The sequence below is a fragment of the Peromyscus maniculatus genome, chromosome 11, assembly GCF_049852395.1.
Source record: "Peromyscus maniculatus bairdii isolate BWxNUB_F1_BW_parent chromosome 11, HU_Pman_BW_mat_3.1, whole genome shotgun sequence".
NCBI lineage: Eukaryota > Metazoa > Chordata > Mammalia > Rodentia > Cricetidae > Peromyscus > Peromyscus maniculatus.
The window spans coordinates 20,759,279-20,830,792 of NC_134862.1; the positions used below are offsets into that span (position 1 = coordinate 20,759,279).

General features: G+C 44.3%; 1 protein-coding gene and 1 pseudogene across 10 annotated transcripts; both read left to right on the forward strand.

The window, feature by feature from the left end:
- The first annotated feature begins 11,649 nt into the window (after positions 1-11,649).
- Positions 11,650-58,546, forward strand: Zcchc2 (zinc finger CCHC-type containing 2). Of its 10 annotated transcripts, none has more exons than XM_076547197.1 (14): positions 11,651-12,711; positions 23,341-23,449; positions 26,666-26,742; positions 28,521-28,592; positions 34,909-35,021; positions 39,625-39,719; positions 42,333-42,416; positions 43,823-43,880; positions 45,916-46,051; positions 47,479-47,543; positions 47,951-48,045; positions 51,748-51,891; positions 54,263-55,738; positions 56,621-58,546. In XM_076547197.1, the coding sequence occupies exons 1-14, from the start codon at positions 11,782-11,784 to the stop codon at positions 56,686-56,688; spliced, it is 3,522 nt and encodes a 1,173-aa protein (XP_076403312.1). In that variant the 5' UTR covers positions 11,651-11,781; the 3' UTR covers positions 56,689-58,546. The 10 variants fall into 10 exon arrangements, with proteins under 10 accessions (XP_076403315.1, XP_076403320.1, XP_076403312.1 ...); XM_076547198.1 differs by having other exon boundaries at positions 45,919-46,051; XM_076547199.1 differs by having other exon boundaries at positions 11,653-12,711; positions 51,763-51,891.
- Positions 50,087-50,164, forward strand: LOC121821470 (U4 spliceosomal RNA; annotated as a pseudogene).
- Positions 58,547-71,514: the final 12,968 nt, after the last annotated feature.

A 71,514-nucleotide genomic window follows, 5' to 3' on the forward strand; every position in this document is an offset into this window, starting at 1 on the left:
AATAGAGTTTAAAAAGCCCACACGCATGTGAACAGAACTAGAAAGCATTTCTTTCCCAAATCCAACATCTATTTGGGATTAGAAAATAGAACAGGGGCTGGAAAGATGGCTCAGGGATTTATGAGCACTGGGTGCACTCTTCCAGAAGACCAGAGTCTGATTCCCAGCAGCCACATGGCTCCTCACAACCAGAGGGTTCAGAGGGTTCCATGCACCCCTCTTCTGGCCTCTGAGGGTTCCAGGCACTCCTGTGGCACACAAATATAACTACAAACAAGATACCCACACATGCAAAGTACAATTTTTTTAAATATGGGAAGCATAAAACCCTCTGCCTTTCCCAGAAGTAAGAAAGCTCTTCTCAACCTGGCATGAAAAGCTTCAAGGGACAGATGTGCTGGTTCTCAACCTTGATGGACAGCTGGAAGTCCATGACAGTGGCTGAGCGTTTCTATGAAGGAAAAAATGGCACAAACACACAAAGGAAATAAATCTGAAGTCTCAGAAGCATGTACGGATTTACAACATGGTAAAACGTTACATTCTTCTCCTGGTAAGATTGCGCCTCAGGCAAAAGTGCCAGTTCTTGCTGTCTGTTTGCTTTGTTCCAGAAGTCCTAGGTAGTTCAGGGAAGAAAAAAAGGCACAGTGATAAGAATTTTAACAAAATCATCTTTATAGACTGATTATCCTGTATGTAAAACTGAAGGAATGCATGTGCATGAGTACACATTTACACATGTGCACATGTGTAATCTATTTTTAAATGAAAAAATGTGGCACCTCCAAACTGTAGTGGAATACGTATTTTACAACAACCCACACCCAGGGGCTTGCGCAATGGCTCAGTGGGTAAGAGCCTCCTGCCAACAAGCCTGGAACCCTCTGACCTTCACAGGCAGCCCATGACATGCATGTGTGCATGCACACCTATAATAAATAAATGTAAAAAGTGGTCAGGTATGTATCTCAGTGGTAAGGTACTTCCCACAAGTGCAAGGCCCCAGAACCTTCTACAAGACTCAGTCACAGAAAAACACTGAAAAGGACTTGTGGGCTGGGGTGATTCAGTGGTAGAGCACCTTCCTACCCTGCAGGAGACCCCAAGTTCAACCCCTAGTACCATAGGGAGTGGACAAAATGAATGGCAAACCACATGCAGAGAAATTGTGCCTGATTTAGTTTTTTTGCTCTATTAAAATTTTAGTAGTGGATACATATGGATTTTATAGTCAGGAAATAAATGGTAAACATTAAACATTTTGGTTTCATTGAAAGTATCTCACACATCATTGATCATGTATTAGGTGAAGCTTGGCTTTGGAGTGGCCAATCAGGGTTTGAATGTCTGGGTTTCTTCCTAGCACAAGACCTAGGGGAAGTGACCTAGCCTCCCAGCCTCCATTTCCTCATCTGTACAATGGCACACGTCTGAAGAGTGTTATGAAGATGAATGGATGCTGCACAGACTCGCTAGCAAATTGACACTGCTCAGCACTCAGCATGTGGCCATTCCCACCATTGGGGTTGCTCTGTTAAGGAAGTCTTGTGCCTGAGCCCTTTGATCTACAAGTGACATCAGTTCTTAAGGCCACAGCGCCAGTGTCCACGTAGCAGGTGCCATCCAAGGGAGATGCGGTGTAAGCAGGGAGCTGGCAGTATCCCTTGACCTGAAATGCTTACTGGACCTTGCAGCCAAGGGACAAAAGCCAAAGGACAAAAGGCCAGAGCAGAAAGTGTGCTGGGGTGGGCTCTGGAAGAACCGATCGCGTGCATGAGTCTTAATTTAGCCCCATGTGATCATCTCCTCCACATGACCAGCCTTCCTCCATGTGATCATCTCCTCCATGTGACCAGCCTTCCTCCATGTGACCAGCCTTCCTCCATGTGATCATCTCCTCCATGTGACCGGCCTTCCTGAGCCGTCAGCTGCAGGCCAGACTCTGAGAGGGCAGAGAGCAGCAAATGACAACATGGCCAATGTTCTTTAGTCACTTCCGAGTCTTCTGGCATCATCTCCAAAGTCTTCTCATAGGACCAAAATGGTTCTGCAGGCTACCCAAATCTCAGTGGCAACAGGGACACCACCATGAGCTGGCTGATCTTATATTTGCAGTTAAATCTGAGAACCAGTAGACGTGTGTAAATTAAAAAGTTTTCACCTTACATCTATCTCACAAAACCACAAGTGAAAAATTTCCTAAAAGCAGTAAGACCTTTGAGACTTAGATTGAAAACTTTATCAACATAACAAAGAGTGATGGAAAATTTAAAATACTACTATGGCCTGTAGAAAAATGAAACTCGAATTGAGGTTTAGTAACAAAATAAGTATCTGTTAATGTTTCAAATAGAATCAGACTGTAAAATCAGTATCACACGTTGAACTAAACTCTTTAGCAAATACAGCAAGAATTTTTTTTCTTAGCTTATATTTGCATAGTGCTATGGGCCGCAGGAATATATCATAAGAACTCAGCTAGTTATGGCAAAGTCACTACCTGGAGGGATCAGGGAATTTCTCCAGAGGAAGCCAAATTCTAAGGAGTTTTTGGTGTTTTTTGGCTTGTTGTATATCAGCTGTACTCTATTATGAAAATCATGTGTGCCTTCATAGTTTTCCCAATTGACTTTTCCCTAAGAAGGGCCAACAGTGTGGACCGATCACTCTCTGGACATACACATTCCAGGTATCTTGAGAACAGGCTCAGGAAAGGCTTTCTCTGGAATCAGATATCTCCCTTAGCCATTTCAAGGACTAATGGTGATATGCTAACCGGTCATTAGCACTCAGTTGACCTCCTCTTTTACCACTCCCATTTTGGATTGTAAAAGAAAGCCTGGTGGTCACTGCCAGAGGAAAAATTCTTATCTGCCTTTATGACCCTGTAGAATTCAAGCCTGGTGACCTTGCTCGACCAGGGGCTTGATATAACTGGATTCTGGGGAGACTTAGGTAGAACGGAGATTGGAGGACGAAGAAAAGAAAAGAGGATGGAAGAACTAGATGGGTAAGAACTTGAGAGGAACAAACTGAGATGGGGAAGAACTAGATTGAAGGGCTAGAAGAGAGGACTAGAGGAACGAGATGGGAGATGAGGAAGAGCCAGATGGGACTCTGGAGAAGAGTACTAGCTAGATAAGAACAAGGTGAAAAGGACCTAGATGAGGCAGAATTAAGAGGGAGCAGTAGATAAACAGAGAAATCAGGCAAGAAAGGAGCTAGGCACGAGAGCAGAACTGGAGCTGTGTATACAGGATGTTATGCCAGAGGAATTAAAGCAAGTGGACTATAGAGCTCGGTGTGCTGAGATTCTGTTTCCTGAAAATAGTCCTCACCGTTAGCAGTTCTCTGTCCTGAGCCCCTGGAATGTATAATAGTAAGGCTGGTCCCGCTACTATTATACAACAGCATAGCTCTAGCTGATTATGATAATCAGTTGAAAAATGTAGAATAATAAATAATAAATTGACTGACTTTAATTTTCAAATGGACTAAATAGATTTACCATTTATTTTAGCCAAAATTAAAACTCAGTTTTAAGAGTCCATTTTTATTTATGGTTGTTGTGAGGTATGGCCATCAGAGGATAACTCGCAGGACTTGGAGTTCTCTTTTCACCATGGGTTCCCAGTTAGGGCGATCAAACTCAGGTCATCAGACTTCTGTGGAGAGTGCTTTTGCCCAATGAGATATCCCACAGGCCCCTAAATGAATATATTTTTAAAAGTAAACAGTTACATACATACAATAACATTATACAAGCCGAGATCATATTTAGGAATATATATTATATACATACATGCATGTAACAACATTTAATGAAAAAAAGAGGTCATGAATTTGAAAGAGAGCAAGTAGGGCATATGAGAGGGTTTGGAGGAGGGAAAGTGAAGGGGGAAATGATGTAATCATAATCTCAAAAATAAAAGAAATAATTTTAAAAAGTAATCAGATTTACTTAGGACACATAAATCTAGTTATTTTCTTTGTGCAAAGGTTTGCAACCATTCCTTTAAAATTGATAAGTAACATTTAAAACTGTATATTTAAAAAAAATTCCTCCAACTATTTTTATAAAGTAGGGTTTCAGGCTTGGTGTGGTCTCAGCCCTGGGGAGTGAGTTCAAGGTCAGCCTTGTTTGCATTCGGAGCTCCTGGCCAGCCAGGGCTACACAGTGAGACCCTGTTGCCAGAGCTATCTTGTGAGACACTGTCTCAAGAAAAGGGGAGGGATTCATGTATCCTAGGCTATCTTGTGAGACACTGTCTCAAGAAGAGGGGAGGGATTCATGTATGCTAGGCTGGCCTCAGACTATGTAGCTGAGGATAACCTTGAAGATTTGGTCCTCTTGCCTCCCAAGTGCTAGGGTTACAGCTGAGTGTTACTATGTCAGATTTTATGCACTCCTGAGGACTGAACCTGGGTCTTCATGCATGCTAGAGAATTGCTGTCTCAAGTGAGCTACATTCCCAGCCTGTTCCAATTTGTAGTATTATTATGGTATTGTTTGGGACCAATATATAATATTATTTATATTTATATGATGTATAATTTCAAAGAACATGAACAGCAGGCTGAGTCATCATCGTAAAAGGCCATATCACTTACCCCAGATGGTAATTCTCAGAAGGAATGGTCACCTTGACTTACCTATAAGGATCTGGTGAAACAGAATGTTATTCAATTCCAATATGGGGATAGCCCTGTCGTGAAGGTAGGTCACAAGGACATTTGAGTCTTAGTCAAGACTGATTCTGAATTGGAATCACAGTGTGAAAAACTGACAGAGAAAAAGATGGATTCCTCTCCAGGGCAGAGTGGGTGTTTGCAATGACAAAAAGTTATATCCACGGATGTCAGAGTTGTCTACACTGAGGTGTGTAGTGTCAACCGTACCCTGTGCACATTCTGTCCATTTTCCCAGGTTCAGATTGTAAGCAGTCTCTTGAATCTCTTTTGAAAGAAGGCAGATAAAACAATCAACTAATGAAGAGAATTAATTCCGACAGTCTGTGCAGAATGGCATCCTCTTGGCACTGCACTGTGCTTTTGTGTACTATGATTTTCTCCAGCCTCCCTGAAGGTTTCTGCCCAGGGTGACCTTGCTTGGACTTGGCTCTGTCTCAGGTTTCCTTTGTAACACATTGACAAACTTATTCTTGGGACACCTTGTGAGTTTGCAAGTCATGACCAGTTGGTTCTGACCAGCTTTACTCCCTAAATTTTTTAAAAGGTCAATAACTTGAGGTAACACATTCAGAAAAACAGCTCTCCAAGTTTTTAAGCCCCTTTATAAATCTTATCTTCATTTTCAAGGGCCTTTGAATACATGTTTTGTCCCATTTAGAAAACCAGTTAATTAAGCAACTTTACATGTGTTAAACTATACTTGCATATTGGATACTGTGGCAAAGTGCACTTAGCAACAGAGATACATTCTGAGAAATGCATGGCCAGCTGATGTTACTGTTTGAGCGCCACAGAATGCATTCAGAGGGCTTCTTGATACAACTAAAACACACAATAAACATGAGTCTGGCCCCAGTGTGCCACAGCACTTTTTTTTATGTCTAAGTAAGTTACATGCTCCAGGAGCAACCACTATCATCTTCAAGTACCGCACACGCTGCATACAGTGGCATGTGTTACTTTCATATGGCAGGCAGCACCTGGGCTTATTACACCAGAATCATCAGAGATATGTCAGGGATGTATTGTGTTGCCATTACAATGGCTATGAACTTACTCTTAGGAAGGTGTCTGCTCCATTGTAATTACATGGACTGCTAGTGACTGAATCATGTGTAAATGGTGCATGGCTCTGTGCTGTTTTCATGAATCCTTTGGGTGTATACTTGGGATCTCTATTTTCCATTTTATTTTGGAAAAAATTCACACCAACAGGAAACTGAAAAAGTGTATTGTTTACCCTTCTTAGACTGTGTTAAGATTTTATTACATTTACTTTGCCTTTTCTATTAATTTTTCGTGAGCTATCTGAAGATGAATTGTAGGTACCACAGCATTCCAACCTTTGGTACTTCTGTATGTATCTCTTGCAGACAGGCTTTTCCCTATATACTACCATGTTATTACTTTACCTAAGAAAGTCAGCATTGAGGCAAAAAGTGTCTAATGAACTCATAGTCAAATTATCTAATTTCCCCCAAAATGCTTTTTAGGTTTTTAATCTACAGAACCAATAAAATCAAGCATTCCATCTAGTTGTTATATCTCTTGAGAATCCTTTCATCTAAAACAGCACCCTGTATTTACTTTGACGGTGTTGATATTTTTAAATATTGAGGTCATCCCAAATAACGTCCCAAAGTCTAAGTTAATCTTATTTCTTCATGATTAGATTCATTTTTACATTTGGACAAGAATATAAGATGTGTGTGTTTCTAGTAGCACTCTTCACATGACAAAGGAAAATATTAGTGTTCCGTTGTTGCTAATACTATCCACGACGTCCTGGCTTTGGTGGCATTCATTAGATTTATTCCTATAAAATACATTTTCTTTGTTTCAAAATAGTTTTTAGATGTACTTATTTGATGTATACAAATGTTTTACTTATATGTGCGTCTGTGTTCCTTGTGCCTGGTGCCTGCAGAGGTTACCAGAGGGCATCAAATGTTTTCCGTAGGAGTTATGGAGAGTGGGAAGCTGCAGAGTTGGTGATGGAAACTGAACCTGGGTCTTCTACAAGTACAGGAAGTGTTCTGAAGGGCTCAGCCATCTCTCTACCTTCTATTTTCTGTTTTTAGCTGAGGTGTTGGAGAACATTTATTTTGTTTCCCAGCAGCTTTCTATCCAATAGTAAGCATGTCAACACCAATAGTTGTTACAATTGACAGTTACAAAATGTTACCTTCAGTATTTTCTACCTTTTCCAATAAAGCTTTTCCAGCAACATACCCACTGTTTTTTTTTTTTTTATTCCCAGGGATTAGATTTTTTTTAAATCCATTAATATTATTGCATTATTTTTGACACTCAAAAATTCTCAAACTTAGCAAGTTGGAGTTCATCTGTCCTATCTCAAACCAAGTAGCAGACTTTTAGATTTGTAGATTTCTAACAGAAGTCAGCAGTTTTGAGAACTTTCCAAAACAAACCATTTTAGTATCAAGTTTACTTTTCAATAGTCAAAGATCACGGATTTCATTTTCCCAAAAATTTCAATGTATATAGTCATTCTGGTCAAGTTAGGCCCAAGGACTTTTTCTGACAAATAGAATCAAAACTCTAGGGAAACTCTGAATACAGTTCAAGGATAGGCTTCCAGCAAAGATGTCTTCCACTACAGTTGAACACAGAGTCCCAGGCTACCAGTAAAAATACTGTCACAGAAACAGTACTTGTGCTTTTTTTTTTTTCTCAACTGTCCTGTATTTTTAGAAACCATGACAAAAAGTTACCTTTTAAATTTTAATGTGTAATTTTAACTTGAATCTCAACAAATAAATTGCTTGTGTTATATCCAAGTCTTTTGAACAACTTTTCAAATATATTTTAAAAATTAACATCCATATATAATGCTGTGTGTGACCTGGCTGAACAGAAAATGATTTTTAAAATATTCATGGCCATTTAAATGATAAAAAGGGCAGGCTCAAGTACAATGACATTGACATACAAATTTGCTTCCTTGGCATCCACGGTTCCCTTCCTCCTCTGAGACAGTGCATGATGTCTTTTCTGGGGATCCTCATAAGTCTGAAGAAGCTGACTCCACTTTTCTGGACCCAGAGCTTGATCAAGGGTAGACATGTAACTTCGTCAAGTGGAGTCAGGGAGAATCTCAGGCCTGGCCTGAAAATACTGGCATATACATTTTATCTTTTCTGCTAGACACGGACAAAGACTCACTGCCCCAGAGACTTCTAACCTTTACCTCTGTTTTATTGTTCATTCATCTGTTTATATCATAATCGTTTATGAATATCTATCACGTGCTAAATGGAATGAACAAGCTAACTGCTGTTTAAATATGAAGCTGAATAAAACATGACCAATTAATTGACATTTATATCTCAGCCAAGTGTGCTCGGTGGCTCACACTTATAATCCTACTACTTGTGAGAAGAAATCCTAAAAAAAAAAAAAAAAAAAAAAAAAGATATCCAATGGAGGAAACATGTTAGAAGATCAGTAGGTCAATATTCATGACTCACGTGACTTTAGAGATGGATCAGACTGGCTGTTTTGGATAAAATCTTAGCTAAGTAGAGTGCTTAAACATACAACCCCTTTAAATTATGGTACATATATGTCTGTGCATGTGAGCATGGTGTCCATGGAGGACAGAGGCATCAGCTTCTCTGGGGCTGGAGTTACAGGCAGTTGTGAGCCTCCTGATGTGGGTGCTGGGAGCTGAACTCCTCCTGATTTTGGGTCTTTGAGTACACATGCCTAACTGGTGAACCACCCAGACCCCAGATGTATCCTTTTAATAGAGCAGATAATGTTAAGTATATCAGTTTATTCCAAACCACTCAACTAGTTGGGGTTTGGGTAAAACTACTTGCTGCAACCCAATTGCAAAAGGTAGGACTTAAAAGTTTCTTTCATCACCGCTAGCATCTAAATCCAAAGTACAACCTTCCCTTGAATCCAGGTTTCTTATTGCAGAGAAATACATACTTGAATGTTAAAATAATAGCATCTTTTATGTTACACTAAATGACTATCAAGATCATCTTAAGGACAAGACACAATAGCACCTTGTGCCCTGAAACTGCTTCTCAGGGACTAACTCCAGAGAAACAGAAGCAATAGAATATGTATAAGAAGATTTAGTGGATTGGCTTATACAATATGGGATTACCAGGTAGTTAAAACGGCTGTCTCCACACTGTCGAGAGGCTAACCTAGTAGTTTCAGTCTAGAGCTAACTGCCTCAGCAGCCTCAATCTGGCAATGAAGGACTAGAAGCCCTGGAGAACTGCTGGTCTTCAGTTCTTACTAGAAGGGTAAAATGGGCTCAGAAGTCAGGGAAGGGTGCAACAGCAGCGGCCAGAGCAGAGGAGATGCTCTCACCAGAGATGGGGGAGGCAGGCCCACAACTTCCCCCCTCAGCCCACTTTTTATCTGGGCCACTTTCTGGTAGATGCTGCCTTCCTTAATGGGGTGCCACTATAAAGGAGGGTCTTCCTGCCTCAGTCAACCCTTCTAAGAATTATCCTGATGGATTGGCTCAGAAGCATGTCTCTGACAACCAAGTTTTACCATCACAATCCTAGTTTGAAAAATCTGCATACAAACCACACACTCACCATTACTACCCATCTGATTGGATTATACATGGAACGTAAAATTCTAAATCTGAGAATTTAGAGCAGGTTTTTGCAACCAGCTGAGAGAATGTATTTCTAAAGAGTCATTAAATTCACCTGGGAACTTTCCCCAAGTGAACACACTCCTCCTTTGCCCTGGGTTCTCCCTTACAAACAGCAGCCATCCTGTGCTCTTGCTCAGTGTGTTCTCTCACTTACCACAGGGTGGAAAAAACACTTAGACCTGTGTGTGATTTACAGGGTTGAAAAAAGGGCCTTGAAGCAACACCCTGTGAGGATAAAATCTTCACGCTGGTGGAGGGTAACCTGAATCATTAAACTGTTGTATATGCTATTTATAAGTGTTATTATCAACTGTGTTTTCTATTGCTGGCCAAAATGAGAAAGATGAAAATTATTACTAAATGCAAATTTAACTTAAATGAAAATGTGGATTGGGCATTGTAAGTTGATATCAAGTAGCTTCTGATGCCAAGGAAAATGTAAAGATGTGAAAAATCCAAAGCCTTGGCCACATATAAAACTCAGTTCGGAGGTGCAGCATTTGCTCATTACACAAGGCATCCAAATGTAGGGTGTGGGGGGTCCTCACACTATTGTCACTTAAAGCATTTCATCCTAAGCTTCAGAAACATGACCAAGAGACCAAGCAGGAATAGCAGATTCGAGGGCAGCTAGGAGTTGAAGCTGTCATTTTACTCCATTTAAGTTATACCCAAGAAGCACAAGGGAACAGAAAAATTACATGACAGGATAGCTTTCAGTTATTTTTGTCAACCTAAAATGTGCTGCGTAATTCTCCACTTCCCAGTTTTATCACTGAAGCTGACTCAGGGTTTAGCTTGGCTTTGTCCGGAATGGTAAAATTGCAGAGTTGTGAGATAACGATTCTACATGCCCTGTAGATGTCCCTGCACTCTGAGAAAGCCTTAGTGTGGATTTTACTTTTCTCACACTCCTATTAAGACTATGTAGTATGAGTTCTTAATTTAAAACAGTAGGGATTTTTTAAAAAAGCCTGCTTTTTTATTAACCCTCAAAAAAAAAAAAAAAATCCTGACTTTCCCCCCTCCAGGCCACAAGATTTATTTACTGCTGACAAAAAAAACAAAACAAAAAAACAAAAACAAAAAAAAAAAAAACATTGAAAGAACTCTGATGGGAGTTTAGGCCCCAGCACCAGAGAGAGCACCACAGGGGGTGGGGGTGGAGGTGGGGGTAGTGGCCCTGAGGACTCTGAGAGGAATCAAGGCCTCTTGATATATCTATATATCTAAAGATACATAGATATATCACCATAAAAGAGACACTTCGGAGGTCTCCAAACGTTAAAAATGTAATATTACTTGAAAAGTTAAAAGCCTTGTCAAGACCGTATCTTAGTAAATTCTTTGAGTTACAGAAAATTCACACCCAGCACAAGGATTTCCAGTGTTGGCTGACAGAAATTAAAACGTAGCCAATACACGTTCTTTTTAAATCATAGACTTGGGGCAGGAGGGTGTTCTTAAACTGAACCTTGCAAGCCAGAAGCAACCTTTAGGCCCAGGCATCCCTGGCCGCAAGGTCCCCTCCGCCGAGTGGCCGGTTCAAATCAACACCTTGCAACCAGCCTGAGCGAGGCGCTCGCCGCCCCGGCCCGCTTGCACGCCAGCGCAGCTCCCGGGTCTGCGTCCCAGCGTGCACACCGAAGGTCCTGGTCAAGTTTTAGAATGTGGGCTCACATTCGCCAAGTCCACCCGGCGGAACCCACTGGTCCTGCTCCCGGGCGGCGGCTGACGCGACGTGGCCAGCAGCCAGGACAGGGCTGATCCCTCAAGAAAAGCCGATTTCTCTCCTCCGACGTGAACGTCGCACGCTTCTCCCCGCTACCGGCAGAGCTCAACCCGCAGGGGTCCTATGCCTCAGCCCGCTGGAACACACCAAGCGTTAGGACCGCGCGGGAGCCGCCGGAGCCCGGCAGCCCAGCAGAAACTGGGCGTGGCTTCTCGGAGAGGGCGGCTCCCGGGAGAGGCACGGGGGTTACGTCACGCCGACTCTGGACGTCGATTGGCTGGAGTGCGGTGCGCGGAGCCCGCCAGCGTCTCCGCCCAGCCCCGCAGCTCCACCTCCTCTCCAAGCCGCTCTGCCGGCGCTGGCTCGAGAAGGAACCGCTCAGGCCGTCGCCGCCCGCCCGGTGCGGACGCGGAGAAGGAGGCGGAAGGAGGTCGCGCTGGTCCGCTTGCTCCTCCCGCACCCGGCTCCCCAGCAGGCGCGGCGCCCGGGGGAGGAGCCGCCGCCGCGGGCACGCCCCGCCGCCGGCCAGGGGCGACGCCGCCGGCCGGCCACCGCCCCCCTCGCCGGCGAGACCCGCCCCCGGCCCGCCCCGGCGGCATGGAGGGGCCGCGTTCTTGACGGCCGTGCCGCCGCCCGGGCTCTCGGCTCCTCCCGCCGCCCCCGCTCCCTCGCTCGCATGTCCGCGCCGCGGTAGCCGAGGATGCTGAGGATGAAGCTGCCGCCGAAGTCGACGCACCCCAGCGAGCCGCCACCCGACGCGGAGGAGCCCGAGGCGGACGCGAGGCCGGGCGCAAAGGCGCCGCTGCGCCGCCGCCGCGATTGCCGCCCGCCGCCGCCGCCCACGGGCCTGTCGCGGGGCCCCCCTCCGCCGCCGCCGCCGCCGTCGCCGCCGCCCCGGGGGCTCGAGCCGCCTGTTGCTGACGGGCCGACGGCGGGCGCGGGCATGCCGGGCGGCGGCGGGCACGCGGCGGCGCTGCGCGAGCAGGAGCGGGTGTACGAGTGGTTCGGGCTGGTGCTGGGCTCGGCGCAGCGCCTGGAGTTCATGTGCGGGCTGCTGGACCTGTGCAACCCGCTGGAGCTGCGCTTTCTCGGCTCGTGCCTGGAGGACTTGGCGCGCAAGGACTACCACTACCTGCGCGACTCCGAGGCCAAGGCCAACGGCCTCTCGGACCCAGGGTCGCTGTCCGACTTCCGAGATCCCGCCGTGCGTTCGCGCCTCATCGTTTACCTGGCGCTGCTGGGCTCGGAGAACCGGGAGGCCGCCGGCCGCCTGCACCGCCTCCTGCCCCAGGTGGACGCGGTGCTCAGGAGCCTGTGCGCCACTGGGGCCGAGGGCTCGCGGGGCAGCGTGGAGGACGAGCCGGGTGGCGATGGCGAGCAGGACGCGGAGAAGGACGGCCTCGGCCCGGAAGGCGGCGGCTGTGCCGAGCTGGGGACTGGAGGCGGGCTTGGCTTCAGGGCCCAGGAGGAACTGCTGCTGCTCTTCACCATGGCTTCGCTGCACCCGGCTTTCTCCTTCCACCAGCGGGTCACCCTGAGGGAGCACCTGGAGAGGCTCCGCAGCGCGCTCCGCGTGGAACCCGAGGACGCGGAGGTGGAGCCCTGCAACTTTGCGGGCTCCAGGGCCCAGGTAAGGCACTCGGAGATGCCGAGGAGTGGCGGTGCGGGCGGTCGCGGCTCCGGCCCCGCCCTCGGAGCCCCCAGAATCCAGCTCCGATCCCAGCCTCTGCAGGTGTCTTGGAATAACCACGCCACGGCCCTCGGCCCGGGGTAGCCCTCTCACTTTCTTGGGCGGCTCAGTTCCAGTCACCCGCATACACATACAAGCCACCCGCCATAACAGAATGCTCTAGAAGTCTCTACGTGCACGAGTTGCCACGGAAAACGTGGAGCACCCTGACCCGAGACCTCGGATGAGGAGGCTTGTGGAACGTTTTGGGCTTTGAGCATTGGGGGCGCTAGGTGCAAGGGAAAAACGAAGCGCTAGAGGGGCCTGTCATCCGCAGTCTGGCCCTGGGTGGTCTGTCTTGTCAGCCTGCTTAAAACCGCCTTACCCTTGGCACTCCCAGGGTACTGACCTTGCCTATGCCATAAGGGGCTTTTCATGATTAGTGTGTACCAGTTAAAAAAAAGTTCGAATAGGTCTTTTGGCTTCTACTCATAGAACTTTGTTATTCTCGGGGGCGGGGGGCGGGGATCTATGGAGACGCATGAATTGGCTGACCCAGGTCTAACACTGGTCATCTGGGTAAAAGGCCTGGGATCGCCTGACCAAGCCTTTAACAAAATTGCCAAGTAAGCTTTCCTAAGGGGCTTGACTTTGCTTCCAGATTTGGGTCTGGTGATCTTAGATCTTTACTATAGGCATGAACGATATCTAAAAGAGTTATTAAAACACCACATTTAGTACGTTGGAATCCACTTGTCGCAAACATTAAAGCATTTTTTACAGTTTTGAAAGCAATTTAGGCCCAATAAACTGCGTAAGGATGCGATTTAATGGAGGATTGGGGATAGGTTTCAGTTGCAGTAAAAACTAGATTAACATTTTGTTTTTGTGGATCAGATCTTTTGAAAGGTATAGATTTGGATGTCATGCTTTTCCACTTTAAGAAGGGTGATTTCCCTTCCCTCCTTGCTTGAAAGTTAACATGTATCTGAAATCATTCAGTATCCTAGAACTCAAATTGAACATGTGTTTCGGTAATGATTGGATAGACTCATTACCCAAGGACCCAGGGCATTTAGGACCAATCTCAAATGGCCTTAGGGACAATCTAGGCCAGGCTCTTCATTTTATCCACCACACTTTTGTGAAGTGACAAGTTCATGATTTATTATAAATGTTACAAAACCCAGATGTACTAAAGCTAGTACTGTGCATTTTCTTGGTGATTATAAAATCATACCATCTTCTATTACCAGCATACACGTGTGTGTAGTAATGGTAAAAGCTTAATTCACCCTTAAGCCTACTCACTAAATACGCCTGAAAAGATACGCCACTGAGCTGCTAAATTTAGAGAAGAAAGCATGAATTCAGGATCAGTGTGTAAATGTTTTAACTTGCTTTCTTGTGACAATATAAAGATAACCTTAAATTTGGTCCGATGAAAATGCCCCACAATGGAACAATTTACATCATTCCATTCACACTATACCAACACAGGTACATTACTGACTGCAGGATTTTAACTGCCAGGAGTCTCCTTCCTTTGCTTTTAAAGTGAGTGTTGTAAAGCAGACTGAGGGATAGGCATGTGCTGATCAGAGTAATGAGATTTTTATCTTGACTGCAGAGCATGGCCTTTTCTGGCCACCAGTGAATGCTGGGAGGAGTGGACAAAGATTGGGCATGCTGCCATTAATTTCAGCACATCATCACTTCTCAGGAAGTGGGAGTAGGGAATAAATCCTACAGGGATTTATTTGTATGTGCTACACGAGACACTGGGGCTATTGCTTAGCACTTGGTGGTATGCCGAGCATATTTCTCCAGCAGTTGTTTATGTCTGATGAAACTGCTAAGATCCCACCTCCCGCTGACGCTGGGTTCGCCCTTGACGTTTGAGCGGACCTCGATGCTCGGCCGTCCTGCTTGAGGCTGCTGGTGCAGGTGGGCTGGTTACCTGCCGATTCCCGCGGTCCAGCCCAGCTGTTGCTCGGCCCTGGCTGACCAAAGCGCGCGCAGGGCAGGGCGCGGGCGGATCCGCAGGGAGAGGGCTGGGGCGCGCAGGGTCCGCCGGCCGCCGTGGGGCGCGGGGTCCGCCCGCCGCAGGGTCCGCCCGCCGCCGGCCGCCGTGGGGCGCGGGGTCCGCCCGCCGCCCGGCTGGGCTGCCCCTCCTCCGCCCGGCAAGATGGCGGCCGCGCGGCCCACGTGACGAGCGCTGGCCCCGCCCTGGCCCGGAGCCTCGGCCCGGTTGGAAGTAGAGGTGGGGAACCACGTGGGCCCACGGTTGGGGAAGGTTTAGACCCGGTAACCGGGAAAGGGGAAGTTGGTGGGGATGCATTTAATTGCCCCGGAAGTAACTTCGGTTGCAGGTATGCAGCTTCTCATTGCTTAAGGACCATATTTGTCTTTTATTAGTTTGTGACCAAGGGAAGCGTGTTTACCTGCCCTCAATGGATGACGAAAAAAATGAACTCTTAATTGTTTTGCTAAAGTATACTGGTCTAGAATACTGAACCTAGTTTTAGAATTGTACCTAATAACTATATAGCGGATTTGTTTATTTTTTTTAAAGCTAATGACATTTATGGGTAGAACATGTGCTGTAATGCCAGCTTTATGTTAGTGCTGTGCTGAAGGCCATCAAGTCCAGCACACAGTGTCTTTCCATGAGCTGTGTTAGTACTTGGTGACAAGTCCCCAAGTATCCCCAGAGTGTGCACACTAGTCCACATCAGAGAAGCAAGTACAGTGTGGTTTTACTCCTAGAAGTGACAGTTCATAGCTTTTAAAATGGGATTTGGATAATTCTGTTAGTGGTATTAAATTTCAGTATTGGTGCTCCTTTTAGAAGACTTGCACGTAAATCTCACTTTCTTCCCAGCTGCAGTGGACAGCCATTAACTCGTATGGGATTCCACAAATAAAATAGGCCAAGGAACAGTAGTAGGAATACTTATTAACGGTGTCCTAGGAAACTTGTATAGTTCTTTGTTGGAGTTCTCATAAGTGGAAAATAGCTGAAAACACATGATGTTAAACATAAGTCTTTCCTGCTATTAAGAAGGCAAACCATAAAGACGTAGGAACAAAACCCAGTGTAGCTTTAGAAGTACTAGCTTTATTATTAGTTCATTGAGAAGACAGGTATGCTCCTGTGTCTGAGTGAATAAAGGCACTCAAACTATTCATGAGCATGCACTGCCTGATTTTAGAGGTTTATCCCTTGACTAGGAATGCAAAGGTGTAAGAAACAAACCACGTTGGTTATCATTTGGTCTGCTTGGCTGCAGCAAAGAATAAAAGCAGCAGCTGTGATATAGAAACCGTTGGAAGAGACTTTTTACATTCAAGTAGTCGAAGTAGTCATCATTTTAGTTGGCAGATAATTACCAAGATAAGTACCTGGTTCCTTACACAGTGATTTTTCTCCTGGGATGCAGGAGGTGTAGAAGGAAGCAAGTGCTCTCCCTCCAGCTAATCCCCCCGCCCCCCGCTGCACGGTGCCTTTGTTCTGTGGAGAGGGATGGGGTTTGGTGTTGTAGAGATCTCAGAGACAGAGAGAGGAGGGACGGGAGAGCATGCTCCATAAAGGCCGTTCCGGGGAGGGGGCTTGGAGCTTGCTTTCCCAGCTCAGGGACTTAGTCAGCCAACCTAAACCTGAGCTTCATACTGTCTGTAAAACGGAGAGTGACTACTTCCTTTTGAGGTTGTGGTGATCGGATTAAGTAGCAAGTTGCAAAATAATTTACATACTATTTTGAATACATTCTCAGGCTAGTGCAGTTTTCTTGAACACTACATCATGATTTTTTATTTTCAGGAAAGTGGGGTCTTTTTGTTTTTAATACTTAAAATCCACAAGGTACAGTGCTTTATATGCTTGTTGCTGATTCTAAATAGATTGGTTTTCAAGAAGGATACATTGTTGAAAAGGTAGTATTTTGTTTTCAAGAAGGTTACATAGTTGAAAAGATAGTATTTGAGAGGTTTATTTAGGAAAACTGTTTTCTTAATACTTAACATTGTAAAAAATCTTTTAAAACCCCAAAGATGAAATCCTCTTACTAATCATTTCTTTTAGTGTTGAATTTGAGACTATAAATGGAAGGAAATACATAATTTGAGTTAGTTATTAACTCCTGTGCATCTGTAATCTACTTATATTTTTCATCTGTTTTCACATTTAACTAGGAAATTGTAATTTAAATTTATGTGGGGTGAAGCATGGTGGTGCATGCCTATAAGCTAGCAACCCAGGAGGCTTAGGCAGGCTGGCCTGTACTAAAAAAAGCCATTTTATAGTTTGGTTAAGTTACATAGTTCATCAGTTCAGAGCACAGGTTGGGATCTTTGCGAACTTAAGAGCATTTCTGCATCAAAGCTGTTGTATAATTTTTTTTAGCTTGTCTAATATTTTCCACTCCTTGAGAAGTGTTAAGCTAACTTTTTTCCCCTCAAAGCCAGTCATTGTGGCTCATGCTTGTGATCCCAGTGTTTGGGATTGAAGCTGTGAGGGTGAGGGAGCCAGGGCTTTATAGTGAGACCATATTGCAGTGCTTTTCATGTTACTGGCTCCATTTCTCATGATGGAACACTGTGTGACAGTGCTTTTATAGAGTTCTCTGCTGCTGTGGTAATTTCTGGTTTGTCTTTGTAAGCAGTCAATGTGAAAGGGCACTTGCCCGTTGGTGGGGTGTTTGTTACAGGCCGTGGAGCGCAGCCCTGGGTCCATTTCCTCTTGTTCCTGTGCTCTGGAGAGTGTTTGACCTTCAATTCCCTGCCGTGTAGCTCATTAGCAGTGTTTGTGCTCATCCGGGAGTAGTGCCATTGAGGCCTTACTTATGTGTGTATTTTATGTTTCACTGCCTGTGTGTATGGGTAACCATGTGTGTGCCTAGTGTCCTTGGAGGCCAGAAGAGGGCGTCAGATCCCCTGAAACTGGAGTTAGAGGTGGTTGTGAGCTGCCATGTGGTTGCTGAGAATCAAACCCCCGTCCTCTGCAAGAGCAGTAAGTGCTCTTAACCACTGAGCCATCTCTCCAGTCCACACTGAGATTTTGAAGAGGTCACTCTCCAAGCTTCACAGTGCCCAGCAAAAGATCAAGCTGTCCCCCTCCTCTTGTTTTGTGTAACTGTCCTGAAGATGGGTGTGACGTGAGGAAAATGTATGAAATAACACGGGTTAGTCAGAGATTGATTAGCACAGGAAGTGTGGTGGATGAAGAGAAATCTGGAGAGGTAGTAAGCGTTGGGCTACGGAAGGCTTTGAAGGTCAGATTAAAGGACTGGGTTGTCCCCGGTTTGCATGGGAGCTAATGAAAATAACTGTATGTGCGAGTCTGTGCTGTCTATCCCCCTGAAGGCCAACTGTCACTTTTTTTTAACTTAATATACATTAATTAAGTAATAAAAGCACTTACTGATTCAAAGAACTTCCAGACTCACCCAGTGGTCCGCTTGTACTTCAGTCCCCATGCTGTGTTTAGGTACCTCGGCCCCTGGTTGTCTTTCCTCTTTATCCTGCTCATGAAGGGCTGATGCCCTGTTCTTTGGGGTCTTGATGCAAGGTGTCTGCTGTAATCAATCCCCAAACTAGTTCCCTTGGTTTTGGCTTCCCACCTCACTTTTGGGTATTGCCACCAGACACATCTTTGCAAGTCAGCCTTTAGTCACACTACATTTGCTTTCAGTGACTGATGGACCCTGGGCTTTAATAGGTCCTTAACTAAAGTCCCAGCTGCCCATTCTCTGTTCACACATCCTGCCATTCATTCAAGTCGGGGTTCATACTGTCTCCATTCCTGTGGTGTTCTTGGATTACCAGTCTTCTGAGAGTCTGTCAATTCAGAATTCCACTAGGACATATGTTTTCTTCGGGTTTGGGTAGTTCTAGAATTCTTACTATTATTTCAAGCTTATATAATTGACCTTCCTTGCTAGGTCTTTAAATTTTCCGTTTTTATTTATTTATGATTGTATCCGCTGCTCAGTCATAATTTCTTAAGCTTTGCTTTCAAATATAGCTTTTTGTTTGTTTGTTTGTTTGTTTCGGTTTTTTCAAGACAGGGTTTCTCTGCGTAGCTTTGCGCCTTTCCTGGAACTCACTTGGTAGCCCAGGCTGGCCTCGAACTCACAGAGATTCGCCTGCCTCTGCCTCCCGAGTGCTGGGATTAAAGGCGTGCGCCACCACCGCCCGGCTTCAAATATAGCTCTTAAAGTATTGCTTTAAGACTGTTGACTGCACTGAACAGTGGTTTTTTGTTTTTGTTTTTTGGTCTTATTTGTATTGATACACAAATAGGGGCAGTCCTGGAAGTGGTGGTTTACTGGTAGGAGAGGTCCTAGTTCTGAACTTGTCTTACTGTTTGGGTGGACGGTGTAGGGTCTCCGCAGTGTGGGTCTCCAGCTGTGGTGTGTATATGAGTGGTAGAGGTCTCTGCAGTGTGGGTCTCCAGCTGTGGTGTGTATATGAGTGGTAGAGGTCTCCGCAGTGTGGGTCTCCAGCTGTGGTGTGTATATGAGTGGTAGAGGGGGTGAGATGGGGAATGCTTGTGCTCAGAAAGCGAAAAACTTCACTTTGGTCACTGAAATGAGCACTCAGGGAAGTAATGTGGGATTTTTATGGTTATTATTAAGACAGTCTAAATTGTGATAGTTTTCTACAACAGAGTAGATTTTTTTGTTTTAAATGGTCCTGGAGGGGAAAGTGTCGCTGTGTGAACCAAAGTACTGCTTGAGAACAAGCCCATCCTGAAATGAGGTTCTCAGTGCAGTGGTGAACAGAAAAGCTGTTGCTTTAGGGAAATGGTTTGTTTTGCTTATTTGGGAGTAAGTGGCTGTTCTCACAGGTGTGCTTAAGTGTCCAATCCTAATACAATTTCCCCAAACTGTACACACTTAACTGTCTGTGTATCATGGTCAAGGCCCCCTTAAATTTATAAGCTTAAATGTCTACATGATTGCAAGAACTCATCTGGACTGAATTGGTGGGGCGGGGGGCTCTGTGGCTCTGCTGGGGGCCCTCGAAGGCCTGGTGGTACCTGTGCTGCCAATGCTCTGAGTTTAGTTTGCTTCCTGCTTAGGACTCCTTGGGCTTCTGCATTCTCCTCTCTCCTGGGGTAAGGTTGGGAAGGTAAAGTTGGGACGTAGGTGTGGACTAGGGAGGGGATGTGTGCGTGTCTAGGTCCTTTTCTCCTAAGATTGTTCTTGTCACCTCACCCTGGAACATCTTGCTGTGGGGATCAAATTGGCACAGGAGCGAAGCAACCCTTGGTCCGTGTTCCTCGTTCCTGGTACAGCAGAGGACTCACTACCTTTTGGTTTCCTGTGTCTTTGTCGTCTTGTGTCCAGGGTAGACATCTTAATAGCTGGCAGGATTTAGATTGAAGGAGCAGAAGCATGAAGAGTGATACAAGGGAAACATCAGGGCCAATTCTTGGGTAAAAGCTGCTGCCCTGATTTCCCACTTCCTTCTCACCATAAACCTCTGTATCAGCATTATTGTGCTGGAGCTTTCTTAATGGTTCAGTTTAACACATTCCGTTCCCCCCACCTGATGGAATGAGATCAACGATTTTAATTTTTAAATTAGTAATAAGTGCACCGAGTCCCCCAAGGTGCATAGAGAATGGTCAGTGTCCCTGCCATCCCGGTCCCCTCCAGTCCTGCATAGCTTGCCATTGTTATCCCAGGTTTCATGTTGAGAAGAATGCACACATAACGAAGCTGTCGTGGCTTTGTCTGGTGTGGACTGTGCTGGCAGAGTATATATCGTCGATACTTTCTTCAGTAGTTGGTGTGTTTACCCAAGCTTTGAAGTAGCAGTTCTGCCACCTGCTTGTTGAGTCACCTGAGACCCAGTTAATAAGCCACCAGAAGAAGAGTCCACAGTCATAGCGGAAGTCCATATCATGCCTGTTCTGAGATGTGTCCATTTTACGGTCGCAGCTCAATTAAGATACAGATGCTGTGGGTTCTCAAGACTCTGCCAGGGGTTGAGCTAAAGTTAGACTACCCTTGCCTCCTGTGCCATGGCTGCTGGGGAGAACAGAAAGGCAGGCAGTAAGTCCTTCTCAACTTCTCCTTGGCTTATTTCTTCCACAAAGGTTGGAACCAGAATTTAATGGGGGAGGTAGCTGTTGTTCTGTGTAGATACAGTGACACCAAACAGTAGTTCTCAGGTTACACGGCATCTTTCCTCCACTGAATGTCATATTGTGTGACATGTGAAGATGGAGACAGCCTAACTGACAACCTTTCACATCTGGTGCTAATAAACTCCACAATTACGTTCTTCCATAGCTCATTGTAAACTTTAGAAATAGTTTCTAAATTTAATCTGAATGATTTTCACAGTATTGGTGAAACTCCTGAGACTTGGGGATAAAAAGAAGTGATTTGCAGATATTTCATGGGTTGATAGACTTAGGTCCTAATTTATTAAACAGGGCTGCATAAGCCCTCTATCTGGCACTCAAACTCTTTGGCCCCTTTTCACTTTATTTTGAGGCAGAGACTTGCTAAGTTGCTCAGGCTGGCCTTGAAACTAAGCTCCTTCTGCTTCAACTTCCTGTGCAGCTAGGATTATAGGCGTGTGCCACCATGGCTGACATTTTTGTTCTTAAAATTAACTTTTTAGACTTGTGACTTCAGTTGGGAAGCAAACTACTTTGCTGTGGTTTGAATAGAATGCTGTGGAAGCAGTACTGTTGATGAACTATGCTAAGATATTTGTTAACATTTGCTGCCTTGCTCTTTAGAGTGATTGGTGGCATTGATTATGCCACCTCTTCACCAGCTCTTCTCCCCTATTTTAGACAGTCACCATTTTGGTAAATGTAAAATGATCTCATTGTGGTTCTGATTTGCATTTCTTTGTAGAAACTTACTGTTGCATATTTTTCATTTGTTTACATTTGAAAGTATATAATTTTTAAACTTAAACCAACTTAGAAAAATGATCCACTATAAGAAAAGGGGTGAGGGTGGAGAGGTGGAGAGGTGGTTCAGATGCACACTGCTCCTTCAGAGGACCGACGTCCTCTGTAACTCCAGCTCTAGGGATATCTTCTACCTCTGGCCCCTCAGGCTCCGTTCTCATGTGCACATACCCATACATACAGACATGGAATTAAAAATAAAACTGTAAGGAATAAAAAGGAGAAGAAGTAATTGAAACTGAAAGGCTCTTTGAAGTAATAGCTGTTTGAGAAGATTAGAATGCTTTATTCTGCCTTTGTTTGTTTTTTATGGTGGTGGGGATGAAACCTGAGACCTTGCACATGCTAAGCAGGTACCGTGCCACTGAGCCATATCGTCAGTACTGTATTGCTGTTGAATTTTTTAAAGTACGTAGAACAGTGTTGAATTTTTAATTACAAAAATCTCTCTGGCAAATGCTGACTGTAAGAATCATTTTATGATCTGAGTTAGGATAAATACGAGTTTATTGTTAAAAACCGATAATATTGCATGTTGGTAAAGACTGTGAGGCCCAAATGTTTCAGCTGTTGGCTCTGAAGAGATCTGTGCTCACCTCATTATGTGGTTCTTTGTAAACAATCCTAGTGCCTCGGCTTTCTAGAAAGCAGATGTAAGTCTTAGTTCCCAAGAGTACTTAATGTAGTTTATTCCCATAAGTAGAGCTGTCACTGGAATCCCACACTCATTGTCAGACCCGTTTGGGGCAAGGCAGCAGGATGATACACCTTACATGAGATCCTTGGGAAGTTGCAGGTCTTCTATTTGTGTTGTTTCTTTACACAATTAAAAAGTCAGTGTGCTATTTACCATGTTTGGCTCTTGAAACAAGGGATCTTGATGTAAGTGGTATTTTGAGATTCTGGGTGAGAGGATGAGGTAAGGTGTTAGGACAGAGAAATGACAGGGCTATTTTCTGGGCTTTGGCTTTTCCAGCATCTTATAATAACAACATACACATAACACTGCTTTAATTCTGGAGAGCTGTAAGCTTGGCGTGCTTCTTATTGTAAACATTCAGTCTCTGAGGCACACACCTGTAGTGCCTTCACTACTAATGGACCAAGTGGACTCAGGGTCAGCACTCCCAGTAGTTTCTGAGTGACTTGACTTTGATGGTAAATTATCCATACATAGTGCTTCTTAGAAAGATTTGGTATGTGTTAATGGTGCTGCTGTTGGTAATACTTTTTCCTAACAGAGCATCCTGATGGACTGTCACTAAAACCAATCAGTAAATAAATTTTATATAGTGATTAACATACAAAGTACCAATGCACTTACCTTGGGAAATTAACATAAAGTGTCCCATTCATTTTATATGTCCTTCTGATTCTGGTTCATGTGGTATAGAATGGACACCACTGTCAGCTGTGATTAGCAACCTTTGATTGTGTGTGCTAAAGTAGCTGGGAAAGTAAATATTTGAAGCAATTATTACTGTTAAATAGCAGTGAACATTGATACTGCTACTTGTGACTCTAAAACTTGGTGTCTCTCTCCCTTAATGTTTGATCACTGGTAACGAGTACAGTCATTATTAAGATGGTAGGACTTGACCCAGAAATTTCTACTCTGATAGAGACTAACACATCATCTTCTCTTCTAGAACGACTCTGCTTGTGGTGATTATATACAGAGTAATGAGGCTGGCTTAGAACAAGCCCAAATACCTCAAGGCGGACTCACCGTGGCCCCTCACAGAGCTCAGCGGGAAGGTATGCTTCAGTTGTGGTGAACTTATGGCAGGGCCTTGTTTACACTCAAGGTTTTGTTGTTTCAGTTGCTGCTGCTGGTGATGGTTGGTTGATTGGTTGGTTGGTTGAGACAGGGTCTCACATAGTCCAAGGTGGCCCCAGACTTACTATATAATAAAGCTGGCCTTGAACTTCTGATCCCTCTGCCTCCATCTCCCAAGTGCTAGGTTACAGGCCTGTGCTACCAGACCTGGTTTATGTGGTGCTCAGGAGCAAATTCAGGGCTCATACATGCCAGGTAAGCACTCCGTCAATGGAGCTGTATCACTAGCCCCGGTACTATTTAATTCTTAACTCTGTCCTTTGTAGAGAAATCCTATTTATTATTGGCCCTGGACTTTGGCCCAAAAGCAATGCTCCCAGTGTTCTACCTTCAGTGTTGTGGAGTCTCCTTTCTCTGCAGCCTTGGAATGTGCTCTCACATGTGCTGGCCTGTGTCACAGCCAATTGTCTTTTTGGCTCTCTCTTAAACCTCTGTTTTTCTGGAGGGCCAAGACTTTATCCTACTCCTTAAGTACTTAGTAAAGTGTTTCATCTACTTAACGTGGTCAGTGTCTACTAAGAGAGAGAGAGAGAGGGAGAGGGAGAGGGAGAGAGAGAGAGAATCAACAGCGTCCATAGTAAGAGGATGAAGAACTTGTTCACAAATCCATTTTCCATGCAGTTTTAAAGAGGAATGGCACATTTTCATATCCCACATTAATATGGGAATGAAAGCACATTCATCTAAAAAGAAATGAGCTTGAGTGCTCTTTTTCTTTGCATTTGGGGAGTCCATAAGCCCATACTAAGAGAAAATTTGAAACAAAATGTGGGCTGCCATGTACGTAGGTTGTAGATGAGCCAAGGATGCTTAAGACATACTCAGTCACAACTCTGAATCTGTGTCAGTATGCTTCCTTTTAGTTACAGTCTTTTTGATGTGCGGTGTTCCTGGGTAGAACTACATCTGTTTAGTTATGAAGGAATGTTTATCAAATGACCACCTCTGTTTAAGACAATCATAGTACTCCCCCAACTAAGCTTTAACCATAAACTACTTCAGTTCAGCTCACTGAACATAGAGTGACCTGATGTAGAACTTGATTTTATAATATTTTGTTCTCATAAAACAGTTGAGAAAAATGAAGACTATTTAAAATGATAGCAGTTAATTTTAAGGTGAAAATGTGTATGGTCCTTCATTTCTGTTAAAAGCATGATATGTAGTACATGCTCTGGTTTTAGTTGATGAGTGTTAAGAGAGGTGACAGCAGGTATAACTTGAAATCCAAGATGAAGCTAAAGCCACGTTGCCATCGAGGAGCAGCGTCATGCCCCCTCCACTTAACAGTGAACACTAAGGGCTCGGAACGTAAATGGCTCAGTTGATAGAGTGTTTTGCAAGCATGAGGACTTGGAAATCTGATCCCTAGCACCCATGCAAAAAGCAAGGTACAGCCTGTGATTCTCGTCCTGGGAGATGAAGACAGAGGGTCCCTGGAGCTGGCTGACCATTGAGACACTTAGCTGAATCAGTGAGCTCCAGGTTCAGTAAAATAACATTTCAAACTGAGGTGGACAATGATTAACAAAGACACCCCACATTGACCTCTGCCCTACACACACACAGACACACAGACAGACAGAAAGCCAAGAGCCCAATGGTTTGCAGAAATGGAACCACACACGCCTCTGTTCTTGTATTGTTTCTTCTTTTTTTGAAACAGCATACTAAATGACCCAAGCTGGCCTTGTCCACAGTCCACATGCCTTCACCTATGCTGTTCTGGGATCAAACAAACCCAGGACTTAGTACTTTCTAGACAGGCACTCTGCCAGGGCAGCTCCATCCACAGCCCTGGCTGCTCTGTTTCTCAACACAGATTAGTTCAGGAAGGTTTTATTTTCTTCATCCTTTATGTGATTTCATACGGCAGTTTTTGGAAATACGGACCTTTTAATCCCTCTTCGGTCATTGTAACATGACACAGGCCTGAGAGTTACCATCTGGTATTTGAGAATTTTTCCCTCCCTTCACCCTCAATATTTCTGAAGCACAAGGGAGAGGCTGGCCTGAAGCAGGCCATCAGATCGTAGGTTTTGAACGTTGGACAGAGTGCTGTTCCTACTCTCCCTGCTCATCCTAAATGCATTCCCTGCTGCTGCGTGTCTGTTTTGTGCCGCTTGCTCTCTGCTTGCTCACCTTCCGTGGTGTGTGACAGTCTGATTCTCACTCCTGTGCTCTTGCTACTTACACCTCTTCTAAAGCACAGCGAACTACCCTGTCCTTTTGTCATCCTTCCCCTGAATCCGTCAGTGACCCCGCCCCACCCCACCCCCAGTGCATCCTTTCCCAACCTCTTCTGCCACCATTACCAAGTTCATTCTTGTCAGCTTTGATGTTGCAGCCTCAGCATCAGGTAAGTATTGTTTCCCTGGTCTGTCTGTTGTCTTCGAGTCTGTGTGGTGTACTTTGTCGAGTGGCCTTTTTAGATCACACCCCATTTGTTTTCTTTTCTATGGTGACAGTTTACTGAAGGAGCTATAAAGTGAGTGGCTGGGAGGTTGCATGGTTACTGAGTTTGTGAATAGACTGTTTATTTTCATGTTCACTGTCACCTGTGTCCACTGTTCCATCTCTGTAGTAACTTCCTGTTCCTTACAGTGCTCAGTTTATAGTACATTTTACCAGTTCCAGGATATACAAAATCCCTTCTGGCCTCTCTGGGCAACAGGCATGCTTATGGTACACATACATATATGCAGGCAAAACACTTACACAAATAAAAAATAAGAAACTAGATATTTTCTAATTTTTCCTATAAATAATTGAATAAGCCAGACATATTTAGTTGATCGCAAGTACTGTATTGTGATAATCTGAATAAGAATTTTCATTATTACCCTTTAGAGAAAAATCTTCAGTGAAATGTCTCTGGGTGTTTGTTTGTTTTTGTTGTTGACTGTTTGACATTCTTGGGCATTTGTGTCTTAACATACATAGGAAATGTCCACTCATGGATATGTGGCAGATTGGTGTGTATCTGTTTGTTTTGTGAGTTGAGGCCAGTTGTGAAGCTTAAGTAAGCAGCTTGATTTCTAGCCTTTGTCAAGTTACAGGATTACTTTACGTAACTAAATATGTGTGTGATCTCTAACACAGTCAGAATGTGTGTGTTTTTTTTTTTCTTTCAGCTGTACACATTGAGAAGATAATGTTGAAAGGAGTCCAGAGAAAAAGGGCTGACAAATATTGGGAGTACACTTTCAAAGTAAGCTATGCTCACCCCCAAAAGAAGTTAGAAGAACTAACTGCTAGCCGATTTATGACTTTAAAGACAAAAGATAGGCAGGCAGGCAGATAGATATGGTAATTTTTAAAAATAAGAACCTTAGACTTGGGGAGGACTATTAAAGGTGTAAGGTGTATCTTTAAAAAGTAAAAGCAAATATTTTCACAAGTATTTACAGATCACTGCCCTGGCATCACCGCCCCGCTTCCCTGTTCCTCGTGGAGTTTCTCATCCCTGCTTTGTGGCTTTGTCATCTTGTTGGCTGTGAACCCCGGGTCCGGTCAGATTCTGTTACTGCCAGGGTCAGACTTTCCACCTGCTTCCCTCTGGGCTGCAGCTTCACTGTGGAGCCTTCTGAGATTCAGCTCCATGGAGTGAAGCCAGGGTTCTCTGCAATTTCTTCACTCAGGTCTTCCCACAGACACTGCTTTCCACGTTCTGGCTGTCCCTCTTTCCTGAAGACTCTTCTAGTCCTCTGGTAGAAGGTTTTCTCTTTCCTCTGCAGACTGCTACCACTACAGCTCCTACCCATCCTTGAGTAGATCATCTTCTGGAAGCACTCATCCTCATCTCCTGCCATCCTGCAGTGTCTGCCTTGCTCAGTACATTGTTGAATGGATTTTAAAACTTTAACTTCTACTTTGAAGGAGAAAAATCCTTGACTTTGTGGTTTCCATTTCCAATTTCCATTTGTGTCACTTTTGGCATATTTGGCTCTTTGCCCTTGAAACTCTGCATGCTGGCTTCTCCTTTAGTTGTTGGAGTGCACAGCTTTTCTGTAAGACTTTTCTCCTTACCCTGGACCAAAGCACAGCTAACATCTGGCTCAAATGCTCCCTCTCTAGAGAGCCTTCTTAACACCCAACTACTCATGTTCAGGCCCAAGTCCCAGTCTTTGAAGTAATGGTGACTGGTAGAAACTCTTGCATGTTTGCTGGGCTTTATGTGACTCTGACATGAAACTGAACTCAGACTCAGCTGTCATGTCTACCCTGGTACCTACCTATCCATGTAGGTGATCATCATTTAAGAAATGTACCAGCCAATAAACAGGGTTGCTAGGTGGAATTTTGTATGCATTATCTAATTGTGATATGATTAGTGATACGACTTAGATATTAGCATATCTCAGGTAGTTGCTTAAGTCAAACAGTTGTACAGTAGAAATTAAAGCCCACAGAATTCTTAGTGTCTAGGAGCCAGCACAGCTGAGCCCAGTCTTAGATCCTGTGTTCATTCAGGATCACACTTAGCTCATTTTCTCCATCTGAAAATGGAGGTAATCAGACTTGATAAAGCATCTTGCTAGGATTTAAAACATCTGGAATCAAAGTGATATCTTTTCAGAAGATAAATCTCCATCAACTGTAAGATGGTACAGTCTGCATTGACTGTTTCTCCTGGAAGTGTACATTAGTGAGCATCAGGGACAGGATTTTATCTTTTGGCTTTACCCTGTCATTGTATCATTTTTGTACTTAACCAGAAAAACAAAACGTTCCTGAAAGTTACTAAATATAGTTACGTTTTAACACTGCTTTTTTAAAAGTGCAATTTAAAAGAAACTATTGGAAAACTTTTTTCAGTAGAATGTCAGTGTACATTTATAGAAGCTGTGATAATGCTGGATGAACTTTATATTTCTAATTGCTGATCTTAAAATTTTAAGTAAGGCCTTTTATTTTACACATGGCTTTTTCCCTAGCCAGTTCCTGCCTAAGCAATAACCATAAAATATGTGTGTTTTCTTAAATCAGGTAAATTGGTCTGACCTTTCAGTCACAACAGTAACAAAAACCTACCAAGAGCTACAGGAATTTCTACTGAAGGTAAAATTATAGATTTTGTTGTTAAGATTTGTATATGATATAAAGATTCCTAAAATTTCAGTGTCAAAGGAATCAGCAAGAAATGAAAACACACTTAGGTTGACTCCAAACTGAAAGAATGTGAGTTGTAGAAAATGTTACATTGTGTATCTCCTACCTTACTTTGCCAGCATAAATGGCAAAGGGATTCACTTGAGGAAATGGGTCCCCATCCCTAGCTCCCTGCAGAGATGTTTCTTCTTAAGGTAGGGGCTCTTCCCCTGAGACAGTTGTCTGCAGTGCGACTTATGAGGCTTATTTCCTGCGGTACCTAACAACTGTGTGAAGCTCTCCATCTGTGGGCTTTTCTTAAATCTTGTTCCTTTTCTTCCTTGGAGTCTGTCCTTCTCCCAACCCATCCAGAACAAGAGATAATGATGGAATTGTCTCCTGCAGATGTGTTTTGTGCACATCCTTACCTGTTCCATTGAATAAAGTCTTCTAATTAGATTTAATTGAAAAATGAAAGAAACAGTAAAAGGGGAACTAGGTCTGTGTAATCAATAAATGACTATTGCTCAGTAAGCAAATACTTTACAGTTTGTTAACAGGGAGATAAAACTGAAAAATCCAGAAACAGGAAATAGTCCTAACTCAGTTACCAAGTTTTATGTGAGAGTGTCATTACTGAACTGATAGCACCTGACACTTGAGGATTTTGCTGGGTTTCACACTGTGTGCTTGTCACTCTGTGTGTCTTCTGTTCAGATCATGTGTGTGACTTGGTTCTTAACTCTGCAAGGGACTGATTTTTCACCAGTCTGAGGGCTTTGAGCAGAATGCTGGTGACTGATTGTCTGATGCACTGTCAAAATGTTAGTTTGCTGGATTTGTTAGTGTGTCTAGATTAAGTCAGTTGAATAGTTTCTTTTTCCTGTGGCTTATTTTAATCTGAATTTTCTCTCTTTTTTTCCTCCCCTGTTATTAAAAATAGATTTTTGGGGGGCTGGGCAGCAGTGACGCACTCCTTTAATCCCAGCACTTCAGAGGCAGAGGCAAGCAGATCTCTGTGAGTTCGAGGTCAGGCTGGTCTACAGAGAGAGATCCAGGACAGGCATCAAAACTACACGGAGAAACCCTGTCTCAAAAAACAAACAAACAAACAAACAAAAGATTTTTTTTGCCCTCATACTATATAACCAGATTAGTTTCCCTTCCCTCCATTTGCTACAGTTCCTCCCCACCTCCCCTTCCATCCAGATCCACTCCTTTCTGTCTCTCATTAGAAAAGAACAGGCTTCTAAGAGATAACAACCGAACATAACAAAATAAAATAAAATAAAATAAAAGCCATCACATTGAAGTTGGATAAGGTGAACCAACAGAAGGAGTGTCCAAGAGAAGGCAGGAGAATCAGAGATCCGTTGTTCACACTCGGGAATCCCGTAGACACCCTAAAGGGAAAGCTGTGACATATCTGCAGAAGACCTGGTGCGGACTGTGTTGGCCTGTGTGTGCTGCTTCATCTCTGAGTTCATGTGAGCCTTGCTCGCCTGTGTCCTCTGCCCACTCTGGCTCTTAAATTTTTTTCTATCTCCTCTTCTGTGAGGTTCCCCGAACCCAGAGGAGAGGGATTAGATAGAGAAATTCCATTTAGAACTGTGTATTCCAAGATCTCTGTGCATAATGTCTGGTTGTGGGTATTAGTTCCCATCTGCTAAAGGAGGAAGCTTTTGTGATGCTGAGTGTGTAAGGCACTCATCTATGAGTATAGCAGAATGCCCTTAGAAGTCGTTTTGTTGGTGTGTGTTTGTTTCTTGTTTTTGTTTGTTTATATGTTTGTTTGTTTTGACCAGTAGTACTTAGTTTTATGTAGGTTTCTGGGTTCCCTCAGTTAATGGCTGAGAACTCCCTGACCCATTCAAGTTACTGATGGCATGTAAAGATGGGGTGAGCGTCATTCATTGCCAGTCACGGGTCTGTGTCCCTCCTCTGACTTATCAGTCCTACACAGTTTGGTGGGAGAGAAGCCTGTGATAGAAGGGTGGGCATTCTGACCACTGGCCTCTTCCTGCCATACGTAGGGGAACAGTCAGAAAGGTGTCAGGGAAGCGAATGGCCGTGGCCCTGCTGGGTGCTGAGAGCCGGCAGCAGGGAGAGGAGCGGCTGGCTGGCTTCCGATGACTAAGCAGAGGACTTGGGTTGGCCTGCTTTCCTTTGCATACATCTGTGAACCTCTTCTGCTTATCGCTAGCTCTCTTGTGTCTTGATAGGATACATTTACCAGGGTTTAATGTAAGTTAAATAAGCAATTATGAGCAGCCACCAGTTGGATTTGGCAACAGGATGCTCTTGTTTCCTTCTGTCTTCTGTTTTCTTCTTCAGTGGCACAACTCCAGTGCTGGAGAGTGAGCTCCACGGGACACAGAGCCGGGGCTAGAGACACTGCCACCTATCAAGGCCAGGTTACTTGATGCCAGCTTGTGTGTGAGGTTGACACCTCTCTATGTCTCTTCCTGCAAGAGTTCAGTGAGCAGCGCAGCCCCTCTGCCAGGCTGTGGCCTGGCTTCTGGCAGTCTCCTTTCTCCTGTGTCTCCCCAAGCTTCAGCAGTGGTGTGTTTTGACAGATTACATTTCTTCTGTCACATAGTTTTCCTAAAAGCTAAGTGCTTAACAACAACAAAACCCCCAAATGCCTAATTCATTCTTCAGGGTTGTGATAAGTAATCCCTCTGCTTAGCCAGCATTTCTTAAAGCGCTTTTCTTAAATGTATGAACACTACTCTTACCCGGGATAATCTTCACTGTCTTTATAGAAATGAATTGCCATTCATATAGTCACATATTGTCAGATAATCTTCAAGTTGCCTGCTCCCGTCTTCAGCATTGTAGAAATCCAGAGCGGAACCTGTCCTCCTGAGCCCCTGGGTAGTGTACTGTGAAGGGGTGTGCTGACTGTTGAGCTGCGCTGGTTTCCAGAGTTTCCAGTTGCTGAGTTCTCTCTTTGGGAAACAGCAGCTTCTGCCCTCCGTGTCCTGGCCCCTTCCGGTTTTGTTTTTCATATTACCACAGTAGCTCAGTTTTTATTTCTTCCTTTGCTGTCTTATCCACAGTTTCTGAGAACAGAGTAGGAGTTTGGATGCTTGCTAACTAGAGTGAGTGGGATGTACTGTGCATTGGAGGGAGGTTTTATAATGACTGCACAGGAACAGTTGTAGACAAACTGCAGTGCTTGAGGAGTATCAAAACTCACTGTCCTGGCATTAGAATGGACCAGCTGCTGGTGCACATGCAGTGTTTTCCTCAGCTGTACAGCAGTTCCCGGATTGAGGCGACTCATCACACTGGGCCCAGCCCTGTCCAACGAGGGAGGAAACCACTCCGTGGCATCTGGAGTCTACTTGAGCGACCCCTGAGCTGAAGAATAGGATTGGCAAGGCTGCACTGGATCTAACCAACCAACTGTGTGGCTTAGAAACCAAATCAGAAGCCTGTGGTTCAGCTGACAGTGTTGCCCTCAGCCCAAGGTCTCTCCTCCAAATTTTGAAAGGTGGCAACCTGGCTTTCAGTTCAAGGTCTTGACATTACAGTTGTAGGCTATTAAAGTGTGTAGGCGATGGATCAGTAGGAAAGACAGGTTTGGCATTTATAGCACAGTTAAGTTGAATGGCCCCTTTTCAGAGTAAAGGACTTCTTCAGTGAGGGCCGGCCTTATGGTGCACCTCTTCATGAAGTCAGGGAAGAGATACAGGCTTGCGTTAATATGGAGATAAGACTGGTCAGCTTAGGTTGTTGTGTTGAAGATCCTTGGATGCCAGAGTCACGATGAGCTAGTTCCCCGCAAAGCTGCTAATACACAGGAGAGGACAGCGGATCATACTCAGAAAGACTGTCAGTTGATGGGTGACCTGCCTGTGATGTCAGTGATGGTCTTGAGGCTTCTAATCAAAAGATGTGTGTTGACCAAGAAAATTGTCATCAAGATTAGATCTAAAGGCACAAAATGGGACATTAAGATGGTTGCAAATAAGGACACTTCTTTCCCACTTGTACCTCTGACCCTTTTAGGAGACTCTTTGAGGTGAAGGCTGCAACTCCCTAATGTGAGTCAACCATTTATTCTTGCTAACTTTGTTAACAAGAATAATCAAATAATGATAAATGGCTGCACATTATGCTTTGGCATTTTCAAAGATAAATTTGTATCTAGATACAAAACCTTTCATTACTCTGAGATTGTGCAGAGGCCAGTGCAGGACTAGATCTGTTAAAAACTAAGATATAAAGAGGAGAAAAATCCAATATAAAATAGAATATAAAAGACACACTTTAAGCCGGGCGGTGGTGGCGCACGCCTTTAATCCCAGCACTCGGGAGGCAGAGGCAGGCGGATCTCTGTGAGTTCGAGGCCAGCCTGGGCTACCAAGTGAGATCCAGGAAAGGCGCAAAGCTACACAAGAGAAACCCTGTCTCGGAAAACCAAAAAAAAAAAAAAAAAAAAAAGACACACTTTAATGCCTTATTTTTAACAAACTTCCCTTCCAACTGAGTGGGCCCTGGAAAAAAAGACAAAAGCAACATGAAAATAAAGTAGATTGCGTACTAATGACAGCCTGTCCATTACTCAGTCCAGTAATGTGAACATTGTCGTTAACTCAGAGGCACTTTGCATGATAGAATCCTCAGCTGAAGTAGATTTCTCTGCCACGGCTTATCTTCTCTGTCAGTGTACTGGGGAGATAGTTTTCTTATAGATGCATTTGCCACATAAGCAAGGACACCCATGCAAAAGCTGAGTGTAGTCAACCATGTCTGTGGCCCTAGTATTGGAGTGTTGAAGGACAGGTGAACACTCTGAGATCACTGGCCACACAGTCTAGCTAATTGGCGAACTCTGGATTCAGTGAGAGAGACCCTGTCTCAAAAGATGAGGTGGGAAGCAATAGTGGAAGACACAACTTGTGGCGTCCCTGTGTGTACACACACTTACATACATACATGTTCATACACTGTGCACACTAAGTAAAGAACATTTTTTACTAATGTTCCAAATTTGTTATAAATACCTACTGTCAAAAATCTCTATTAGTATGCTAAGGTCAAAGTGTCAATTTTGAAATTAATAGTGTTTCTTTATTTGGAAAATGTGTCAATTCAGAATTTGTTTCTTCAGGCTGGTGGCTGGAGGACATGATTTCCATAGTAGGGTGTAGATGCTGTTGGTTTTGTGATTTCCCCACAGTGGTTAGCAGACGTTGTCCAAACATCCCAGGGCCCTAGTCACTGTGCCCAACCTCAGTACCGCCACCTTTGCCCTCCCTGTGGCTCTGTTTGAGCACTGTGTTACCTAGAAGAATGTTTACTTTGTAAACCAAGTTCTGCAGATTCATTGTCTCTGCCTCCTTAGGTCATCACTCTACTCTTCCTTCAGTTGTCTTGATTCTAGTGGAAGTGACAGTGGTTCAGAAGTTGATCACGAAAACTAAAACTGAGTTCTTGACAAACTTAGAAAATTAGTTTTAGAACTCAGTTTCTAGGAATATTTTTAGTTAAACAAATTAAATAATGTGATAAGTGTTTGGTTTCATTTAAATATTTTTCTTGGTCAAATGGTACTTTCTTACAGAGTCTAGCACAGCTGATTATTGGACACGTCCGCCATGTTTTTTTGTTCGCTTTTTATAATTATGGGTGTGGGTTGTGCAGTGTCTGGTACATGGATAGGTCAGAGGACAGCATGGAAGTCACTTCTCCCCATCCACTTCACCTGGGTTCTAGGGATTGAACTCAAGTCTTTACACTGGAGCAACAAATAAACACTTTACCTGCTGAACCACCACGAGCTCTGATGGGTGTTTTTGATGTCAGTAAAATTGCAGGAATTTGACCCAGCTTTCGTAACTTTGTTCTTTATTTGGCATGTAGCATTTAATTGTCCAACATTGCCTGAGATTAAAGTGTGAGAAGCAGGAAGCACAAAACTGGTAACTGTAGAGGCAGAGATAACACTTTTCAGAATAGTGCTCCAGGGTTAAAGTGCCAGCTGTACTGTGCGGAATGCTTGGTTAGCCAGCAGCTGTGTGGATCTCCCCCGATGGGGGAGAGGGCCTTGAGTGTGAGGTCCACCTGCTGCACACTGAAGGCATGCTGTGCACCTGGGGAAGCCCATGAGGTCTGCTTCCTGTAGAGTAGACTTCTGCCACTTCAGCCTGATGCCTTGGAAAGAGTGCTTTGGGATGGCTAATGAGGAGAAGGCATTTCTTTTGAAGTTTATTTATGTTTGTTCATATATTTAAGTGAAGAACTCAGCATTGGATATTGTGTTTTTCTCTTGTAGCTTCCAAAGGAATTGTCTTCTGAGACTTTTGACAAGACCATCTTAAGAGCCCTGAATCAGGGTTCTTTAAAAAGGGAAGAGCGGCGGCACCCTGACCTGGAGCCCATCCTAAGGTAACAGCCACCAGCCTCTGGCCACCAGTGCTTAGGACAGGCTGTTGAGGGAGCTCAGAGACCCTTCCTCTGGATAGGCCTGGGCTCAAAGTTGAAGGTAGCAACCCTGTTTGTTACTGTATTCTTTCTTTCTCTAACAGCACAAGTTTGATTCTTTTAACCTGAAGAATTGTGAGTTAAACCTCTTCGATTTTTGTTGTTGTTTTTCCATAAACTTTTATTAAAGATGTCCTTGTCTGGTAGCTAGGCTTGGGAGAGACTGAGTAGTCTGGGGAGTGGAAGGAAGTGACCTTCCCCAGCACGTGTTCCCTGCCATTGCCTTCTTGGAACCCAGTGCTGGTTAAGGTCAGGTCTTTACTCTTGTGAAGCTGCTGCACCGTTGGAAATTTATGTGTCGCCTAGATGAAGGTTAAATATGGTGGCTGGTGTGTTTAAACCCTCCCTGTGTTCACTCCCAGAGCCGTGTCCCAAGGGTTAGGGTCCTCCCCTCCCCCACAACTGCACAGGTGCAGGTACAAACAAGTTCACGTGTTTTATGATGGGAGTTTGAACGGTGTCGTACATTGGCATACAAGGTTTGCTTAGGAGTGGGGAGACTGGAGGATCAAGTGCTGGAGAGGAAAGGGGACTTGCGATTCTGTAGGCAGAACGTGGTGGCCCACACCTTTACTCCCAGAACTTGGACACATGGATCTCTGAATTCGAGGGGAGCTTTGTCTACTTAGAGAATTTGAGGCCAGCCAAGGCTACATAGTAAGACCTAGTCTTTAACACAAAACAAAAAAATGCACCATGTATAAAAGCTAAGAGAATATCTGAGTGAAGGAAACTGAGAAGCTATGCGGGAATGGGGATGACCTGAAGGTCAAGTAAGTAGGTTTGTAATGACATCAGCTTCCCTGTTGTATTCATGAGAAGACATCTTTTCAGCAATTCCAGTCTAAGTATAAAGAAAGTGGATGGTTGCATTTGTCCTAAATGGAGGCTTTCCTAGGTAGAACAGTAGCACAAGGCAAGTGATTTTAGGACAGTAGTTCAGTTTTGGAAAAGTGAGCATTCAAGTCTGAGCTGAACTGAGAAGAGTGGAGTAAGGGAATCGGTTATGTGGAACATACAGTGCTGAGAATGTGCTCCAGGTCATAGAGCACAAAGAATCACATCGGGTGTCGGCATGGGATGTCTGCGACATCGTCCTGGAGTGGAGCAGTTGCTTACATGCTGGGGGTTAGAGCGTGGTCGTGACAGTTACCAGCTTACCCCCCAAAGAGGGGGAAGGCAAGAGTGCTTGCTCCCCAATAGAGATAGCCAAGAATCTGGATGGGACCTATTGCCATTGAATCACGAAATCCAAAGTGTGACTGGGAGAAAATGACTGGGAAGAGATGGATCCCAGAGTGATTACCCTTGCAGACACCCACGTCATTACCAAGTGATCCATGACTTAGGGTAGGAGAGAAACTGAGGCTGGTTCCGAAACTGAATGTGAATGTGGAAGGTGGATCTAAAAGTTGGCAGGTGACTTAATGGCTGTAGACTGGGTAAAATGGAGAAGGAGAGGTTGATTGGCAGGTTGAGGGCTTAGAGGCACATGAGTACACCTTCCACCAGGACAGCTGTGAAGAAAGCTACAGCCTTGAGTTTAAGAATAAAGACATACAATCTCTACAGCTAATTTGTGAAGTCTCAGATGACACCGTGGAAAGGTTTAACAGGTGGATAATTGAATTCTTTTTTTTTTTAAGATTTATTTATTATGTATACAGTGTGTTCCACTTGTATGTATCCCTGCACATCAGAAGAGGGCACCAGATCTCATTACAGATGGTTGCGAGCCACCATGTGGTTGCTGGGAATTGAACTCAGGACCTCTGGAAGAGCAGCCAATGCTCTTCACCTCTGAGCCATCTCTCCAGCCCCTGATAATTGAATTCTTGAGTGCCTGTGTTTTCAGACTTCAGAGGGCTTGTATACTTCTGGGGGACCTTGTGAAAGTGTGGGTCCTTATTCTCCAGTACTGGGGGGTGGGCAGAGGACTCTGATTCCTGCAAGCTCCAGGAGGTGCTGATGGTTCACAGAAGGCCTCTGCAGCTGATACAGTACTCAGAGCCCTGCTTCCAGCTGAACTGTGGGGCTAGGGTGTATCTAGTGGTGTGGGCCTAGGGCCTGCCTGGGACTGAGCATGGACCAGCCAGATGACAGCCTCTAGTGTATGAATGGTGACAGAATATGACCCTTAAATGGACCGCAAGGTCGGTGTGCACTGGTCCCTGTCTGTCTTGGTTTCAGTATGTACTTGGGACCTTGCTAGACCATCTATACTAACTAGTAGTGAACAGAAGCTCCACTGTTTTGCTTCTCAGTGGAGAGAGATGCAGCTTCATAATCTCAATTTGGTATGTCTTAATGCATAGTGCTCAATGTACAATGACTTTCTCCTTGGATAGTCTTGTGGTTTATGATAAATCTACCAGGTACTCAATAAAGACCATGAGGAAATTCAGAAGAGAAAGAAAAAGATCCCTCTTGCCCAGATAATTTTTGTTGGCCTTTTAATTTATTCTTTGCCCTTTAATTAAGATCTGCAGTTAAGTTACTTCTCAAATTAAAATTATTTAGTTCTGAAAAATGTTTTTGTTTTGTTTTGTGACAGTCATACAGTGTAATCCTGGCTGGCCTGAAACTTACTGTGTAGACCAGTGCGGCCATCGGACGCTAGCTGGTGCTCTTCTAGTACCAAGGCTGTATGTGGCACCAGCACATCCATCTTTACACCATTTTGAGGGGCTGTAAAGTCTATCCCATCTGCCTTGTAACCCAGTGTTTGTACCTAAAACATTCCCAGATTTATGGCTAATTGCTGGGGAGAGGTGATTTGAAGTTGGCTTACTTTCTAAGATAGTAAGATCATCATGTTCAGAGCAGTACCTGCTCAAAGCAGGGCATTCCATAGCTGGGCAAGCTTTGAGCCCCATTTTTAAGAACTGGCTGGTTTCATAGATGGGTAATTGTCTCATGGCTTAGGTTTGCTTTCATTCTATCTTCCTATAAGGCTAGCAGTTTTTGTTTCTTTTTTATGGAATCATGAATTTTAAATCTATATATCTGCTTAGATTTTTGTGACTTTCTTAGCTCTTAATGAAACAGGAATTAACAGTGACAATTTGTCTTTGTGTTATTTAGCTGTGATGGTTAAAATGAAATTTCAGATGCTAGGTATATCAGTCTGTTTTTGTGTCTCATTTATCTCTTTTAAGATTGGAAGATAATTTCCAGGTTGTTGGTTAACTGTCAGGGATAGCTCAGTAGCCATGTAGGAAAAAGGACATTTGGAATGTTATGTCATTTCTTACTTCAAAGTTAATTATAAAAGCTGGACATGGATGGTATACACCTATAGTCCTCAGCACTGGGACCCTGAGACGGGAAGATTACTTGAGCTCAGGAGTTCAACACGAGATCCTATCTCCAAAAAGTACTTAGAATGGTTTTTTGTTGTTGTTTTGTTTCTTAATTAACTTCTACGAGTCGGACATTGAAAACAGAATCTAAATAAGCAGAAGCAAGAGGAGCCCGGCCCAGCAGCATGGACCTGCAGTCACCCAGGCTAGCATGAGCTACAAGAGTTCAGGGCACTTCTGGACTGTTATTGAGATCTTGTCTCAAAATAAGGATTAGCAAGAATAGCCAAGCAGCTGTGGCGTACGCCTTTAATCCCAGCACTCGGGAGGCAGAGCCAGGCGGATCTCTGTGAGTTCAAGGCCAGCCTGGTCTACAGAGTGAGTTCCAGGAAAGGCACCAAAACTACACAGGGAAACCCTGTCTCAAAAAAGAATTAGGAAAAGTAAGTAAATAGAGGGCAGGGGACAGCCTTTGGCCGATTCTTCCCTGACTGAGGCTGCAGGTCCGGTTCCCAGCCCTCCTGCAGGACCCTTGTTTGCTAAGGTAAATTAGAGTCAGGTGTGGTGCAGACTCACCATGCCTTGTGATGTGGCGGTAACCCGTCACTGCTCCCTGTCTTCCAGCATCCCTAACATCCCAGGTTTCCCAGCCTCTCCTCAGAATGTGAGGAGGTCCCTTGATAGAACAGCCAGATGATGAGCAGTAGCATGCATGAGGAAGAGGGAGGCTTGGCAGGCCTTTTTCTGAGTAGAAAGGTAGCTTTTGGGCCATCTAAGCAAACAGCTGAAATAAAACTTTTGTTTGGGTGGGGTTGGGGTCAGGTTGAAACTTCCCCATAAAAAATAAATCTTTTTAGTAGATTCTTACAAATAGGTTTTGTTAAAGTTTCCTCATTCCTATGGAAATACATCAGAAAATAATGCTTTCTTTGGGGGAAGGTTTGGCTTACTACCCCCCAAATCCCCCATATATACTGGTGCTTGACCACCCCCCCACCCCCACATACACGCGCACACACGCGCGCGCACACACACATGTGCACACACACACACACACACACACACACACACACACACGCACACACCCTCATACATGAACACGCGCGCACACTGCTTGAATGCAGCGGTCATTAAGCTGGCTTTGTAACCTGAAGGAGACTACAGATATGTACACGGAAGTTCATGTAACTCTTCTTCTTACACAGGCAGCTATTTTCAACTTCATCCCAGGCTTTTCTTCAGAGTCAGAAAGTACGCAGCTTTTTCCGGTCAATGTCCTCGGAGTCTCAGCACAGCCTCAGTAAGTGCCCTCTGTTCTTCCGTGGAGATCTGGGAAGTGTTTCTGTGTGTTTTGTGTTTCGTTTTTTTACGGGGTTTGTTTGCTTGGTGTTTGTGTCTTACTGTGCCATCTTGTCGTTCAGACTTGAAGAATTTTAGTTAAAAGTTGAGGAATAGAGACATGCAGTTAAGAAATGTTGGGCCTCTTTAGTGAACTTCACACTGCACCATTAAATATGGTGCAGCGGGGCCATAGAACCACCAGACTGACCACCAGGACAGTCGGCCCTTCAGTTCCCTGGCAGAGCTTCAGTTCTGGCTGCAGAGCTGCTGGCTGCACTGGTGCGCAGTGTTCCCTCCTCCTCTGTGCTGTCCGGCGCTGGCACTTCAGACCCTTAGCCTTGCCCCTCTCATGTACCTCTGGATAGTCAACATTTAAAGACCAGCCCGTGCTAGACGGCGTATGCTGTCCTTTCTTGTCCCTTCCCCACCATTCTGTTGTTTTCAGGTAGGTTTTGTTTTGTTCAAGAACTGCTACTTAAAAAACACTGCTGGACAGCACTTGGGAGGCAGAGGCAGGCGGATCTCTGTGAGTTCGAGGCCAGCCTGGGCTACCAAGTGAGTTCCAGGAAAGGTGCAAAGCTACACAAGAGAAACCCTGTCTCAAACAACAACAACAACAAAAAAAAAAAAACCCAAAAAACAAAAACAAACACTGCTGGATGGTGGTGGCACACGTCTTTAATCCCAGCACTCAGGAGGCAGAGGCAGGTGGAGCTCTGTGAGTTTGAGGCCAGCCTGGGCTACAGAGCGAGATCCAGGACAGGCTCTAAAGCTACACAGAGAAACCCTGTCTGGAACCCCCCCCCAAAAAAAAAAAAAAAAAACAGAAAAACAGAAAAAACCACAACCCACTGCTGTTCACATAAAAGCTGCCTTATCTCAGGACTATTCTGGGGATAAGTTGTATTTGTTAATTCTGTGATTAAAAACTAAAATTGGTAAGAAACCCAGTTGTTAGTGAAAGTCTTTGAGCTTCCCTTGGCCCCTTAGGCTGTAGCTGCTTGAAAGCCCAGCTCTCTGTAAAGCCTTCGGCTTACTGGTGTGGTGTCTGTCCATCGCTGTCCCTGCACTGCCCGTACACCCACGGCTGTGGAGTACAGACGAAACGTCACCTCTTCGGGAAGTTTCCGCCTTGCCTCTATGTGTTGTTTTGCTTTCCTGTTGCAGTGTTCATCAATCCTGTCTTGTGTTCAGTTTTCTACAAATTCTCCTCAGCCTGACTTTTAAACAGATATTTTGCCAGTAATGCTGATATGTCCCATAAATATTTTCTACTCACTTTAAGCACAGCCAGTATTTTGAGGAACACTTTTTCTTTAAATCTTTCCTTTTGTTTTCAGTTGTCATTTTCCTATACCTAAAGGAAAAAGAAAATGCATGCCTCCTCAGTTTTAGAGATGAAAAGTGTGACTAATTATTAAACAGTGTGTTAACTTTCAAAGTTCCACTGGCTGCTGGAGCAGCGCATGTGTGTGCATGTGTGTGCCTTAAATGCTTGGGACCTACTTAGCAATGAGGATCAAAAGTCTAATTCTGTGACTGAAATAAGATGGACAACTATGTGGCTCCATGGCTGAATTTATGTCTGAATAGTGACAGTGCTTTTTAAAGTCATGGTAATTCTAGAGCTCTGTAGACTTAACAGTCAACACTACTCCCCCCAAGTCAAAGTGTGAGATTTTTTTTTAATAGTCTCTTATCAATAGCACCTGGTTCATTCTAAAAAGGCATTGAAACAAAGTTAAGCTTCTAACCCAGATTATCACCCTGCCCAGGAAAGCTACCCACATGGGAAGTATGCATATACATAAGGCAAAGTCTCTTGAGGCTTGGCAAGGTTTTAAATTCATGAGCAATGCTAAGGAGCCTGGCAGATTTTGTCTGAAGATGAACATGTAAAATACTGTTGAATGTATTCATCTTGGATTGTGGGAAACTTGTCAGCAGTCAATACGTGTGTGAGTTGTTTTGCTGAAGAACAACACAGTGTTGTCAGGGTTCATTTGCACACCTTAAAAAAAAACTTCCACCTTTGTTACCCTGGGGAAGAGAACAGTGTCCCATATGCTGATAGATAACTATTGAGCAAACAGTATTCCACACTTCAGTGACTTAAGTCTTCCTTGTCTGGGATCCAATGCTGTTAGAATGTGTCCCGTGGGTCAGGGCTGACCCACAATCATTGCTCTGTAACAAAACAGAAATTTGGGGTGTTGTAGCAGTTCAGTATCACCACAGTGTTGTTACGGGGTTTTAAAAGTGAGTGTACAACAAACTGGAAGTCTTAAAAAGTTTAGACAGTAGGTAGCAGAGGCACACTCTCCATTTGTTCCTCTGGTGAGTGAGCGTCCTGGGACTGACAGGTGTGGGTGGCTTGCTCCAGCCAAGTGGAGCCTCAGGGAGCAGCTTGCTCCAGGACTCCGACAGACCTGTGCACTCTTGAAGGAAGGTTTTCCTCCAGTGACCCTTCGCTCTCCTCTTCTTGGGGCAGAGGGATAGTCATTATACTTACTTTCTTTATCTCACCATTATAATTTTCCCAGAGTTAGTAGTATTGAATTATTTCCTGCAGATAACTTACAGTCCTCTCTGAAGACTTCTAAGATATTAGAACACTTAAAAGAAGACAGCTCAGAAGCTTCAAGTCAAGAAGAAGGTAATCGTAGCCTCACTAGACTAAGTCTGCACACACTGACACGGCGTCAGAAGAGAGTCCAGAGCTCAGTCTCAGACAGGGCCTGGGGTGTCTTAGTGGCATTACAATTACAGCACAGCGGGCGAGGAAGAGGCTTTCTGTATGACGTATGTGCTAATCAGACCCCAGCAGTTGTCATGCACAAAACTTTGACTCTTTGTAAAATGTAAACTTTAAAGTTTGGTGTGTAAACCTGGGGAGAGAATGCTTTCTTTAATAAGCAGATCCTGAGCATACATTTGACTAAGCAAGAACTTAATATATGACCAAAGAGCCAGATGATTTTAGAAGACAGTCCACAGATGAGATACGAGTGAGGATTTGACAGGAAAAAGACAATAGAAGGATCCTTGAACAGAAATGAGTGAAAAAGACAGATCTAAGGAATGTATGGATGACAGACCCCTCAAGCTGATAGGCGTACAGCCTCACAGGTAATTGAGAAATTGAAGGAAAGGACAGACAGACAACAGTGCACATTCTTGAGGCCTGTGAGTCATTTTCAAGTCTGACGCCGCACACAATGGCAGTGAGAGCGCAGACGTTACGGACGAGATGTAAATTGCCAACGTGTTTGCACAGAATTTGGCAAGATGCAGTGAAGCTGGAGATCATGGCTGCTGCCTGCTGATTCTGCATCTCTGAAACTTGCCCATGTGCTGGCTGCCACAGATGCAGAGAGTTGCCTGAGTGTTTCAGCTAAGTAGTGGTATGTGTGCTGGGCAGGAGTAAAAGGATGTTTGTAGCATATTCAACACTCCACAGCCCCGTATGAGTTGATGAATGTACGTACATATGCAAGTAGTTCAAGTGGAGCTTCCACTGGAGTGCTTAACAAGTTAGAGATAGTTAACCTCTGTAGAGGGGAGGAGTGGAGTGAAGGGGGACCCTTGTCTCACAGGCTGTTTCCTTTTTTAAGCAACTGGAGAGTGGTCTGGTACATGGATGTGTGTTTCTTACAGACTTAAAAATATGGGCATCCTTTTTAAAATGGAAGTAAAGAGTTTTACCTGAAGTAAATACAGTTTGAAGTAACATGCTCATATTAAATTTGCATAATTTTGAGCAAGATTGGTATGCACATTTGAGGTTATTTGGTAGCGTATTAGGTACTTGAAGATGTGTTAAGGTATCTTCTGAAAGCTGGGTGTGATGGTGCACACTTATAGTCCAGCATCCAGGAGTGTGAGGCAGAGCTGGACTCTGAGTCAGCCTGGACTGGGTAGCAGACCCTGTCTCACAGAAACAAGCACAAACTCCCCTCGTGCTGGGAACTGGGTGGCAGTCTTCGCAGGGACCACCACTGGGGAGCTGCCGCAGTTAGGCGAGCGTATAGTGTCCTGAAGTAATTCTGTTTTCTGCCCTAGATGCGTTACAGCACACCATAATCCACAAGAAACACGCTGGGAAGAGCCCCGCTGGGAAGTAGGTATCTGATGATAAAGCGAGAATGCTTTTGTGCACCTTAACCTAACACTGAGTGAAGCTTCCGGGTGTCTCTTGACGGTTTGTTCCGTGGTCTCGCCTCCTGTTTCTTTTGTCCCCTTCCTTGCAGCCTTCTGGAGGAAGTTCCTTTGTGGCAGCTGTCATAGTTGATGTGTTTTGTTTTCTGGTGGTCACCCCCCCAAATTGTGCGTCGTTCACCTCGTAGAGTCTGGTGTAAGTTTGTACTTGCAGCATTCCTCAGGTATCGGAGGAACTGGAGTGCTGTGACTTCATTTTTTTTTTCTGAGTTATAAATCACAATCATGCATTTTCATTCCCTTCATAGTTTTACATTTTGTGACACCCTTTTCCAGTGTTGATTTGGTCCCTTTTTGCTCCTTCTTGTCCCTAAGCATCCAGCCATGTTGGCTTTCCTTTTAAATGAAATATATCTGTATATGGTAAATGCAGGGGTGTGTGTGTGTGTGTTGTATTACTAGATATTGGACATAGGCTACTCACAAATCTCGGCAAGCCCTCTACCACTGAGCTACACTTAACCCTGAGTACAGTTTGTTTTTAATCTGAAGGGGAAAAAAATGTAGCTAGCCTTCATTTTTAAAATTTCGTTATTAAATTTTTTCATTTATTTTACCTATCAACCACAGTCTTCCCTCCCTCCTCTCCTCCCATTCCCTCCCTCCGCCTGCCTCCCCCCCCCATCCACTCTTCCTCCATCTCTGTTGTCCCCATTCAGAAAGGGACAGGCCCCCCACGGATTCAGCAAAACATGTGCCTTTATTTTTTTTTTTTTTTTAAGTCTTTTTTCTTGATAGTGATTCTAGGTTGGCAGTTATTTGCCGTTAGCTCTTTGAGTCTTTACTTGACTTTCTCCTGGTCATATAGTTTTCACCTGTTGTGTACAAATCCCGTCAGCCACCTCTGATCTCTGGCAGACCACATACAATCATTATGTGATTTTGAGCTCACATAGCAACAATACTGCCCTGCTCACTCGAGTGCCACAAGGCTTCCTGCTTTCTGCACCAGGGCCCTTGCTGGTCCTGGGGGGCGCCTGCTTCCTGTTTTTGTAGATGGTGTTGGAGCTCCTTGGCTTGGCCCCTCTTGGTCCTCCTCTCCGAGAGCCCTCTCCACTCAAGGCTGTCACTTAGCCTGCTCGTGGGTCTGAAGCCGTCGCCCTGTTGTTGAACTGATCTCTGCTGTTCTTTTGGTGTTTTCCTCCTGGGGCTTTTGGGTTTTTCTCAGTTGTCTGTGATAGATTTTGTAGCTGTTTTTGCATTCTGTTTCTAGAATCTGTAACTTATGTCTTGATTTTACAAAATTCCCAGCTTATGTCTTCAGATATTCCTTCTGTTCTGTTCTCTTGAGCCATCTTGTAAAAGTCACTGAGGTCCTTACGAGTTGGGCTCTTCACACATTCTGCTTGTCTCTGATGTTTTTATGTGAGTTTTTTCTTCTCCTTTCAGTTCCCTGTTCAGCTCCCCGTCCACTGAATTCTTCTCCCCATTTTTTCAGTTGAAGACTTTACATTTGTTTTTTTCAGACACTCTGAAGAATCCTCAGTCTTCTGTATTGGTTAACAGTGTTCAACACCCAGTCTTTCCCCAATAACTTCATTTTCTGGATGCTTTAGGCCTGTCCTGTTGTCTGTATTTTGAGGGGGTTCTCTATCACACTCTGTTGATCCTTCATGTACCTGTTCATACAGCTCTTCACTCGGCAGTTCTTGCCTGATCCAGGCTGTGGGTGTCTCTGTTGAGCTGACCGACAGTGATGTGGGAACACCTCAGTCACACAGGCACTCATGGCAAGTCGACTCGTGCTGATAAATTATAAAGAGAGGCCACTTACTTCGAGTATACTCGTTTCCGTATGCCTATGTGCTGATGACTAGACACTCCACAAACAGAAAGGAGAGGTTAGGGAAAGGCTCCGGTAACTTCTTCCTTGAGGTGGGAGAGTAGGTTGAGTTAGGGGACAGACTTGACACTGTCATTGTCTTTCCTTGTGTTAGCAGTGTTGGTACGAGCTGTTCTCCGTTGGATGGGCTTACCTTGCAGTATGCAGAACAGAATGGAACTGTGGATTGGAGGAGCCAAGGCTGTGCCACCATCCAGCACCCGGAGCCCTGTGTGGCCTCGGCTGACCAGGTATGTGTCGGGTGGCTTTGGTGCCATTTGGCTAACGCATTGCTGCGCTCTCTTTCCTAAGGAGTGAGTGTTGTGAGCCTTGGTCAGGTTGCTTCTCTGGTAAGAAGTGAGGAAATGTTTCCGTGGGAGCCTCTAATTCGTATATGTAATTGAATTCCTGAGGTCTGAAAAGGTGGATCAAACTTTGATTGTGTAAGACTACCACAATTTAATAAGACACTTCAAGTCTTTATTCTAGTTCTAGGGGTTCATTAAATTGTTCCAATTTATTATTATTACTAGTAGTATTATTATTTTGGTCTCAGAAGGATTATTTACCTGTTAAATCCCTATCTTGATACTGACCTTTCCTTGCAGTGTTTAGGCAGGTTCACCCACTTCCTTGCATATGGTAAGCGAGTGTTTGCTTTCTTCGGAACTGCTGTGATGAGAGGAGGATGCTGGTGTGCATTCATATAATATACCACCACCACTGGGGCAGAAAACGCCAGTGTTGCTGGTGTAGTCTGTCTGCAAGATTGATTTGTGAACTTGATTATGTTTCTGACCAATACATAGATCCATATCTCTTTATATGGACAAAAGCATATTTTGAGAAATTTTAAGTTATCACTGTCATAATTAATGGTCTCCTTGTTAAAGCCACCTGATTCTTCTTTCCCTCTATTCCAATGTCTGTGGCTTCTCTTAAGTGTGACAAATATGTCAGTTTTATTGACCTGAGCTGCATGTGAAGACCCATAGCAAATACCAGTCACTTGATCATAGTCTGTTTGGGGCAGTAGTCTCCCTTGTCCACAGAGGTAACATTTCCAGAACTCAGTAGAGTACCTGAAAACCCTGTCTCTTCCTATACATGAATGAAAAGCTATGATAAACTTTATAAGTGGGCCTAGTACAAGGCTCTCAACAGTAACATTATAAAATAAGTTGTAACAGTAGCGTATCATGATTTATGTGGTTGTGTTCATGTGCTTAGCTGCTGTCAGGCCAGCAGTGAATGTGGCATAGATGTGCTAGACAAGGGATGCTTGTGTCCCAGGAGGGTGGAACAGAGTGAGATTTCACCACGCTGCTCAGAGCAGGAGTGTAAGACACAGGGCATGTTCACTTCTGGAAGTATGCATTAGTATGCTTTTGACTGCTTGACTTTGGAAAGTCAAGGTACAATTAAGGAGACCTGCAGTCAGATAAAGGAAAGTCGAGATCTGTTTTAGAACAGTTTTCTCATGATCAATGTTAAGTATTTGTCATAGAATGTGTACATTTTATTTAGTGCTTCTGTAGGTAACTTCAGAAGTGGGCTGCAAATCAAAATTTGTTAGTTTGTGATGGAGAATGGTCTTTGTTATGTTTGATACTAGAATAAGGATACCTACAGTAATGTATGGTGTAGCTGAGGTCTATTTTTTTTTTATTTCTACTAGCACTGTGCTGAAAAACGGAGCTTGTCTTCAGTAAATAAGAAGAAAGGGAAGCCACAGATAGAAAAGTAGGTCAATTTAATGTTTTCAGTAATAAAAATTAGGAAAGATAAGCATTTAGTATCTGGTTATGGATGTATTTAGCATGTGTGTGAGGGTGGGTGGGTGTGTGTACATACAGTATATTCCATTGATTTTTACTTTTCTTTTAGTTTTGGGGTTAACATTTGTAGTTGAAATTATCACCATGCACATGATGGAAGGAAAGCTTCTATCAAAGAATGCATTTGGTGTGGAGGGCAGAGCTCTCAAAAGCACACTGAATGGTGACACTCTAGGTTTTTCATAGAGTTTGTTTTTAATGATACAAATATCTGGAGCATTTTAGTAATACCATATTTAATGTTTTTGATAGAGGGCCTTACAAGTGTTGATTTTCTATATATATATATATATATATATCGGTTTGATTTAGGGAGAAAATGAAGAAAACGGAGAACAGATTGAGCAGTAGAATAAATGGTGTTAGACTCTCTGCTCCTCAGCACGCTCATGGCAGTCCTGGGAAAGGTAAGGAAGGCTTCCTCTCCAGTGTCCTCTCTACATCTGCAGTGTAACATCAGGCCATTATTAGATATTCCTGGAGGTAAAACGGTAATTTAGAGGTCGTGTCAGCAATAGCCAGTCTCTCCTGCAGAGCTGGCTGGTTCTGACATTATGGCAGTCTTCTCTCAGCGTCGTGGAGCACCTTCAGGGAAATCTAGACATACTCTTGCAGAGTCAATTTTAGAATATAACAGACATTTTTATATTTGATGACTTAACTTACGGAGCTTTGTTGGACTAGGTGGTTTAGTTTCCATTTACCAACTATCTTTAAGGTAGGGACTTGAAGTCCCTCTGTTTAGGGTTAAGGTTCATCTGATGGAAAAGCCCTCTTTTTCTAGTTCATCAGTTGCTTTTTGTGTTTTATTTGCCTGTAGTAATAATTATAAAAATAGAAAAAGAGGAAAAAGCCATAGACGTCTAGAAAAAAAATTCTGTGTGTGCACCTGACAATAACTAGCTGATTCCATAAATGGTTGGTTTGGGTTTAGTTTTTGTTTTGTTTTGTTTTTTAAATCTTACTGTCTTGGCAGCATATTAATTTGTGATATAACAAAAGTAGCAAGAATATTTTTAAATTAGGATGTATTTGCAGCTAGGCGATCATAGAGACAGACTAAATAGTATAGAAAGAAAAATGATTATATTTTGAATCTCAGATCATGCCAGTTTATTGTATTAGCTAAATTGTAAGTGACTTCACTTTTCTGTTGCTGTGATAAAACACCATGACCAAGGCAACTTATAAAACTGTTTTATTTAGGGCGTGAAGTTTCCAAGGGTGAGTTGTGACCACCATGGCAGGGAGCATGGCAGCAGGCAAGCAGACATGGTGCTGGAGCAGGAGCTGAGAGTTTACATCCTGATCCACAAGCATAGGCAGAGAGAGCTAGCTTGAAGGGGTGTAGACGTTTTGAAACTTCAAAGCCTACCTCCAGTGACACACCTCCTCCAAAAAAGGCCACACTTGTTAATTAATTGTTCCCAGACAGTTCCACTAACTGGGGACCAAGCATTCAAACGTATGAGCTTATTGGGGCCATTCTCATTCAGACCACCATAAGGGTAAAGATGACCTGGAAAAACCCATCCTGCCTACATAAGGATGTGGTCCAGGAGCATGCCATGTGGTAGCACTTTGATATCTGATGTTCCAGATGGTGAAAAAGGTTGGTCTGCTGGTGGCTGACTAGAAACCACTCCTGCCAGGGTTTCCTGTCTTGTTCCCCTGGGTCATTCTCCATATTGCTTTCATGTTTGTTTTCAAAGAACATGTTTAGCTGAGGTACTCTCCTGGGCAAGTCCTGTGTGCACCACCATTTACTCTGATTTCACACACTTCTAGAACTCGGGCTCCCCCAGATGCAGCAGTGCAGCTGTTATCTTTTTTCGGCCCAGAAAGCATCTCATGGACTTTGGTCAGAGCCATCCCTAGGTTTGGTTCTGTGTCCTTGTTTCTTAGATGTGTGGCCTCTCAAGTTGTATCGTTGATGTGTATAAGCCAGGAATAACGTCTTCCTTCCCTAATTGTAAGTCACATGTAACAGCCTGTGAACAGACTGAGCACTGACTGAAGAGATGCTCAATGATTTACTTCTTGCTCCTTGTGCTACTAAATCAGAAGAAAATACACATTTTTAAGTCATTACAAGCCTTGAAGCATCCCAAACTCCAATTCCTTTCCCCTTTATCTCTCTAATTTTCAAGTTTTATGATAATCAGGCTTTTTGAGTAAGTCAAACCTTGTCCTATTTGGGGGTTGTTTTGGGTTTGTTTGTTTTTTTTGTTTGTTTGTTTTCAGTATGTTTGTGTATCTAGATACAGATATGTGTAATTGACTCATATTTATCAGGAAGGACTATGAATAAAGTGTACTCTGAGCATCCTGTCTCATTGATGTCTTTATGTAATTCAGATGTATGACAACCCCAACCTAAGAAAACAAACCCGTTTATTTTCCTCTGAAGGATTACAGTGCCAAGAAAAAACAGCCTTTAAGAATTCAAGCTTTGCGCAGTGGCAGTATCGTAGCCAATGAGGTTTATCCGAGGCGCGATTATTGCTAATTGAAAACTTTTGCCGGGCGGTGGTGGCGCACGCCTTTAATCCCAGCACTCGGGAGGCAGAGCCAGGCGGATCTCTGTGAGTTCGAGGCCAGCCTGGGCTACCAAGTGAGTCCCAGGAAAGGCGCAAAGCTACACAGAGAAACCCTGTCTCAAAAAACCAAAAAAAAAAAAAAAAAAAAAAAAAGAATTCAATAAACTGGATTCTTAGGAAGCAGCTGCTATAACGAAATGCAGATAGTGTGTGAGAGCTGAGATAGTGGTCCTTCTGGTTAGTGCACTGTTGCATCCAAGATGGGTGTCATTTACTTTTAATTTTTAAATTTTAATTTCTCCTTTGATTGACAGTATATTCATGCATCTCAGAAATAGGAAAGGGAACAAAATAAAGATTTTTTCACTGCTCCCTTCTATGTTTTCTGCTTCCAGGAAACAGCCTGTGCTATTAGTCATCTCTGTTGGCAGTATATTTTCTTTGCAAACTTGGATGTCTCAGTGGTAGCAATGGTAGTAACACACTCCTGAAATCCCAGGGCTTTATAGGCTGAAGCATAAATATTATCAATTCAAGGCCAGACTAGACTACTCAGTAAAATCATGTCCTTTAAAAAAAAAAAAAAAACACTTGATAACTCTGTTCTAAGAGATAGATCATTACTACACAGAGACCATTAAGAACTTACTAAGAACCTATGCTTTGGGGGCTGGCCAGATGGCTCAGTGGTTAGGAACACTGGCTGGACAATCATGAGGATTCAAGTTCTTATTGCAGCACCCACAAAATGAACTGGATATGATCTTGCAGGAGCCTTTAACCCTAGAAATAGGGGGTAGGAGCAGGGGCAGCTGCTGAGTCTTCTGGCATCCAGCCTCACAGAAAACCTGAGCCCTCAGACCAGGGAGGGACTACATTTCGGGGACGTAGGTGGACAGTGAACGAAGATACATGGTGCCCTCCTGGGCTCTGCATATGTGCCCAGGCACATGCCCATACACACATGTACACACACAGACATAGTTACTTATATGGATCTGTGCAGTAAATGTGTCGTCACACAAGCTGTGTTAGCAGTGGGGCTTACAGAAGTGGGGTTTACAGAAGTCTGGGTTGGTGTATGAGTGACTCTTAGTGGACACAAGAATATTCTGTCCTAGTATGCCCACAACAAATGCCACTAGTTGATAGTTGCCCGTACTGCAGTCGCCCCTTCCTTGTCCTGGCATGGGATGGCCTCTGGGTAGAAGTTAAGGGGCTGCCTAGTCTGGTAGATGAGAAGCATGCTGTTGTTTTTAAACACTCTGGCATGGCTAGCGGTTTTAACAGAACATATATTAGGATATACCACCTACTCTTAGAGGATTTCTTTAGCAAGCTCTAGGGAGATTGACTCTGTAGACTTAGAACATAGCTCAAAGTGGTGATATTGGACTGTCCCTACAAGAAACTACTAATTCTGATTAAGTTAGTAAAATTGACTTGTTCTATGCCTTTGTTTTAAATATGTATTTATCAGCTACTTAATAATGAATTTTAACATAGATCAAAGACAAATTTCTAATGGTTCTGTTTGAAAATTAATATAACTGTTTAACATAACTTTAGAGCTGTTGTTTTTAGATATGAATTTGGACATTGGATCTGGACATGACACATGTGGAGAAACATCTTCAGAGAGTTACAGTTCTCCGTCTAGTCCACGGCATGATGGAAGAGAAAGTTTCGAAAGTGAAGAAGAAAAGGACAGAGGTTTGCTTTTAGCAGAGGGATAGAAAGAGGTGGGGGCAGATGAAACTGTTCTCTCTTAAACAGCCCGCTGTTGACTTAAAATTTGTTATTAAAGGTATTTAAAGACCACTCACTGCATATGAAGTCAGTAGACAGGGAAAGGTATTGTACCAAGACAGGCTTGTCTTGTGGATGGGGACTGGCATGGTCCGCACAGCGGCCACTCCGCTCACTTGGGGGTGGGTCTTGTGGGGTAGTGTTTGGGGGACTCCACACTACATCTCTCTAGTGATGTTTGTGTTAGTGGTCTGTGGACTGGGGAGGAGATGGGATGAGGGTAGGACAAGGATCTCCGTTCATAAGAGATTGACCGATTTCTCTTACACACCCTATGATCGCTCCAGGCCTTCAGTTAATTTTCACCTTTCTGAGAAAGTTGATTTTGACATTTCTGCTATTCTCGTTGGAGACTTACCATTCTGGCCTGACAGGAAGAGCCCCTTGAAAAGTCTGTGTAGTGAGAGTGCTGTCCTTCAGATACGCCAACCACAGCTGAAGGCTGGCCTCATGACAGCGAAGGCGCCATGCTGAGCGCAGTCTCAGACCGTTTCTCTGTTAAATTCCTAACCCATGGTATCTCGGCCAGATGTGGCTTCTTGCTGCACGGTTTTAAGCTCGCTGGGACCTGAGCTTCTGTGTCGCTGTCATAGCGTGTCAGGACACTACGGCTTTGCAGACAGTTGAAGTCGGTCTTCACCTTGGGTTGTTTGTTTCACGGTCAGATCAGATGAAACCTGCAGTGGTCAGTGCTACAGATGTGAGACCACACTGCACTTCTGCATAGTTTCCTCAAAGAAAAAATAACCTCAGAGCTATGGGACATTGAGAGGATCTTTATGCCTTATCTAGTAGACAGGCTTTCAGTGTATTGTGGTGCACATTGTACTTGGTTCTGTGGAGTGTGCAGATAATTCTGAGTCTTGAGCAGATTTCACCTGGTTGTCAGATCTGTAGGTAACTCTGATAGCATCCCTTCTTGTTCTCAGATCTATAGTTGATAGGCCTATGTGGAGGACATTGCCCTTTATTCATGACGGCTTCCCCAGAGACAGAGTCCCTCAGGGTGCGCCCAGGCACACACTGGGATGCAAAGCTTTGAGTACACACAAAGGCCTTCAGAAGCGTGTGGTTCTGTTGTTGTAATGATGCTCTGAGACTTTCTGCTTTCCAAAGTTAGTACACAAACATCCTTCCCCCTGATCCCTGTAGTGCTCCAAAAATCAGTTATCACTGTGCCTGAGACTAGAGGTTTGAATTCATGTGGAAATTTAACTGAGCATCTGAAAGATGGCTTCTTTTTTCTTTTTGAACTTGATTTTTGTTCTGAACTCTGCACTGATGGATAGTACACCTCCAGTGCCTTGAAGAGGTTATTAATTTAGGGAGATTCTTTCTAACGTTAATAATGAGTAGTATAATAATTTATGTTAGGGGCCATATTTGATAAAACCATTCACTCATTAATTCGGCTCCCTCTAATATAAATTGAGACAATTCAGTTGATAACACTTGATATTCTGTGTCAAGTGGGTTCTGTTTAGCTTTTCTGTAGGAAGGTTAATCAATTGTTTCAAGGATGCTTAGCATTGCTCGCTACATGTAACCAGTTCTTGACTTAATGAACACTAAGTCCCAGGTGTAATCCTGCTTAATTCACAAGCAGAAAGACTTTCACAGTTAGTGCCTGTCTAACTGAGTGAGCGGGCAGACTGCAGTGCAGTGTTGACCATGTGTAAACACCGCACCAGCTAGTGCCTCGGCTCCTCTCTGCCCCGTCTGGGAGCTGGCGTGACTTGTGTGTGTGCCCTGTGTGCTACAAGAGGACACAGGGGCAGCAGTGTCGTGTCGCTGTGGAGCAGTGGGGGTGTTTTCTTTCTTATCCTGCCTTTTGTGCTCCAGAATATTCTTTGTAGGACGAATACAGGTAGCTTTAAATGCTTCCTGTTGAATATATAGTAGTACAAGTACGTAGTCCATTTCCTACCTTAAGTAGTTGAGTTAAATATTGTTCTGATCATCTTTAAATTGAATCATGAGATAAATTTAAATTCGAGGTTTTGATGGTACAGAATTAAGTAGATTACCTAAAATGGTTGTTTAATGCTTTTCTCAGTAATCAAGTAGTAGTGCATGCATATCTCTTGTGTCTTACACTCCAGTGGCCTTTGTTGTTGTTTTAGAGATGAAAGCATACTGAAAGCTCGGGCAGTTGAAAATTGTGGCAGAGCAGAGCATAGCAGACTTGAATTAATTTTAGATAGACTAAAATCTTAGTGCTAGTAAGAAAATAGGAATTCAGCCTGGATTAATCCATGTTTGCTGTTTTCTTTAGACACGGACAGCAATTCTGAAGATTCTGGGAGCCCATCAGCAGCCAGGTTTACAGACTTTGGCTCTGTCACTGTCAAGCCACCTGTTCAGATTGTCTCCCTGGGGACCGAGAATGGAAGCCTTTTAGAAGCCCCACTGACCTCACACAAGTATCCGCATATTCCCTTTATGCCAACTCTACACTGTGTCATGCACAATGGTGCCCAGAAGTCAGAAGTTGTCATTCCTTCACCCAAATCTGCAGATGGCAAAGCAATAGGGATGCTTGTTCCTAACCCTATGGCGATTTCTACAGTGATGGAGTCCACAAATTCAAGCCCTGTTGGAATCCTAGGCCCCGCAGCTTCTGGAGAATCAGAGAAACACCTGGAATTGTTGGCTTCCCCTTTACCTATCCCATCCTCCTTCCTTCCACACAGTAGTCCTCCTGCTTTGCAGCTAACATTGCAGAGACTAAAATTGCCACCACCACAGGGATCGTCTGAGAGTTGCACAGTTAATATTCCACAACAGCCAAGCGGAAGTCTGAGCATTGGATCACCAAACACTGCCTTTATTCCTGTCCATAACCCAGGTAGTTTCCCGGGATCTCCTGTGGCTACCACGGACCCCATCACAAAATCTGCATCCCAACTGGTAGGACTAAATCAAATGGTGCCTCAGATTGAGGGAAACCCAGGAACAGTCCCTCAGCCTACCAATGTGAAGGTAGTTCTTCCAGCAGCTGGCCTCCCGGCTGCACAGCCACCAGCTTCCTACACCTTCCCAGGCTCACCCCTTGCTGCCAGTGTGCTACCCACCCAGAATTCTAGTGTGCTCAACACAGCCACTTCTGCCCAGCCGACAAGTGCAGGCATCAGTCAAGCCCAGTCCACGGTTCCTCCTGCTGTCCCTACCCACACCCCGGGCCCTGCCCCAAGTCCCAGCCCTGCCTTGACACACAGTACTGCTCAGAGCGATAGCACATCTTACATCAGTGCTGTGGGGAACACGAACGCTAATGGGACCCTAGTGCCACCACAGCAGATGGGCTCAGGTCCTTGTGGTTCGTGCGGGCGAAGGTGCAGCTGTGGGACCAATGGAAACCTTCAGCTAAGTAGTTACTATTATCCCAATCCAATGCCTGGACCAGTGTACCGAGTCCCATCATTCTTTACTCTGCCATCCATTTGCAATGGCAGCTACCTCAACCAAGCACATCAGAGCAATGGGAACCAACTTCCTTTTTTTCTGCCTCAGACTCCATATGCAAATGGACTGGTGCATGACCCAGTCATGGGGAGCCAAGCCAACTATGGCATGCAGCAGATGGCAGGATTTGGGAGATTGTACCCTGTATATCCAGCACCTAATGTAGTTGCCAACACCAGTGGTTCTGGGCCCAAGAAGAATGGGAATGTCTCATGTTACAATTGTGGTGTGAGCGGACATTATGCACAAGACTGTAAGCAGTCGTCCATGGAGGCCAGTCAACAAGGTAATCACACTAACTCCCAGAGGACTTGTTTCTGAGGTCCCCCGTTTCTTCTTCCTTCTTGATTATGTGATTCTGTCTTAGCAGAAAGATCCGTTTGTGTGTGTGTTTACAGAGGTTGTAGTTTCAGTGACAAATCACAATGCAACCAGAGAAACGCTAGTGTAGATCCACGTAGCACAAGAAAGGTCAGAGGAAGTTTAGTTTGTCACTAAGGACTAAACGCCAGAGGCACTTTTCAAGGGTTCAGGGGATATCATGGAAATCTAAATTCTAAAATGTTACGTCCCCTGCTTGCAAAGCTGTATTTTAAGAGTTATAATCCTCTTTCACAGAGGAAGCAGAGTTTTCAAATACTGAAAACGCGATGTAAGCTAGTTATCTGGCATGAAAGGTTTTTAGTCTGATTAGTCAACCAGCTGGCTCACGTACGTGCCCATGCTGCCTTTAGTTCAGTACACAGAAGAGAAGGAATTCCCAGAGTCCATTGAGTTTTTACAGGAACAACATAATTTGAACACCAGTTTAGGAGTTAGGAAGCAAGAGTGAAGCTGAGAAGTGCTAACCCCAGAAAGAAGAGCATGCCCTTAACTAGGTGTGGGTGTGGGCCAGCTTTGTCTCTGTGCCAGATGTTACCCGGAAAAGGTCTTCTTGGATCAGGATACTGTTAGGCATCCTCAAAGGAAAATCCAGTTCAGTAGCTTTAGGTTATCCTTGAAGCACAGGCTGGCCGTTGCTTTGGGAGAGTGCTTTACTTGCCATTTTGGACCAGAGTTAGTGCTGAGGAAGGGCCTTTGAAAGCATGCCCGTTTGCAGTCTTGTGTAGTGGTTTGTGATGTGTGTAGTCATGAGCGGTGACTTAGCCGTCTGTCTTTCCTGTTTTAGGCACTTACAGACTGAGATACGCACCTCCCCTCCCCCCTTCTAATGATACGTTGGATTCTGCAGACTGAACGAGTAAAGCTTGCCTACTTAATGCACTCAAGTGTGGGGAGTCATGGGGTGTGGAGGGGAGGAAAGGAAAGGTATTTTGTTTCTTTGTACATTTCCTAAATTTCTATGCAGTTGAGAGTTTTCATTTCTCTTGTACCAATGTCCAAAATAAGAAAGAATGCGATGTTCCTGAGCCTCTGGTCCCCTGGTTCCACAGCAGGCTTGTATGATATGTGTAACTTAAATTTCAGACAGACTCTCGAACAAACAATATTGATGTGTGCTTTTTTACACTGAATACTTGCTGTGTGCAATGTTTACTGAATCTTGAGACTGTGTTGACCTTATTTGTTCTCACGACACTGGTGACAGTCGTATGGTCTGGAAAACGCTGTGCTGCTTGCGGCCTTCTCGCTCGACCCTGTCCCGGCCTGCTGCGGGAGTGCTCAGCAGTGTCCTTGCTGCACTCTGGAACCAAGGGCAACATGTCTCACCACACATGTAGAAGTCAGATTCCCGAGATGTGTACATATGTCACACAAACCTCACGCGAATACACATATGCAGCACTTGTCCAAATACCATGAAAACAAGTGGGAGAGAGGCAGTCAGACTACAGGAAGCCGAGAATGTGACCTGGACAAACCTTGTTTCCTTGAGAGGAGAGAACTTTTCCTTCCAGCATACTTTTGTAGCCTGTTGCTTCAGAGACCCAGGGAACACACTGGTGTGGATGCTGTTCTCTGTATGCGTGTGTCTGTGACGACAGTCAGCAGCCAGTTCTACTTGTTGTCTACCACCTTGACCTGATGAGACACCGCCTGAGTGAAGACGTCATCTTCTGCCGCACCAGCTGTCACAGTGTCACACCGTGTTTCCATGTGTGTGGGTTTCTACAGTCGGGTGTCTGCTCCCTCGCCATAAGCAAGTCACTTTCATAGCCGTGGACCACTATGCTTGACTATAATGTGAAAGACTGAGTGTGTTGAGATGGTCTTAATCATGTCAGTGTCGTGTCAACTAAGTTTAATGCTGCTGTTTTTTTGTTTTGTTTTGTTTTTTTGACTGTTTAAAAAAGCCAATCTATTTACTAAATTGCTTCCAGGTAATTTTTTGATTTCCTGAAGTGCACTGAGGTTATCTGGGAGATTGGATGTATCTCCAGTGACTGCTACACTCAGGAGCAGTGAGAAAGTACCACCACATAGTCATAAGCTTAGGGGGTAAGAGGTTTCCATTCCTGGGTAAAGAGTAGAAATGATTGGCTGGTGTGATGGGGAATGCCGCTGGGCTGTGGCAGAGGCACTGAAATGTTTGGTCTAGGTTCAGAAGCCTGACATTGTGAGACAAAGGGAAAAAAAACTTGAAGAAAAAGAAGCTAGTTCAACACTTCAAAAGTAGCATTTATATTTATAGCACCAATGTACATTCTGAAACTTTCAGGGGTAGGCGCTGTGGAGGCGCTATAGGGAGAGAAGGGGGAGCGTGACCGGGTAGATGAAAGAAAGCTTTAATTTAGAAAGAAAAAGTTCAAGTAAAGGAAATTATTTTGATTAAATATATTTTATTTGATCCGGTATTTTTGGACCACACTATTAAATTGTTAAGCTGCGGTTGAGTCGTTCAGGGGAGAGTAAGCCTTGTGCAGGTCGTGGGACTCACTTGCCAGGTGTACTATGGGGCTTATTTTATGATTTCAAATACTGTACTGTACATAGGAGGTGTGTTACCTTCTCCTTATTTGTATGTTTACCATATACTTTGATATTTGAAATGTTATGTACTGGAAAGGCCACTTATATTTCTAGGACAGATTGGATTTTATGCAACCTTTTTCCTTGAATTAACAGCAATAAAAAAATGAAAACAGCTTAAGAATCGTGCCTTATTGCAAGTTTTATGAACTTGGAAGTGATTTTCATGGTAATTTGTCTTTTAAAGAAACAGTTCATTTCCCTCCTCACGTAGGCAGTGTCTCCCAGCGTGACTTACTGCCTGGATGTTCCTCAGTCTTTCCCTGGTGCAGGTCAGCAGTGCAGCCTCCAAAGGAAGGGAAGACTATGTCATGGCCATCTTCGTCAACAGGGTGAAGCCTCTCTCCCGAGAAACTAGATCTGGTTTTGGATCCCCCTTAATCACAGCACAAAGGACCCAATTTTTCCATTTTGTTGATTTCTTCCTTTTTTATTTTTTTATTTATTTTTTGGCTGTGGGAGGCACAGAACTATCATGGTTCAGTATTGAGTTTTTTTCTTGTTGTTTGTTCTTCTATAATCCAGTTTAAGTCAAAGTCTTAAAGCCATCAGGCATTTCTAACACGTTGGAGACCAGTGTGCCCGCTGTGCTGACGGTTTTTCTGAAGTGCCTCTACCCCCAGTATTCAGCGTGGGCAGGACACTGGGAAGGGTATCACACTATTGTCTGGCCACATGTGTGTTTGGTTGTCATAGAGCACTGTTAGTTACTGTACTACTGTCATGATAAAACACATGGCCACGGCAACCTGTAGAAGAAAAAACTTATTTGAACTTATGATTCCAGAGAGTTAGAATCCATAATGGTAGAGCCTTGAAGGCCTGGAGGCCAGAACAGGATGCGATGCTGAGGGATGTCTTCAACTGCAATCGGGAAGTAGAGCAAACTGGGAACGACAGGAGGTTTGAACTCTCGCGGCCCTTCTCCACCGGAGCCTCCCCAGGCTGTCACTAGTCACCGGTTGGGGACTAAGTATCCAGTGCCTGAGACTGGACGACATTATTGTTCAAGCCACAGCAGGCACCAGCTTCCCTCCCGGGAGGGATGAACTTTTACATTAACCGGCCTCCCGCTTGCCTCACCCCTCAGCCAGCAGTCCATCTGCTCGTGCTCTTCTTGACCTGTCTGAAAGGGAGTCAGTCTTCTCACACAGCCCGCTGGGCCGAGCTCTGCTCATGTGGTCTGTGACCCATGCTGCCCTCCTGACACTCATTTTCACACCTTGAAATGGTCTCACAAGGATGAGTATTGATAAATGGATCCATTGTTCTGTCGATGGACATCCCGGTGGCGTCTCTTTTTCTTTTCAACTTACAGTGAGTGATGCCAGGAACGTTGATTTGTGCTGCCCTGGCTTGTGTGTCAGAGCTTGTCAGAGCATGTAACTAGGTGTGCAGTCATACTGTAACATGCAGATACCGTTGGCTTTCCAAGATTCTCCATAGCTTCTTCCAAGTGATAACGCTCCTGCTGTGCACTAAGGGCTCCTGAAATGCCGTCTCCCAAGATGCTGTCACAGGACGTGACTCCAGAGGGGTTTTGTAGGCCTTTGGGAGAGGTGAGTTGAGCCCAGATTCATGGTGTGACGGGATTCATGACTGCATGGGGGAACAGGAAGCATGTGACAGGAAATTAGACAGATGGCTGTGGTGTAGGTCAGGGGAGAAGGAGCCCAACATTAATGGTAAAGGTGCTGTAACGAGGAGGGCAGGTGTGCACGCAATGGAATGGGGCGAGAACGGGAGTGGACTGAAGTTTTTAAATGGGAAGAACATGTTGCCTCTGGTGTCTGAGGAAGAAAGCCGGGAAGCCCAGCGTTTGGTCAGGGGGGCTAGACTAAGTCATTCCTGTAAAAACCAACTTAGTCCAAGGAGAAGGGAGGTATGGAGTGAGATGTTTTCTTTTAGACTGTGTTCAGAGGATCACGTAAAGAAAGAGAAGGAAGGATCTGTATAATAGCACGGGGGTCTCAGGCAGTGACTTTTCTATCAACAGGAGGAAGAGGACCTAGAAACCCATCGGAAGAGCTGGTTAAGTCTGCCCCATGTGCCAACAAAATTTACCTACCTTGAAGAGTTTGTCTAGTTGGAAACCTCCCAGTTAATGGTAGATACGCACAGTTTTACATAGCCAAGGTGTATGTCTGTTATTCCATCATTACTCCATAAAATAAGTCTGCTTAGTAGGTGAATTTAACATTCAACTTTTTTATATACTAAAAATATACTTTCTTTTTTTTCTGAAAAGGTTCCAGTTTTTAAAAGACTTCAAATTTTAATAGCATCTGTTACTCAAGATCCTCATCCACTCAAGCTTGGGAGACATCTTTACTCAGTTCTGTATGCTGATGAGAGCATTCTAAGGTTGGGAGACATCTTTACTCAGTTCTGTATGCTGATGAGAGCATTCTAAGGTTGGGAGACATCTTTACTCAGTTCTGTATGCTGAGGAGAGCATTCTAAGCTTGGGAGACATCTTTACTCAGTTCTGTATGTTTATGAGAGCATTCTAAGGTTGGGAGACATCTTTACTCCGTGCTGTATGTTTATGAGAGCATTCTAAGGTTGGGAGACATCTTTACTCCGTGCTGTATGCTGAGGAGAGCATTCTAAGGCTGAGGCAATGAAGCACATAGAAGCGGCTTTGACAGAAATCCAACCCCATAACCCTTTGGGAATTTCTTCTCAAGATAATGCAGATGCATGTACACACACAGCACACCCATTCCTTTTCAGAACAGTGGTTGAGACACGAGATGGGATAAAATGAACTCTGACTGGAAATGTGGACCTGCATCTCTGTCTTCCTTCTCTTCAGGGAGCAAGGACAGCTACAACGAGAAGGGTTCTGGTGTCCCAGAAAGGAGCCGCAGCTGTGACCAGGGGACGCTGAGTGAAGAGCTGTGCTATTGACTTCCACTGTGAACTCGAGCCGAGACAGCAGGCTGTGCTAGCCAGCCCATCCTTTCTTGTCTAGCTTCGTTACTGGTTTGCATAGCTTGGATTCCTAAAGTCACTTTAACACCAGTACTTTTTGTTGTTACTGTGTATAAATCACAGCTACTGTGCCTATTCATGTAAAAGTAATTTTTGCCAAATCTCAGAAGTGTGTAGTCCCCCAGTGCCACCCTATTGAAAATGTCAGCCTGGCACAAGGTGTGTGGAAGGACGAATGTATCAGCTCTTCTGTGAAGTGCTGGATGCCCAGCACCCGGGTTCCAAAGGCCTGCCCTTCCTCCAGGTCACAGGCCCAACCACTGGCCATTGTCAGCAGAGCTCTTCATCCCCAAACTCTGTTGCAGCGTTTGCCGTGTGGGGTGGGAGGGAGGTGGGGTAGGGAGGTGGCAGTAGGGTGCAAGGTGCTTAAGGTGCTTCATTGGTTTTCCTCCTGGAGCTGAGATCCAGAGCCACTGTGAAAGGGGGTCCCCAGCACCACTCACCAGGAAAAAATGCTCGTTGGAAAGCAGTGCCACCTGGTGGGAGACAAAAGCAGTGCAAGCAAACATGTCATTTCCTACTGACCTAATTTGGAGAAAATTGTAATCGCATCTGTCCATAAAGTGATTCGAGGTGCTTACTCTGTGCTAGCTCCGAGAGGAGTGCCATCTTCCTGTGTTGAGGGTGGGGAATTGGAGCTTCAGGGACGTGACGTGCCACAAACACATCAGCGATAAAGGCCGGGCCTCTGCTTCAGTGCTCACCCCTGCACCACTGCCCACCCCCACTGCAACACTGAACTGAAACAAAACGGTATGTATCTGTAGGGCGCTCCTGTAAGAGGCGGGCCTGGTGGTGGGCATGCCACACAGGCCATGTCCCAGTCAAGCCGAGTCTGTTCTCTTGTGCTGAAGGACTGGAGGACATGGGATGGGGAAACGTGTCCACAAATAAGAGCCTTAGAATTTTGACAGCCAGGCTTTAAGCATTTGTATTAAGTTGCCACACCGTCAAGGCTTACCCATAAGTGAAGGTTTTAAATGTCCTCAGAGCTCCATTAGCAGAGGACTGCTTAACTTTACAAAGGTTTTGATTGTCCTGTGTGTTGTGGGGTACTTGATCTCACTGTGAAACGTTGAGACTTAATAAATGAACCTTGGATCGGGACGGAGCCAGTGACTAATTGGCAAGAACTAGCCCTAGAGAAGCCAGGAGTATGGGTAGAGAAGACACCCAGGAAGGAGTAGAGAGGGACTTGGAGATTGGAGGATTTGGGAGGACAGAGAGACGCTCTCTCGCTGGGCCTCTAGCTGAAAAGGAAAGTCAACTGGCTGTTTCTCAGCTTCTCTGATCTAACAGGTTTTCTTTCCAGCATCTGAATTATGACTATGGTAGATAGGACCGCATTTGGTGGCCACGACAGGGCTGGAGACAGTAATTAAAACATCAGTGGATGCAGGTGTAGCCACTAAGCTGCAAACAACACCTGTGCGTCTTGAGCATTAAGTGAATATTCTGTTAAGAATTGTAAATGTGAGGTCAGATATAACGACACCCTTGCAATCCCAGCACTCAGGAGGAAGGGGCAACAGGATCAGGTTCAAGACCAGCCTGGTTTGCATAATGGTCCCAGGCCAGCCAGCAAGACCATCTCGAAGAAGCCAAACGTTTAAAAGTGAAGTAGTGGTACAAGCAGGAAGAGCAAGTGGCTGTCGTGTCCCCCAAACCATCTGAAGCCCCAGGAATGGTGATGGCAATCACTCCACCCCACCCCCAAAGGCCTGCCAAATGGCAAGAGTGCTACCAGGTGACCTACTGTTGTAACTACAGCTATCCAACACATTCTTGCTGGCATCTTGGAGCTAGATCCTATGTGTTTTGTGGAACTTAACTGTGCCCTAAATGCAGACACAAAGTCGGCTCTGCCAGAGGCGGTGCTAGCCTGGCTTTGTTCTGAGTGCCCACCCATGCCATGTTGACCCTGTCAGGTGATGGACAGGGTGACAAACGGGAGTGTCGGCACTCACTCAAGCACTCAATCTCTGACACGTTGTGGACTCCTAGTCTGAACTCACAATACCTGGGTGCTCAGTACAGGTCGGACGTCAGTCTCACAGCAACACTTCCAGGTAGGAACTGTGCTTCCGTTTTATAGACATGGACTCACTAAGGGTAAGGATCCCCAAACACAGCAGTGAAGGGACAGCCCAGGCAGTGGGGTGTCAGGGTGCTGTCCCACTCATCTGTGTCCATGTCAGAGAGGAGTCACTGAGACGTAGACAAGCCTGCTGTGGGATCAGGCCAATAGCATGTTTTGGGCAGGCCATCTTAAGCACTAGTTCTTCCTGGGCCTTTTGTTTTATTAGACAGGGTCACAAGCACCACCATGCCTACTCCTCCCTCCTCCCTCCTCCCTCCTCCCTCCTCCCTCCTCCCTCCTCCCTCCTCCCTCCTCCCTCCTCCCTCCAATGCCAGTGATGGAACCCAGGCCCTCCTGCGCGCTAGGCCAGTACTTGCCGAATGCTGTGCAGATGGTCAGGGAGGGTGGAGGGAACTGAGCGGTATGGTCTCAGGAGTCCCCTTCAGCTCCAGGGCCGTGGGGCTTCAAGCTTGACTGCCCCTTCCAGTGATTTGCTGAGGGTGCCATTTGTACCCCTGTGTTTGTGTTTGGTTCAATGACTTTGCAGGAGTGATACCCACAGCTGAGAGAGTGGACAGGCACTGAGAGCGAGCTTTGAAAAGGCAAGAACTGAGGAAAGACTGGCATTAGGAAGGACCGCCAGCAGATGGCAGGACAGACTGCAGACTGCACAAGACAGGTTCCTGTGTCAGTCTCTAGGCTTTTCTCAGAAGTATAGTTTTCATTTGGGAGAAGAGCTGAGTGCTGGCAACGTGAGGCTTGTGCTGATTGGTATGAAATTGCCTGTAAAGATTGACAATACATTGCCAAAGTCAGAAAGCCATGATTCTGCAAGCTAAGATGGTTTACCCTCTAAATAGTTGAAAAAGAAATACCCGTGCAGGTGGATTGAGTTTAAGACCAGACTGAGCTACATAGTGAGACCCTGTCTAAAAGCAAAGACTTTAATATTTCAGTGTCCGTGGTAAAGTGTGTTAGAGCAGACGCCTGTCTGCCACCTGTAACTGTAACCTGAGTCATTGTCACGAGCACCCATGGCCCTTAAAGCTAGAGCAGGCAGTGCCTATGTCCTTACAAAAAAGCTTGCCGAGCTGCGCATACACTTGACTTTCTTTTGTAAAATAAAAATGTGTTTTCCGTTGCCTTTAAAGCCTGGTGTTCTGGAGCAGACATCCGTCCCCCTTCTTAATGGTGCTTGTGCATGTTCTGTCTCTCAGCAGACACTGTCAGGGAGCCTCTGTCCAGGGGTGGGCACATCAGCACTAGAGTAAACGGCCCAGGTTCTCCAGGACTGGAGAATGAGCACGGAATTGGGGAAGGTTCATAAAAGCCACATTTTAATTGGACTGGGAAGGAAGAAGGGAGGTTTCCCGAATGGAGACTTTGAGAAGATGGCCGAGAGTGGACTAATCAACGTTGGGTTTCCGATGCCTGGGAAGTGTTGGGTGGGGAAGATGAGAAACTGGAAGGACAGGCTGAGTCCAGCCCTGGGGTGGAGAGGCATGAGGCCTCACAGCTTTGTAAGAAACGGGTTCCTCTGCATGCTGAGTTTGTGGCAGTGTGGCATCCATTAGGGCTGTTTCTCAAAGTGGGATGCTGCCACCCCCACCCGAGACACACACACACACACACACACACACACACACACACACACACACACACACACACACACACGGCATTCCTACTGGAAGGAAATGTCCAGAAATCAGGGTCTTCAAAGAAGACTGAAAATGAGAATTCAGGCACTGAAGGGCAAGAGACTGTTCCCTGAAGACAAAATAAATTCATAGTAAACAGTTCAAGAATGAAATAGCAGCACGGTGGACAGTCGGGGTAAGGGATGGCTCCGTGAGGTCACTGGTAACAAGGCGGTCACTGGAAGAGTGCTGGGAAGGGCACTGGGCAGACCATTGTCACACAGGCAGTGCTGGTGGAGTCAGTGCAGGAGGAGGAAAATAGCCCATGGCCTCTGTTTTCCTGTGATGTAAGGGGAAGTGGCCCTAGAGTCCCAGGCCTGGAACTACTACTGTGCAGAATTGGCTGCCCAGAAGCAGCTCGTCAGAGGCCCACCTACCCCACCCTTACCCCCAGGGTCAACTGGTGTGGCCAGTCACCCAGCACACTTGAAGGATTTTGTTTATTGCTTTTCTCTTTAATGATGTAGGACAATGGCTTAAGATTAAGGGTCGGGATCTGTGGACTCCCTGCAGAGTCTGTGTTGATTTAAGTCTTTGAAGTCAGCAACCTCTTTGGGGCCTTCCAGCTTCCCCCTCTTTTACCTTCCAGAATGCCTTGCTGAACGGGGGCTGTTCCTGCTGTCACCAGGGCTGACTCCATCGCTTCTTGTCAGCCCCCGAGGCCTTGTCCCGGATACTGCTGCCTCCACCTCTGCAGGCTTCGCTCGCCCAAGACCTACTTCCTGGCCAAGCTTCCAGGGCACTGTGAAAAGAGACTCACCGTCGGAGACTCAAACCTTCCCTACTAGTTAATGATCAGCCTCTATCAGTTCACACCAGTCAAACAAACTGTGGGCAGGAGAGTGGCCCTGGCCCTTCAGGATTGTCTCTGTGTAGACAAACCGAGTCTACACAGCAGGCAACCCACTAAACTCTATACATGTCACAGAATTCACTTGAACTTTGCTAACATGGAGGATGGATGGAATTGGCCTCCTGCTGCCAGGAGGTCAAGGAACAGCAAGGAGGTTCCTAAACATGGAACTGAGAATCTAATTCTGGAGAATGTGTGAAACCCCAAGATAAGCTGCTTCCCAAAGGCCTCTTAACGAACATGGTCTGGGGTGATTCTTTTAAGCAATAGTCCATAGGGTTATTGGTGTGAGAATTAGAATAAGCTGCTCCAAAATGTACCTCTTCCTCCTCAGCATCTTTTTGAGATGGCTCTTCCAGGTAACTTCAGGCACAGGAGCGAGCCTGTCCCTCTCTTAACCCATACTAGTGAAGTGAGTCCCGCAGACGGGCTTCCTTCAAGGCCCCCTCCTCTTGCCTTTTCAGGTCGAGGACCCCCTTCCCTAAGATGACCATGGAGTGTCCTGTCACCTGTTGCTATGAGGGCTCTCCTCTGAGAAACTACATGCTAAGAACCTTTGCCCCTTTCACGGGCCTCCACCCTCTCACAGCCCTACTCTTCTCTGCACAGAAGACCTTCAGTCTGCTGGGCTTTGCTTGAGTCGTGGGCTCTTGCTCACAGCAAATGGATATGCGCAGTAGCCACTTTAGCTCATTGACTCAAATATCAAACCACAGAGAAGGAAAGGGACTTTCCCTTAGGATCCGGAGGCCACAGGACCTACCTGAGCTCCCTTGCCTGTCAATAAAGATGATGACAGCATCTACATCCTAGGTGTATGTCGAGTTGAGTAAGATAACATATCAGGATTATTAAGGCATAGTTATTCTTCCCTTTGACACATTCTAAATCTGATTTCTTATCTTGAGGCCTGTAGAAATCAGGAATGCCCTCTTTGAACTACACAATGTCTTGTTCTCTCTCATTCTTGCTCTCTCACCAGATAGGCTAGGGTGACTGACTTGTCTCTGCTTGTTGGCGCTGGGATTAGAAACAGAGCCATCAGACCCAGCTGTTTTTAACACAAGATCTACCACCAAACTTGACTTCTCATGCTCTGTGACAACCACTTACCAACCATGCCACACACATACACACACAGCCCTATTTTATCTTATTTTACTGAGATGGGGTCTTACTGCAGCCTAGATGGCCTGGAACTCATGGCAATCCTCCTGCTTCATCCTCGTGAGAGTTCATGTGCCACAGCACCCAGCAGTGGGTGCTTTGTCCTTTTGTTGGAGTAAGCTCTTTTTATTTTCAATACAAACATCCTATACTGGCATTATCTGTCCTTAAAGTTGATAACTCAATTGATACTATCCTTACTAAAGTCCATATGATTAGGGTTCACCCCTCCAGTTCTGTGGAATTGACAGGTGTATAGTGGGTATTACTATTATAGAATCATGGGATATCCTGAAGTGTAAATCTAATTAATCTTATCAATAAAAGATAATAGGAGTCAGATATCCGAGTAAGAACCTGAAAAACTGGAGAAGCAGGGGAGCAGTCACAGTTGCTCCTACCTTTCCCATTTCTCAGTCCAAAAGGGCTGAGATTCTCTCTCTGCCACACCTTATCACTTCCTGCTCCTCTCTGTACAGACCTCCAGATCTCTATGGTTAACTAGTGGCTAGCTCCTCCCTCTGACTCCAAGCAAGCTTTATCTGTCAGAATATAAACAAAACCTCAGACATTTCCCCCTTTTTGTCTAAATAAAAAGCAAAGTTTTTAACTAACACAGAAAAAATTTATACAATAAGTGCAATAACTATATACAAATATATACAGGCAATAATTATATTAACAATGTCTAGTCCATTAGCGTTTGACAAATTCAGGGAAAATACTCCTTATTTAACTATCCTATCTTGGTGGGTCCAAAGTGTTGTACCTAATTCACTTTCTATCCTAACTTGCATTACCAACCAAAACTATCTTTTTATGTTTTTCAATCTTATACACTTTACACCTATTTTTAGTGAGTTTCTTTTCTGAGTTTGTTGACAAAGAAAACTATAACTATCTAGTCTTCAACTCCATCAGAGACCTGAGAAGGATATAATATTACCCGAGTGAACAGGAAGTGCAGAGCAAACAACTTCCAAAACTAAGAAATGGCAAAAACTGCTGGCTACCTGGACAGTCACTCAAGGTTCCTCTGTAATGTTTGGGCATCCATCTTCAGTTCACAGGCCTAGAATATGTGACAGACTTTTCTGTGAAGCAGGTTTTTTGAAGGATTGTCCCACCTTGGCAAGGTTCAACAGTCCTTTTCTTTTGTGTCCTTCTTGTCCAATTTGGGCAGCACACTGTCAGCAGTCAGGGCAAGGTCAGTTTCTTGCCCAGTGGCTAAATTTTGCCACAAAGATGTCCATCATCTTCTCTGAAGTAGATTGGTGCTGACAGGAGCAGATATGTCTCATTGTCATGAAAAATAAAAAAAGAACCTTATGTTATTAAAACATCTTAAATGCCATATTTTGTAGGTCTCTGAAGACCACCTGTCTATCTAAAATACATCTGTTTGACTTTGAAAACATACCTAACATAACTACAAGTTTGATTGTAATAGGTGACTATTAACTTACATTTCTTTATTATCCTAAATAGTTTGTAATAATAATTTTCAAAAACTAGAAATTTACATTACATTGTTAAATGAGCTTTATAGATACAATACCTTGAACAAGAGTAGAAATGTATGTACAGTAAGTTCTAACAAAAATAACCTCAAATTTGTATCAATGCGCAACAATCCATACCAATATAAAATATTTAAGACAAGAAGTTGCTTTTTAAGTTTAAAAGTAGATTCAATAATCTACCTTTTTTTCCTATCATTACTATATCCTCCCCCCCCCCTTTTTTTCCGGAACAAGATCCCTGAATCTAATCTCCTTTGTTCAGCTTTTTTACCTAATCATTACCAATAACAACTTGTAACCAAATGCCTAAACAATGACAAATATCCATAACTCACTGAAGGACTAAAAAACGCCCATCCCACCTCTTGGGAATGTTGGCATTGCATTCTTAAAATTACTTCCCATTTTCTAGGGGTGACAGCATCTTTAGGGGACCCAGAAATAAATTGGTTTAATTGTCAAGTCCAGGGAAAGCTAGCTGTATCATTTGTTGTCCAGCCTCTGTGTAATGGGAAAGTGCAGGGCTTGTCTCTAGTTCTGGCTAGAATAGTCTGTGAGGCTGGACCATCTCATCCAGCCACCTTGAAATTGTCCTGAGCAGTTTGTAGTCCAAAGCCGATCTTTGAGTGATGTTTCTCAACTTAGTGGCACTACTATACTGCTGTGGGATGTTCTGTATGCTGTGAATGTGTTGCTCTGATTGATTAGTAAATAAAATGCTGATCGGCCAGTAGCCAGGCAGGAAGTACAGGCAGGATACTTGAACAAGGAGAATTCTGGGGAAGGAAGGTTGAGTCAGGAGATGCCAGACCACCATCCAGGGCGCAGCATGTAATGGCACACAGGTAAAGCCACAAAACATGTGGCGACATATAGATTAACAGAAATGGGTTAGTTTAAGTGTAAGAGCTAGTCAGTGGTAGGCCTGAGCTAATGGCCAAGCAGTTTTACTTAATATAAGCCTCTGTGGTGATTATTTTATAAAAGGCTGTGGGACTGTGGGTGAGAGTTTTGCCCTGACCATGGGCCAGGGGGGACACAGAAAAACTTCAGCTATACCGAAGTCCTGGTAAAATCATCTTTGTGGGGCCCCATCCTCCTTTTGGAGACTTCAGTGGTCATTGTTAGGCATGATCATGAGTCACTGCAGAAAACTTAAACATTTTATATGTCATATGCAGTAGAGCTCAAAGAGCTCAAAGGATCAATATTTGTTATGTACATCTAGAGTACCAAAACTAGGTAGTTCCTAGTGACCTGATGGAGATTTAAACCTGAAATCATATACAGGAAGTTAGATGAAGCCCTTTTCTAGAGTCAGTTAGTACTCCATATGATCATTAATGTGATGATAAAAAGTTGAAAAAATATATATTTTATGAATTTTGAGATAATATTTATACCTTAACAAAGGTTTTTTTCTTTTTTTAAAGAATTATTATTATTATTATTAAACATTTATTTATTATGTTGTTTATTCATTATGTAAACAGTGTTCTGTCTGCATGTATGACTGCAAGCCAGAAGAGGGCACCAGATCTCATTACAGATGGTTGTGAGCTACCATGTGGTTGCTGGGAATTGAACTCAGGACTTCTGAAAGAGCAGTCAGTGCTCTTAACCTCTGAGCCATCTCTCCAGCCCCTTAACAAAGGTTTTTAAAGAGTCAAAATAAAACCCAAAGATTATTAGATTAGTAGCAATAGAATAGTCTCTTAATTTGTTTTTCCTTTTGTCTCATATCAGGTGGCTTTTCTGACATAAGACAGAGAGAGATTTTTGGATTTTCCTTTTAACAAGCATGCTTGGGTTTAGAGAAGGAGAAAGCCATAATCCAATTCCAAACCCAGCTTTAATTATTTAATTGAATTGGGACTACAAAAAGACCATTTGCATTATGTGTCTGTAGAAAACAGCGGAAACAAACATTTTGGAAGATTTATGAAAATTTGGAAGATTTATCTTGTAAATGTGATATGCCCATAGGCTAATTTACTCTTTTTCTTGGGACATTTTCTCTGAATGATTCATCCTTTTCCTTCAGATGTCTCATTTGTCCACTAGTCTTCAGATTCCTCAGCAGATGCCTTCATTCTCCTGAAAAGACACACACATACACACACACAAAAATCCTGCCCCAACCATAACTTTTAACAAATGTATGATTACAGAATTAGCATTTTCAGAACTCAAAGCTGTTGCCCATTGAAATCAGTAATATGTATCTATGGTGTAGTGTATATATTTTAATTTTTCAAACTGCAAAATGAAACATATCCATTTGCTAAATTTCATTTTTTTTGAGTAGCCCTTTGGGGTACTTTCCTGCAGGTAGTAGAGTTTGGTTATACAAGGAAAAGGTAGGACATTTCCTTATAATTTCCTTGGCTTATTGCCAAGTGATGCAAAAATCTTTTTTCAAAGCCTTGCTATTTACAAGGTGTTTCTTATGAAATTCTGAGGCTTCAAGTACCTTTCCTACTAATAACTGATCAATTTCATCATTACCTTGTGCTAGAGGGCCTGGTTGACCCATATGAGATATAATATGTATTATATATAAGGGATGATTTCTATTTTCGATTATTTCTAGGAACTGGATAAATAACCAAGTCAATTCTGTATCATCTGGAATAAATTCAGCAGCTTTAATATGTAAAACAACTGTTTCTGCATGTTGGGAGTCAGTAACTATATTAAGAGGTTCTGGAAAATCTAATGATACCATGAGAAGAGGATATAATTCTGACTTTTGGACAGAATCATATGGACTTT

Coding starts and splice junctions, on each gene's coding strand:
- Zcchc2 (XM_076547197.1), top strand. CDS start 11,782: ATGCTGAGGATGAAGCTGCCGCCGAAGTCGACGCACCCCAGCGAGCCG. Junction 26,743..28,520: donor ATTGGGAGTACACTTTCAAA/GTAAGCTATGCT, acceptor TTCTTAAATCAG/GTAAATTGGTCTGACCTTTC. Junction 43,881..45,915: donor GGGAAGAGCCCCGCTGGGAA/GTAGGTATCTGA, acceptor TCCTTGTGTTAG/CAGTGTTGGTACGAGCTGTT.